The sequence below is a fragment of the Chaetodon trifascialis genome, chromosome 10, assembly GCF_039877785.1.
Source record: "Chaetodon trifascialis isolate fChaTrf1 chromosome 10, fChaTrf1.hap1, whole genome shotgun sequence".
In the NCBI taxonomy this organism is placed as follows: domain Eukaryota; kingdom Metazoa; phylum Chordata; class Actinopteri; order Chaetodontiformes; family Chaetodontidae; genus Chaetodon; species Chaetodon trifascialis.
Genome location: NC_092065.1, coordinates 795,342 through 866,239, shown reverse-complemented (window position 1 = coordinate 866,239; position 70,898 = coordinate 795,342). Strand labels below are relative to the sequence as shown.

Here is a 70,898-nt window from a genome sequence, read left to right as displayed (position 1 = left end):
GCATATGTAAGTCCAGAGTTCTCTCCTCTTTGGGCAGTGTTTCAATGGTGACGTGGTTGAAGTCACCTGAGATAGCGATGAATGCACTCAGGTGTTGAGTTTGCAGACAGGCAACAGCGGAGTGAATGACGTCACATACCGACAGGTTGGCAGAGTGGAGGATGTAAACAGCTACAATAATGGCATGTGAAAACTCCCTGGGCAGATAATATGGCCTGAGCCCAACAGCCAACAGTTCAATGTCTGGGCAACAGACATGTTCCTTGATGGTAATGTGACCAGGATTACACCATCAGAAAAATCAGAAATCAGAAATACTTTATTGATCCCTGAGGGGAACTTGTTTTAGTTACAGGTGCTCTCTACAAGAATAGAAGAAATAGAAGAGATGAAGAAGAGATAGAAGAGATATAGAAGAGATAGAAGAGACAATAGAAGAGATAAAAGAGATAAACATGAAGTGCAATTAAAAGAGAAAAATACAAGTGGTAATAATAAAGAATAGACCAAAAAAATTTGGAAAACTAAGAAAAACAAACAGGAGCGACTGCAACAGGCGGCACATGCGCACTCTATCGGTTGTTGACTGGAACGGCGAGCCCCCCTCCTTTACGCTTACCACTTTCAGCGCAATCCCGGTTGGCCAGAACAGTCTGAAAGCCACTGATGGAGACGTTGTCGTCGGGTATGTCCTGGTTCAGCCATTTCTCCGCATGCGCACTCTAAGTCTAATTTAGACTAATGTTTTCCAAAAACAATTTTAAAAAATTGTATAATAAGAAAAAAAGAGTATAATAAGGAGAAATACTTATCCAAGACACTTTTGTGTCCAGCAAAAAAGGAAGTTTGTTCAGTGTTAAAAACAATTGACTTTGATGTAGCAAACTACTTTTGCTATGTTGCTGCAGCTTATCCTACATTATCTTATATTCCTCTGGAGTAGCTTCAGTGTAGTGAATCTTCATTTAATGTAAGATAACTGTGTTATGGTTTGTGTGGCAAAAACACAGCCAGGACCCAGGTTGCAGAGACAGAGTAACAAAGTTTATTTTCCAAAAGCAAAGTGCAAACAAAAGAGCAACGAAAATCACCACTAGGGGAAAAAGGTAATGTAGGCTGTAAAAAGACTAAACTAAAAATGCAAAACTGCAAACCTAAGGAGTAGCTGTAGAAAAAACACAAAATCACCAAAATGGGAATAACTAGAAATTCTCTAGAAACAAAAAAATCACCATAGCAGGGAAAAATGGTACAGTTAACAATAACTAATAAACTCGAGAGTACACTGGAGCTGGAAGCGAGGAAGGAGGCAAGGCAAACAGCGTGGCGAGACACATGAGAGCAGACCAAGGAAAATCTTCCGGCACTGAGCAGGTGGAAGAGCTGGCTGAAGTAGCCAGTGGCTGATGAACTGATGCCGCTCAGGTGTGTCTCCAAAGTGGCCAGGAGATCGGCCCTGCCTCCTTCCACGCTCCAGCGCTGCAGAGGAGGAGAGCGAGAGGAGAAGGGAGAAACAGAGGGAGGAGGGAAAATACAATCAAGGCGAGGGACAATACACCGCACAAAATCGAGACCACAACAAACTGGCAGCTTAGCTCACTACACTTTTCAAGTAGCTTTGCCAACATTGGGTCTTATTGTCCCTTCAAAAGTGAGATGCCTCTGGGTCATATTTAAGAAATACATTGTAGGATCATTCTATCATTCTGTCTTGTATCAATTCACAAAAAATAAAGAATGAGGGGCGGTAGCCGGCTCTCTTGTTCGTGATTTAATGCAATTTAATACAAAAACTATCTTAAAACAATGCATTTTCTACTGGGAATGAAACAAATGTCTGCCTTTTTTGTTTGTTTGTTTGTTTGTTTGTTTGTTTTCACAGACAGACACTTAACAGTCATGTGACATGGATGTAGGACAACTGAAAAGAATAGGCAGAAAAGCTGTAAGTATATCACAGTTTCAGAACAGATATTGTGAAACTAACACATTTTATGCCAAGGTATTGACTGTATTGAAAATTGAAGTTAGCCTAAACTATGAAAAATTGGATGGCAGATAATTTCTGACAGCTCAATGATGACAAAACAGAACTTATTATTTCTGCTCCAGTCTTGTACCTAAGGAAACGGAGAGTGAATGCTCTCTTTTTTCCTCTGTTAAATTGTCTTTGCGAAATTTAAGTGTCACTACTTATGTGTTTGATTCAGTCCTGCTTTTTTACAGCTGAGAAACTCAGACCAGTTGTGCCTCTCAGCTGAGATAGAGCTGTCTCAACTATTGTAGCACCTAACACCCCCACTTGCCAAAACAAAACATCCTTGGGTCGTTTACAAGTGGTTCCAATTTTAATTGGGTTCTCAAAGATTTCATGTGACATCAATCTTGGTTTTTATTCACTGACTTTCCATGGTTGCGTCTCCCTTTGGACTTAAGATTGGTAAATACTGAACACTTTAAAAGCAGTTCAATTTAATTCAGTTTTATTTGTATAGTGCCAAATCACCACAAACGTTGTCTCACGATACTTCCATATAGAGCAGGTACAGGCCGAGCTCTTTTATCTACAGAGACCCAACAATTCCCTCGTGAGCAAGCACTTGGCGACAGTGACAATTCAGTGACAAAAATGACAATTCATTTTTTGGATAGGAGAGGAGCGCTGAGTATTATACATATACATTATATAGCGGGTGTAGTGATTGAAATTTGTACATTTATATGTTTAGATCTATTACTGAAACATTTATTGTATGTATGTATTTTTTTTCTCTTCTGGTGTCTCTCAGGTTGAGGTGCTGATTGCCATCAGCAGCGTAACGTCTTCCCTGCTCTTTTCAGCCTCTGGCTTCCTCTCATGCAGTGTGATCAGCTTTATTGAAATTTTCCTGCATGATGTGCCTGCTGCAAAGGTGAGTTCAATGAAGTGAAAACTCACCCATACCATAAAATTTGCAGGTTTACTATTAAGCGTAACGCATCAAGTCATGAGCTCCTTTAGCGTGAAAAATACAAGATCATGTTTTAAAGAAACTATGAAATTGAATCATTGAGAAATCTCATTCAGAATCATCTAATTTTGTCTTTGCATGTGTGGTAAGGGTGAGGGGTAGGCAAGCAATGGGTACGGTTATGGTTAGGGTAAGTGTCCAGGAAATGAAGGTAAGTCTATGTAATGTCCCCAAAAGTGATGAAAACCTAAGTGTGTGTGTGTGTGTGTGTGTGTGTGTGTGTGTGTGTGTGTGTGTGTGTGTGTGTGTGTGTGTGTGTGTGTGTGTGTGTGTGTGTGTGTGTGTGTGTGTGTGTGTGTGTGTGTGTGGTCCAGCAATCCTATGACATCCTGCTGCTGATTCTGATGGTGCTGCTGCTGGTGCAGGCAATTCTAACTTCAGCCACTGTGGTGCACTGTGCCTCCTACAAGAGTCAGCTCCGCATAAGGGCTCCAGAGTGCAATGACAGCATGTACACTCAGACCCATTACAGTGAGGTAAGGCAGGTAAAAGGGCATAAATGGACACATCTGTCATCTGCCTGTATTATTCTTTCCTGTCTCTCCATTTCCAACAGGAGATATTTGAGAATGTTGAAAATTAAACATTTAATTCTCTTCCATGTGTTAGAACTACCAGCTCTAGCTCATGTAAATGTTATTCAAATATTATGACCTAAAAATCAATGACTCACACATAGTCATATATGCAAAAATGACATTGTGCTGCTCATCCTTCCAATTCATTTAGCTCGATGTTTCCCCTCTCACATGCCATCTCTCTCCAATCTTTCTCTCCCTGTTTGGCTCCTTCAGCAGCAAGCACCCAATGGAACACTGCAAGATTTTAACAAAGACAGAGCCTGGAAGGCAGTTGTGGTCCAAGTGGCCCAATGAGCAGTCCCACACTATGCAGAGTGATGAGAAGTGGAAAAAGGAGTAATAAAACAAACTGAGCTTTAAGGACAAGAGTATAATCCTGAAACTGTAAAGATTTATTCAGAGAAGGAATGTGACAGAGATATATATAGAGGACAAGGGAGAAAGAAATGTAGAGGCAAGGCAGAGAATATGCTTTTTATTTGTTTTTGTTTAATATATTCGCATAGATACTGCATTAAGCACTTTGGTTTGCATATCTGTTTTCTGGGTTGCCTGCTTAATGAGGAGTCTCACTATTTGACCTGGGAACAGAACCATTTTGCATAGTTTAATATTTTTACATTGATGACATACAGATGCAGTGAACAATCATGTGAGTCAGTGTTCGGTAGTATAAAAATGTTGTGAGCTATTGGGCCTAAAGTCCATACGGGACTTCATGCCCAAAAGTTTTATGGTTGTATTTTGTCATTTTTGTATCCTTACAAAGAAAATGTTCTAAAATCAGAAATGCATGCATGTATGCTACTTTTCTTACACATAGTGTGACTTATCTATCACCCAGCACAGCCTCAATTTATTCTAAGATATCAACTTCTATAGGTCACATTTGGCCTCTTCTCTTCTCTTCTCTTCTCTTCTCTTCTCTTCTCTTCTCTTCTCTTCTCTTCTCTTCTCTTCTCTTCTGTACACTGGTGTAGTAGTGGTTGTTTATTACAAGAGAATTGAGCCACCTGTATATTACATTTACATTTTCGTACATTTGATGTAAACGGAAATTCTGTGTTACTAGAAAAATAAAATGTTTGTCATCAACTGTAAATAAACGTTATGTGTATATTGCTTTATGGATGCTCTTCATGTTGTTTAATGTTCCTCATTTGAACAGTCTTCAGATATGGTGTAGATGGCATGTTTTAACAGAGTCCACCCTGCAACCTCATTATAACAGAATGATCTGTTTTGCATTCAGCACAGCACACATCATGAGAGGAAGTCGCATGACATTACTGACACTACATGACATTACATGACACTAACATTAGAGGACGCGAGAGAGAGAGAGAGAGAGAGAGAGAGAGAGATCCCCAAAGACCCCTTCCTCTACTCTGTTTCAAACTTTGTGTCAGTTTGGTTTACAATCCGCAGCATAATCCCCTAACTAATGTCGTTCTCTTGGATATAGAAGATGCTCGCCACACCTCGTGAATTTGAATTACGGATATGTTTCCATTCGTTGTTTGCAGGTGTCTCGAGCCGGTCCCACTATCACAGATGATGGGCAGGCTGAATAACCCTATCAGTAGGAGAATCGAAGCCTGTCAATGCCTTGTAGTTAGGTTGTAGACTGATTGGGCATAGGACTTGAAAAGTGGAGCAGTTAGCTATGTACTGTTAATGTTACTGTAATATTTCACTGGTAGACCAGTAAAAAAGATTATAGAATTGGGATATGGATTTCTGCATGATTGTATTATTTTTTCAGCATCTCTGCATACACAACACTATGTTCACTCGGTGAACCGCGGGGATGAAAGCGAGGTGATGCGATGGACTAGTGGATCTTAATGCGCTATCTCATCGTTCATTGTTTTTGAGTTAGAGGCAGGGCGGTAGAGGAGAGAATGGGATGGGAGAGGATGGACGCGGGGGGGCGGAACAAACCGGTGTGCTCAGAGACATGCTGTAGCTGCTAGTCCGCACTGCAGATTAACTCTTACTGCGCCGGGAGATGCAGCGAGACATGGTGAGTGGATTTTTTCCCCCACTGCATGCACATGGCTCGAAGTGTGGCTTTTCCGGTTCTAGCCTTTTCCAGAGTGAATAGGTAGACAGCTGATGCAGGCATTGAGCATCTTAGAGACTCTTCTCACACACACACACACACACACACACACACACACACACACACACACACACACACACACACACTGTCTACACGATGTTTAGCAGCTCTCCTCTGGCTGGCTATTCGGGAGTTGTCTCCTGCTCAGGTGTTGAAACGGCTTGTCGTCTGGTGGCAACTGCAGTTTACCACAATTCTGTGTCCCTGATGGAAGTGTGGTCCTCCTGGTTTCCAATTTTGCCAGTGTCACGGACTCACAAAGCCGTCAGGAGACAGCGGTGAGGGGCATCCTAGCTCAAAACGAGCTAACAAGGACGTAATGCTCTCTTCACCCTGCCGAAATGTGTGTTCCCATAGGGACTTACTAACCAGTCAAAGGTTGAAAACAGTGAGGACACCTAACAGTGTTTTTCTGTCACCATTAGTATAAAATTGTACCGCTTTACGTGTTTTTAAAATGTATAGTTAATCTAATATAATTATGTGGTCACGTGTTTTCTGAACATCTGAGAACAAGTATCATATGTATGTGCACTGAAAGTTCTTCCCACGTCAGCCTAATTCATAATGAATGAGTGGGGTTCCTCTCTTTCAGCTCCTGGAGCTCAGCTCTCGCTCTTTGTAGCCAGCTGTACCAGTCACAGCCAAGCAGGATGCTGTAGTAGCCAAAGAATGTGGGATTTCCCTCTCTAAACACTGGTAGCATCGCCCAACTGAAGGGCATTATCTGTTGGACTGGAGCAGTGCCAGTGGCTAATAGACAGTAGTGCAGCCTCGAGCTGGGTGCTGAAAATGTTATGCTGTCGCTAGGCAGTATGTGGACAGAACAGTGAAAAATCTGTACAGTATGTTACGTTATCCCCAAGGGGCATCTTGTTCCCTTACATTAACAATATGCAGCCTAGGGCAGTGTTTCCCAACCTTTTTGAGCCATGGCACATATTTTGCATTAGAAAAATCTCAAGGCACACCACCAAACAAAAATGTCACAAAATGTATATTTATTAAAATATAATGAAAATCTAGTCTCAATTTACTCAATTTACTTACTCAGTGTGAAGCCTGGGTCTGTTTAGTTAACCACAAAGCTGATACTCTTGCAGGAATTGAAGAAAGACACACAGGAAGATTTCACCTGATTGGTGCTCTAAGCCTTAGAGCACCAATCAGGTAAAATTGGATAATCTTCCATGGCACACCTGATGATTTCTCATGGCACTGTTATGTGCCACGGCACAGTGGTTGGGAAACAGTGGCCTCGAGTAAGGTTCTCTGATAATATTCTCTGTATCATTGGTCTCACCATGTGGGTGAGAGTGCTTTAAAGCTGACCAGAGTACGCTCATTGTCCTCATGAAGGTGCAGTCACAAGGTTCCACTCCCCAATATTAAGTATACTTTTCTCAGCTTAAAGGGTGTCATGGATGAGCTGTGCATCTGCATAATGAAAGGGAAGTGAGAGGAGGGCAGAGGGAGTAATGGAGAGAGAAAGAAAAAGAGGAAAATGGTGATGGTGAGGATTGTTGACAGGAAGGGGTGATGTATTCACACTCTTCTCTGAGGACATTCACGTAGCCTCCGAGTGAAATGAGCATGCAGCAGGCACCAATTGAACCCTGCACGATTGCTGGACAAGCATATGCATGCTGATGCACATATCCATACATGCAATCTCACTCACTCAAACACACACACTCTGCTGACAAGACATCCTGCTGACAGTGTCTTGGTTCACCTACATGCTGTACATGCTGTTCCACAAGGAAAATGACCACCATGAGTCTAGAGAGGAAAGAAGATTTAGTGTCCAAAAAACAAAATGTATTGTATTGTATTGACTGTATTTTATATAGCGCTTTTCTAGTATGATGACAACTCAAAATCTTGCCGAAGATTACTTCGACATGTAGGCTGCTGAGGCCTGGGATTGAACCAGCGCCCTTCTGATAAGTGGACAACTGCTCTACCTCCTGAGAGCTGCCCCATATCAAGGTTATTGATTTCTCAAGACCAATTGAGCATTTGTCAAAATCACTGAATAAATTCACTGAATAAATTCTGTTGTTGCTCAATTTCATTTTAGTGTACTAAACTTTTAGTGTACACTGCCAATGTCTCCCCCAGAGGTGACCACATTCACAGTCATAGAGTGGGGATTAGATATCCTCAGCCACATGACTGCATTATAGATGATGATAGATGGTAACAGAATTATCCTGTGGAATTTGTGAGACAAATTAACACTGTGGCTTGTTTGAAAGATGGTATTTATCGTAAACATGTTCCCAGAAATGACATCTTGCACCTCACTGTACCTTTACAAAAATGCACTTACTGTACCACTCTGACTGCTCATTTGTCTTTCAGGAACAGATTGGTCAGAGCTTCTCCTGACCAAAGCTCACGTAACAACTCTTCAGCCAGCAGCCACCTTGCCTGGGCATTTCAAGGACATCACCTAAATTCAGCCTATTCCTCCTACACATAGTGTGTGGACTGAGGCCAGGCACTGACCCCAGAGATGGGGCAGAACATAGGGATGCACACAGAAGAGACCAAACAAGTAGTGTACTTTTGAAAGTTATGTCCGAATGTTCATCTAAAAGAATAAGACGAAAAGTATAGAAAACTCAAAACTTTGAAGAACACAGACCACACAGTATGACCAGGTTCTTGGCCACACATTCCTCTGTGTGTCTGTATCACACTGTGTTGAGACTTATTTAACTTCAGCAGGGAGTGTCTTGTCTCCCCTCTGGCCCAGAGGGAGGTTGTAGTGTGTGCCCTTTGTTTTCCGGATGCAGAACATCCTTGATCAAAACTTAGACATGGCCACAGCTCTACTTGCCGGTGAGAAGCTGAAGGAGCTGATCCTGCCAGGGTCTTCTCAGGATGAGAAGGGTGGGGCACTGGCCAGCCTCATGGTGCAGCTCAAATTGGAGCTGCCCTTTGATCGTGTTGTTACTATAGGGACAGTCATCATCCCCATCCTGCTGGTCACCCTCGTCTTCACAAGAAACTTTGCAGGTGAGACTTGTGCCACTAGAGGGGGTTCATTTTCACAGGGAACTGCCAAAGCAAGGATGTCAAAGTCAAGATAGTAGCTGTTACCCCTCATATTACTGTTAACCAGGTACAATTTGTGATAATCAAGCACAGGTCTGTAATGTTCTTTGTTTCTTTCAAGCAACAAAAGTCACAGATACAAAGTCTCGCCACAAGGATGTGATAAAGTTTAAGTAAGTAGATGTAAATTATCTATACCCAGTACATTTTGAGTTAGGCATAGAGTGCATTAGAGGAGCAAACAGAACTAGAGAGAATCTGGAGACATGAGGGGATGAATTATAGGGAGAGGAGAGAAGAAAGTGTTTGTTTAAGAGGAAAGAGTAGAGTTCATTAGTTCATTGTGAGTTTATTGCTGAGTCAGACCCTCTACATAGTAGCACTGATCATGTGGGACTGAGCATTTAGTAGCCAAAAAATGTAGGTGTTAAGGTATGTTGTTCATTTTTCCCTCACACGGGTGTTTTAGGGCATTGCCAGGGATTTTTTTTGATGATTTGGCATGAGGTTAGCATCCTGCCTTCTGTGACTGTGATATGTGCAATATCATTGGACATATTGTCTTTATTAGCACTAACATAAAAGAATACATGCAAACTTTAAAAGTGTTTCTTAAGTTTTTCTTAAAAATAAGTTACATGTTTTTTTATTTAAATAGCAACCACTTGTAATATCAGATGCACTTAGTTCCAAAGATTAAAAGTGGACTTGCTGGAATCCTAAACCACTTATATTTGTAGTTAATAGACATAGATCTGATAAAGAACAACTTTGATAGAAAGGAGTGTTCTTCTTCTATCTGAGGCAGGACGACACTTATATAATTTCAAAAAGCTGTGTGAACATTATGAGAGACAATGCTGTGTGCTGAACACTTGAATGATTCCCATACAGTAGTAATAAAAATAAAACAGGTCAGATATTTCTTAAAGTTGCATTTTCAACAATACATATGAGGGGACACTAGTTGTCACTCTCCCAGTTGAATCATTTTATCTTAGGCACTTGGAAGTGAAATGAGATTGAACATTTTTACTATGCAGAGCTACTGTATGGTTAATTTCAGATTCACAGCACTCAGTGTAGTTGTGTCCACATTGTAGTCTTACGGTACAACGGATGATTACAACAGATATTTCAGGTTCATTTACCTTTTTCCATTTTCAAATTTTCGGAGTGGTTTAGATGAAATTGTTAAACTGGGGATTTTTGTCTGTTTGTCTGACCCCATTTTAACATGTTGGCAAAATGTGTCTTCCAGAGTTTTAACATTGCCAGATCTTGGCAATAAAAATCAAGAGGAAAATCTTTTAGCTGATAGGTGATGTGGGAAATTATAAAAATAAGACCCAGGATGTAGCATCATAGCATTCTTCTTTAAGTTAATATGCTTAATTTATACTCATCCAACTTGTTGAAGTAATTTTTTGGCTGACTCTTTGTATGTGTACTTTCCTCAGAGGAGTCCATATACTGTTACACACCACACAACTTCACCAGAGACCAAGCACTGTATGCAAGAGGCTACTGCTGGACAGAGCTGCGAGATGCTGTGCCTGGTGTAGAGTCTGACCTTTGGCCTTCATTATTTGAGCACAAGTTCCTGCCATATGCTCTGCTGGCCTTTGCTGGAATCATGTATATTCCAGCTTTGGGTTGGGAGTTCCTTGCCTCTACACGGCTCACTTCAGAGCTCAATTTCCTGCTTCAAGAGATTGATAACTGCTATCATCGAGCTGCTGAGGGCCGAGCCCCAAAGATCGAGAAGCAGATCCAATCTAAAGGACCTGGCATTACTGAGCGGGAAAGGAGGGAGATAATAGAAAATGCAGAGAAGGAGAAAAGCCCCGAGCAGAACCTGTTTGAGAAATATTTGGAGAGACGAGGCCAAAGTAACTTTCTGGCTAAGCTTTACCTGGCACGTCACCTGGCCATCATCTGCCTCAGTTCCATCCCCATTTCCTATCTGAGTGCGTATTATGCCCGCCAAAGGCAGAATGAGTTCACCTGTGCACTTGGTGAGCCCCCAGACATTAGCAGCTATGTAGAGCTGAAGCTCAGGGTCAACTGTAAGCTGCCTGCTGTGCAGCTGCAGCGCATCATGGCAGCAGTAGATATTGCTCTGCTCTGCACCATGAACCTCATCATCCTGGTTAATTTGCTGCACTTGTTTGTGGTGCGTAAGTCTAACTTTGTATTTGACAAACTGCATAAAGTTGGTATTAAAACACGGCGACGCTGGCAGAAGTCTCAGTTCTGTGATATCAACATCCTGGCCATGTTCTGTAATGAGAACAGGGACCACATCAAGTCGCTCAACCGACTAGACTTCATCACCAATGAGAGTGACCTCATGTATGACAACGTGGTCAGACAGCTGCTGGCTGCACTTGCACAGTCAAACCATGATGCTACACCCACTGTGAGGGACTCTGGAATACAAACACTTGATCCTAACTTGGATCTTGGAGTGGGAGAGATGGGTGGGGAGCCACTGGTCATCAAACGTCCCCGCAAGAAAATTAAATGGATCCCAAGTTCAAATCCTCTTCCTCAGCCCTTCAAGGTAAGGCAGCTGCCTGAGTACAGTTTCCAATTCATCATCATTCATTCAGGATCAAACAAACAACAAAAAGAAACCTACTATCCTCTAGGAACAGAAAAATACTTATAACAAGAATTTTTTCATTGGAGCACAGCAGGTCATTTGAACATGGACTGTATATCTGTTCAACATGCTTCCAACTGAGTGATATCAGCTCTTGATAAGAGCCTCTTTCTGTGAGGAGGCACAGGTAGTGGTCATCATTTGAGACTCCAAAACATAAAACACTGCAATGCTGCTTTAACCGTTACCAATGGCTACCTTAGTTGTAGTTGAAGCTATGATTAAATTATCTATTTTTGTGTTTTCTGTCATTTGTAAAGGAACCCCTTACCTTGACACGTTTGGAAAATAACACCAAGCCTGAAAAACCCAAACCAGTTAGACGAAAGACAGTGGCAGACAGCTTCATTGCCCCACTTTTGGATAGCAAGAGCACACAACATCCTGCAACAAAAGGTATGCAGATTATTTGACTTACATTGACCATATGGGCAGACACACCTCCAAATGAACACTAATGTAGAGGTGTCTCTGCTGGATGTGTAAATATGCAACTGTTTGCTAACATGGTGATAAAACTGTACATATGTACATACTGCTGCTGTGTGCCAGACAATCAGTTAGGGCAGGTATAAGCATACATTGGATGGATAAGCTGTCTTTTTGCTGTAATGTTGTACCTCCTTTTAAGGGAACCTTTTCATTTCTGATTGCAGATCTAAGTGGGATGGAGAAAAAGCACACTCGCAACTTTTCTCTGGATGTCCACCCATACATGCTGACCATTCGTAAGCCCAAGGTGGAGGCCACAACCAGAGAACCTTTACCCTCAGAGCACAATATGGATACAGTATATCTTGAAGGCACACACACTATTGTTCATGTGTCTGGCGCAATGACAGGTAAGCCTGAGCTCTCATTTGCTCTTGCTCCTTCTGGTTCAGGGCAGAATTGATCACTTTTCACATGAAACATTTCAATAATTATGCACTGTTTGGGGAATGAAATACAATAAAAGAGAGTATTAGCTTTTACTTCCAGTTGTTTTAGTTTTCAGTCCATCTTGTCGGGCTAAACCATGACATCCTCAGAGTCTTGCTGTGCAATTATTGCTGACCTGTGAAAGAGCATGTTTTTACAGAAGGGGACACATTGCCTACTCTGACTTTCTGGTCTCTTCCTCTATCCTGGCCTCTATTTCATTCTTATTCTTCAGAAACTAAGGTATGCTCTCCAGAATCAACCAACACTGCCTTTTCTACAATGACCCTGCCCACCACCACTTATGTAAATGGCGTAAGCCCAAACCCTCCCTCCAGTGAGGACCCCCTCAGTCCCAAGTCCTCTCCTCCTCCAAGGGAGCCTCTCACCCAGATAGATAACCCCGAGTGTCAGCCACCACCCCTGACCAGGGCCCCTACACACCAGTTGCTGAGTATGCATCACACTCTCTTTGAGGAAGAAGAGGATGAAGAAAACCGTAGAGACAGACTGGCAGAAAGACCTGGGGAGCTCATTGCTGCTGGGGAATGTTGAAGAAGGAGAAGAGGAACGCTGACTGAGATGTCTTTCCCGAACACTACAGTCTACACCCTGACCATCATGTCAATCACCTATCAACAGCCACCTCTACTCTTTAAATTAACTCAAACAATCCTGTGATGGGTGGACTGGACAGAAATTGGACAGAGACAAAATTATATGTGATTCTAGTTCTCATAAAACAAAATGACTTTTGGAACGGGAAAATCATCAAGAGAGTATAAGACAAAAGTTTGTGTATCTGATAATGTTGATCAGGGTATTACTGTAGGAAATGATGTTGCATTCATGTCTCAGGATGACTGGTAAACACCCTCCAATGAAACCAGCAGTGATATAATTCAACAGGGTGCTACAGTGCAGGGTCAAATAGCTCTACTGAACTAATTAAAGGATGAGTGGTAATGAGAGATGAGTGAACTTTCAAAAAAAAAAAAAAAAATCACACACCTTAGAGATGCATATCTGCCAAGAGGACTGTTTTATTGCTTCATACAAAATGTATTTTAAACATGTATGATCACGCTTAGTCCCTTTATCCCAATAGCCAAGTAGAAAGGTAGCTCACACAATAGAGTTGTAGAGATCTGCACAATTAATATGCAAAAAGATCACAATACATTTGTGGCAATAATGTAAGCGCTTACAGCATCGTATTTCACAGAACACTATTCATGTAGAGATGCTGTACAGTATATGACTCAGCGTTTGTGGAGTATGGAAAATATGACACACATTTCATGGCTCTATCATTGCCATTTCACCATTGATTTAGATTGTATTTCAGATCTTGACATGACTAAATTTGCATGTCACTAATAGTAGGTAAATTGGCATTTTACATAAAAGAAGAGCAAAAAAAACAGACTCTACCATGAACATGGCATTATGGGGTGATGTGGAACAATATTGCTCTGATTTCTCTAATATATACCAGATATCTTTAAGACTGAGTAAAAAGGCAGTGATGTCGGTGTTTTCTACTTGGGGCCTTTATTAGCACCTCAAACATGATGAAAGGAGTTGGACTCACTGGTAAACTGTGTGACTTTTGTGGTCTGATAGCTTCTTACAGGAGTACTGTAATGTGAAGTGAATACACTGATGAGCAGATGTTTTAAAATCATTCCTCACTGGAAGGGTTATTATATGATGACTAGGCTTTGGTTTGTCAACAGCTGTCTCTGATACAATCTATATTTCTTTGAGTTGTTCTGCTCTGTCTCACATTGTGTTAACATTTGCCATGAATAATGAATAGTTGTAGTAAAACCAAGCATATTAGTATTTATGCATTTTTCCTAGGGAACAAGCAAGTGAACATGGGGGATTGGTGCCTCCCACAACCTATCCATACACATTTCTTGCAGCTGCATGTGTAATGACAGGAACTTTAATAAAGCAACTGTCTGCACTAACTTACATGCCAATATGACATATACCATAGAAGACATTGTTAGGGGTCCTACCCACAATATGTGTAGACCTATGCATACTATACTCATCTTTTCTTCTGGGGCATTCAGTAAACGCACATTTCAAGACTCGTCATGCTGACCTTTGAAGGAGAACATTTGGCTCGCAATTCCCATCTTAGACTTGTCCAGCACACTAAATACATCCAAATGCACTTAAAGACTTGTAGCACGAGTGCGTGAGAGAGGACGTTAATTTAAATGTTGTAACATAGCCTGTCATAAGGGATTTTCTGTGTAGATTTTCACGTTGAGATAGTCACGGAGGTAAATGTCTCACAGTCGTCATGTTTGTGAAAGGTTCTAGGAAAGATGACTTAAGTTGTTCTGTGTGAAATGTTATGAAAGCAACAAATTAAAAACAGTCATTCAGAAATGTGTGCGCCTCAATCAATGACTAACGCAGAGGGCGGAGACGAATACGGACAGGTGAAATCAAACAAACAAACAAAATATAAAATTAGTTGGTGGAATAGGCATAATCTGGACTGTGACTGTAGCAGGATGGCAAGTAGTAGTGGTGGTGGATCAGATGATGATGATATGGTGATGAGTTGCACCCCAGTTCAGAGTCAGAGAAAGAAAGGAGGAAATGGGAGTAGAACGCCTACAAACAAATGCTGTCATACAGATGATGAAGAGAGACACGATGTGAAGAAAAAACTCAATGGAGGAACACAAGATTATTCTTAAATTTAAAGCAGGGCATGATATTTCATCTGTAAGTCCAATTACTCTAACAAATGGTTTGAAGAAAGCACTTGGAGATATTGAAGTGGCGAAAGTATTAAGAGATGGCAGTTTGTTTGTGAAATGTAAGAATGCTGGGCAAAGAGACAAGGCACTTACATTACAAAGTGTGTGTAGGAAAGAAGTGGCAGAGAGAAAAGCAGTGGGAGGGGGTAGCAGTGTCAGAGGAGTGATATCGGGAATACCTGTAGGAGAGAACCTGGGAGAACTGAAAAAGCTGATCAAAGGAGCAAATGTTGCGGGAATAAAGCGACTGCAGGCATTCAGGAATGGTGATAAAACTGACAGCACATCAGTAATGATTGAGTTTAAAGACCAGATTCTCCCTGATAAAGTGATGGTGGGATACATGAGCTTTAATGTTCGAGCATACATGCCACCTGCTCTTAGAAGCTTTAAATGTCAAAGATATGGACAGATTGCCACGGTGTGGAGAGGGAAGCAGAGGTGCGGAGGGGAGAACGCTTATGGAGAATGTGGGGATAACACCAGTTAAATGTTGGAATTGTAGAGGAAATCACACAGCACCAAATGGAGGGTGCAGAGTGAAGAAACAAGCCACTGAAATCCAACAGGTGAGGACAGAACAAGAGTGACTTATGCAGAAGCAGTGAAGATTGTTGGCAAGAAAAACAGAAAGGAGAATCGACCTGCGGCTCAACACAAGGAAGAAAGTACAAACATACATCAGACGGGACTTACAACTGACAAGCTAGTTCTGTTCTTGGCCTATATCATTAACTGCTCAGAACAAGCAAAAACAAAAACTGAAAAGATCAAGATCATTGTGAAAGCAGCAGCAAATTTCTTGAACATGAAAGATTTATCTTGCGAAAAAATACATACAGACCTCAGTCAAGGAGAGGGGACATTAGACAGCAGTCAGCAACTTATTCCGTAATGCTAATTCTACAATGGAATGCTAGAATTCTAATTGCAAATGGACAAGAGTTTAAAGGACATATCAAGGAATTAGCAGTAAAACCAGACATTATTTGTGTACAGAAAGCATGGCTCAAACCAACTCTGGACTTTATTATTAAAGGATACTCAAGCATTTGTAAAAGATAGACCTAGTGGACATGGTGGGGGATGCGCAACTTTTATTAGACAAGATATAAAATTCAAGCAAATAATGACAGCACAAGAATTAGAGGTAGTAGTCACTGAGGTGTGGATAAAGGAAGGAAGTATGAAAATAATTAATTTTTATAATCCCTGTCAGCAATTAGACAAAGAAAGGATGGAATCCATCTTAGATGATTGGAGAGGGATATTCTGGTATGGAAATTTTAACGCACACAGCACAGTGTGGGGGGACCAAGATGACTCAAATGGGGAAATTATAGAATAAGTTCTGGAAGAGAAAGAGATGGTATGTTTAAATAATGGTTTAGGCACCAGGGGTGAACCTGGCGAGGGGCACAGAATCAGCATTTGACCTCACTTTGGTCTCACAATCTCTGGCAGCAATAAGTAACTGGGAAGTCTTGAGGGGGAGCACAGTGGGTGGTGATCACTATCCAGTATCTGTTTTTATGGGAATAGAAAAGTATACTGACCAGAATAATGGAGAAGGGAGATGGAAATTTGAGGAAGCAAATTGGAACAAGTTCAGAGTATTAAGTGAGGGGAAAATGCAAATGATAGATATAAACCAACCGGTAAAGGAACTGAACAATGAAATTTGTAAAAGTATAGAGGGAGCAGCAAAGGAGTCCATCCCAAGAAGTAGTGGGAATAAAAGGAAAAGATTAGTCCCATTGTGGACAAGTGAATGCACTAAAGCAATAAAGGCTCGAAACAAATCCTTTAAAGCCTTAAAAAGAAATCTTTCTGTTCAGAATTTAATCTTTTATAAGAAACAACAAGCACTGGTGAGGAGAGTAAGTGACCAAAGTAAAAAGCCCACAGATCAGCCCTCTTAATCCATAGCCACCTTGTGGCTTTCTCTGCGGCTTCACTAGCCAATTGAATGGCTCTTCTTGGCCGCCCCTGTAACACCCAGCCGTCCAAGGACTTTGCAGAGTGAGCGTCCTGCAAAGCCTCTGCAGCCAACTTCTACAGGCTCGTAGATTGTCCTCCAGCCTCTGCCTCTGCACTCCTCCACCAGCTCCTGGTATTTCTCGTGCTTTCTCTCGTTGGCTTCTTCAATCCGCTCTTCCCAAGGCACAGTTAATTCCAGCATGATCAGGTGTTTTGAAGCCTCAGATGTAATAATCATGTCTGGTCGGAGGGATGTTGGTGCGATGTGCTGTGGGAACCTCAGCTGTTTTCCCAGGTCAACCTGCAGCTGCCAATCGGTGGCTGTGTGGAGGAGGCCTGTTGTTGCTTGTGGTCGTACCCGAGGTCTCTCTCCGGCCTTGACGAAGGGGGCTGTTTTAGAAGCATGATGGTGTCTGCTGGCACTGATGGCTGAGGCTATACTCTCAGCAACTGTTTTGAGCACCTGGTCATGGTGCCAACAGTAGCGACCATCAGCCAGGGCTTTGGGGCAGCTGCTGAGGAGATGTCCTAGAGAGCCTCTTCCAGAGCAAAGAGGGCAGGAAGGTGTCTCGCTCTTCCCCCAGGTGTGAAGGTTTGCTGGACTCGGGAGGGCATCATAGACTGCCTGTCCCAGGAACCGGACGCGATGGAAGTCTGCCTGCATAATGTTTGACCAGGTGACTTTGCGCTGCAATGTGTTCTCCCACCTTGTCCACGCTCCCTGCTGCCAGAGTCCCACTGCCCTACTCACTCTCTCTTCCTCCAGGCCTGCTCGGACCTCCTCTTGGAGTAGCAGGTGTCTCTCCTTGCCCTGGGCCTTGCTGACCTGGGTCTTTGGGAAGTAGCCCAAGCCTGCTCTTCCAGTTGCCAAGATCCCCACCAGGGCCTTCTGCCTTAGGCGTGACTCTGCCACCTCCACTGCCTTCTCTGCCTTCCATTTCCTTCCTGCCCTCACTTCAATCCCAGCTGATGACACCTTGTAGTCCCTGGAGTCTCTGTAATGTAGGGCTTCTCTTGTGCGTGCCACCTTGAACTCCTCAGTGAGTCTGCTGAAGGGCAGCTGCAGGGTGTTCCTCATCCCATACAAGGCAGCGCTGGTGAGGCTACGTGGAAGGCCCGGCCACTTCCGAAGAAAGCCACTGATCTTCCATTCGAGAGATTCCACTGTTGTTATCGGGACTGCGTAGACGAGGAGAGGCCACAGGACTCGGGGCAGGATGGAGTGCTGGTAGATCCAGGCTTTAAATCTACCAGGTAAGCCTGACTTGTCCACCTTGGTGAGCCAGGCTCCAAGCTCTTCACTTAACTTCTGGATGGCAGCTTTGTCTTTCAGGGTGGAGTCAAAGAGCTTTCCCAAGCTCTTGACTGGTTGTTCAGTAATGGATGGGATTGCTGTTCCTGAGATGGAAAAACGAAATTTGTCAACCACCTTCCCCCTCTTCAACACCATGGACCTTGACTTGGAGGGCTTGAAATTCATCCTTGCCCATGTGATGAGTCTCTCCAGACCTTGCAAGATCCAGCTGCTCCCTGGGACTGATGTTGTCGTGATGGTGAGGTCATCCATATATGCACTTATAGGGGGCTGTTGGACACCTGACTTGGACAGGGGCCCTCTGCATTCCCCCTAAGCAGCCTTGACCACCATGTTCATCGCTAGGGCGAAAAGGATAACAGAGATGGTACAGCCTGTTATTATGCCTTTCCCCAGGCGTTGCCAGTCTGATGTTACTGACCCAGAAGTGACTCTGAGCCTGAAATTGTTGTAATAATCCAGGATCAGGTCCTTGATCTTACTGGGCACATGGTGCCGGTGTAGGGCAAGCTCAACCAGTTTGTGAGGGATGGACCCATAGGCGTTGGTCAAGTCCAACCACAACACAGCGAGGTCACCTCTGCTCTCGTGTGTCTCTCTGATGAGCTGTGTGACTACTCCAGTGTGCTCTAGGCAGCCAGGAGCTCCAGGAATCCCACCCTTCTGCACGGAAGGGTCGATGTAGTTGTTCTTGAGGAGAAACTCGGTCAGTCTTCGGGAGACGATGCTGAAAAACACCTTCCCTTCCACACTTAATAGTGAGATCATCCGAAACTGGTTGATGTTCTTTGAGTCCTCCTCCTTTGGGATCCAGACTCCCTCTGCGCATCTCCACTGGTCGCCCCCCCCCCCATTAAAAATCTATAAAATTATGGAAAAAATGATAAATGAAAGGCTAGTCTACTATTTAGAAAGGAGGGGAGAAATAAAATGCTATCAGAGCGGATTCAGGAAAGGAAGGAGTACTGTAGATCCTGCTCTGTGTTTCGAACATGAAATTAAGAAAGCTCATGTAAATAAAGAGAGTGTAGTGGCTGTGTTTTTTGATGTGGAAAAAGCCTATGACATGATGTGGAGGGAGGGGCTACTAATTAAACTGTACCATATAGGGATGAGGGGGAAAATGTACAGGTGGATTAAGAATTTTTTTACAGACAGGATGATACAAGTGAGAGTGGGAAAAATCCCTCAGGGCAGTATTATAAGTCCACTTCTGTTTTCAATGATGATAAATGACATATTCAGTAATACAGACAGGTCCATAGTGACCTCATTATTTGCAGATGATGGGGTTATGTGGAAAAGGAGACAGAACTTGGCATTCAATGCTAGGAAATTGCAGAAACAAATAAGGAAGGTGGAAGCTTGGGCTTTGGAATGGGGCTTTAGGTTCTCAGTTACAAAGACAAAGGCAGTTATCTTTTCTAAAAAGAAAACACAAAACCAAATCAGTCTTAAACTATATGGACAATTTGGTTTGACAAGAAGATTACATGGAAAAAACATATTGAGAAAATAGTTGAAAAGTGTAAAAAGATCACTATATGTGGGTTAATTCGGTCAGTTATTGATTACGGATGTATAGTATATGAATCAGCATTAAATACATTGCTGAAAAAACTGGATGTCATCCAATATCAAGCTTTGAGACTATGCTGTGGTGCAATGAAAACAACTCCAGTAGTAGCACTTCAAGTGGAGATGGGGGAGATGCCATTGGAATTGAGAAGAGAACAGATTACATTAAACTATTGGCAAACCTAAGAGGACATGAGGAAAATTCTCCGGGTCAGAATATGATCAAACCATGCCAAGGGAAAGGAAAAGGACAGGTGATGAGTTTTGGATGGACAATTGAGAAGTGGGTTAAGAAAGTCGGGATAGCAAACAAAACTATAGGCCAAACTGTTGCTCTCTCTGTCATGCCACCATGGACAATGGAAGAAGTGAAAGTCGATTTGAAACTGTTAAAGGACCAAAAAGGAAAAAATGTAAGTGCAAACAAAGTTAACAAATACATAAATAGGAATTACTCACAGTTTGTTAAAGTATACACAGATGCGTCCAAGTCACAGAATAATAAGATCGGAATAGCTTTTGTAATACCAGATTTAGATACAATGTCAAGTAAAAGGATTAGTGATGACTTAGCAGTGTAGGGGAGTTATTGGCTATTCTGCTTGCACTGAATTGGATAAAGGAAGTCAGACCACAGAAAGTCTTAATAGGATCAGATGCGAGCAGTGCATTAGAAAGTATTAGACATAACCATTCAAATTCCAGGCTATACATCATACTTGAGATAGGCCAAAAGATACACAGAATCAGGGGGATAGGGGTAGAAATTCAGTTAATTTGGGTTCCAGCACATATTGGATTAGAAGGAGATGAACTGGCAGATAAATATGCTAAGAGTGCAACACAGAAGAGAGAAATAAATATGGTTGTAAAATACAGTAAGTCTGAGATGAAATGTACAATCAAATCAAAAATAAATAAGAAATGGCAGGAACGATGGGACAGAGGGAGGTAGACACCTCTATAGTATTCAAAGGAAAGTTGGAGAAATGAAAGTCATAGGAGCAGAAAAGAAGAAGACATAATATCCAGGATGAGATTCAGTCATACTGGCCTGAACAATACACTATACGTCATGAGGAAGCGTGCTACAGGAAACTGTGAGTACTGTGGATTACAGGAAACAGTGGAGCATGTATTCTTACATTGTCAACAGCACTCCAAAGGAATCAACTAACACTGACTGAGTATGACAGAGCTATTAAGGAGGGATTCAGGAGATGCTGGATACAGGGCAATATTCAGGTTTTTACAGAGCATGGGGGTTATCATTAGGATCTAATGTAGAGGTACAAGCTATCCTGCTCCACACTCCAGTCCAGAAGGTGGCGGTAATGCACCTAACAGTTGTTTGCCAACGGCCAGGAAAAACAACAGAGGAAGAAGAGGAAAAAGACTAACGCCATATGTACCAGAATGCATTGCGGCTCTCAGTTTCAGAGGAGAACCGTGTTACCGTAGCGTTGCTCGAGAAGCACACACTGACACACGGGCTTGATAGCTCGGTAAGATGTTCGTATTTGTTTGAGACATCTATCGTCTGTATTACCAAACATATAGTACTTGATAATGTCAGCTGTTGTTGTGAAATTATTCCGTTTCAGCGCGTATGATTTAACGCAAAATCTTACCTAGGTTGCTAGCCTACATTAGCTTGCGTTAACAGTTAACAGTAGCTGTTATCATCATCCGGGAGCTAGCCAAACCGATGAGTCCTCAGTAAATGCTCGATGATCAGCAGTCTTGTACCTGGAAGTCACTTTAGCTAACGTTAGTTCGTAAACCTGCCACTGGCACGTCACTTCCAACATAACGTCTTCATGACAGGCTGACGTTACCTCTTCGATTCATATTATTGGTTCATCTATCTATCTATCTATCTATCTATCTATCTATCTATCTATCTATCTATCTATCTATCTATCTATCTATCTATCTAATACAGTACAGTACAGTCCCTAGCTGTAGGTTAACGTCTCACTGTTTAGTGTAACGAATATCTTCATTCTGACCTCTGTCACACGCAGCTTTCAGTTTTTCAAACATGGATCAAGACAACAATTCAGAGGTGTGTAACAATTACAGACTATTTTTGTATGAGATAGTAGCTTTTTTTGACTGATGTTTTGGTGATGCTCTGCTCACACTGGAATAAGGGGACACACTGGGTGTCTTAAGTGTTTTAGAATTATGTTGTAGAAAAAACCCAAAACGTGTTATTCTTTTGCTAACTTGCTTGAAATTGTTTTTCAAAAATTTTAGTTTTAATTTGCCCCGAACAGTTACCTAAGTATGTGCAATCAACTTTTCTGTCCCTGACTAAACTTGAACAGGAATAATCTCTTTATCTTATGGTGATGTAAACATGACGTGTCTAAGATGTCTAAGATATTGTTTGCTGTTTTGATGTCTAACAGGATGAATCAATCGGCCTATCAGAGGATCCCTCAGAAGAGGAACTGCCTTGTCTACCTCCAGGGCTGTGTAAGTTTTTCTTTTTTTCTTTTTTTTCTTTTTTTAACGTAAATAGGTTGTGTATGCATGAGAGAGATGTTGCAATACCTTTTTTTAAAAGTGACAATTTCTATGCAGAATTTTCTTTATATAATAATATAAACTCTTATAACTGTGTCTGAGACTGGATAGTTTATCATCTGGCAGTTCATTGCAGCAACCTCTTCTTTGCTATTTCTAATTTAAATAGTAAATCTGCATGGCACAGTTATGAAAGTCTTACAAATTCTATGCTCTGTACAAGAAAGGGATTTGCTGATATGATATACTGCTGCTTCTTGGGTCAATGGTGGATAATCACCACCTATTTAATCAGAATACCTTAAACGCACAGTATTAACTGCTGGATCTGGGTTGTGGAGTTACTTTTGTGTCCTTATTATCCAATCAAACAATGGGTTTGAGAGCAAAGCTTCCATATCAAAAATAGATTTGAACAAAATTATTGACAAATGTATGTATTAATGCAAATCCAGATGTTTTGTGTGGAAATGAAGACGTTTTGCTTGCAAATCCAAAAGTTTTGGTTTTGAATCCCAAAGTTTGGCTTGTAAATCCAAAAGTTTTATTTACTGTTAAACTGAATCTCAGAGCCTATGTTGAAAGATATGACATGGTCACTAATGAACAATCTCAAACGGAGTGACAGATTGGCAACATCCACTATTAGTAAAGTCCATGGAGAAGTCAGAGTGGGAGTGGAGAAGACTGAAATCAATGCACAAGTATGTTTATACGTAACTTCCATATTAGTAAAAGCAAGATTGCTATGTTTGAACTGGTGCATGTAGATTGCTTTCATTCAAAGATATTTAAAAAATTATATATATATATATATATTTTTTTTTTTTTTTAATTTTGTCCGCATGTAGCTACTATCTTAGTTCAATAATTACTCATAGTAATGATATGTGCCCAGGCTGCGTGTAAGCTTGAATGATGTTATCCATGTAGCTACTAGTTATCAGGACTATTTGTGCTTAAGAATCTCATGTTAGTTTATGCTATATTTGTGCTTTACTGTATAATTTTAGCTGCCTGCAGCCAGCATAGTTAATGACTATCACTTTCTCCTCTGTTGTGATGTTAGCTGAAATGTCTGAATTGTAACATTAGTTGAGCTGTCTGGATTTCAGTCTTCTTGTTTTTATACACATTTTCAATTTAATTTAATAATAGCGGCTGACGACAGCATCAGATCTATGTGGAGCGATAAGGAGACTGTAACAGTGCTAACATTAAAACATGAAAGAAACATAAATGTCATATTCCCATTCTGTTTTCTCCTGTATTTTTCTTTATTGTTTGATTGGTGCTCACTCAATTACATCATCACCTCCTACTGCTTATTTCAGTGGGCCAACTCCTGATAACAGTATTATAGAAGTGGATGGAAACAAGCATTCATTTGCATTTTCTTTAGCTGATTTTGCTGATTGAACATTTAGAATATTTTCAAAAGATAGGCCCATTCCAATTGATCAAAAGTCCTCCCAGCATTGACTACAATTAAAGTTAAGTCTTATCCTTGCTTCTTGGCATATTATATTAATGACATACAGATGATTCTAATATTGGTTTTGACATTTATTGTGTACGAAATCAGTTTATTTTTTGAGGATTGTTGTGAATTATATCAGGAACTATCTTGGCTATCTTGATTATGTTGGACTTTGGTAATGATTTTATTGTCACTATTAATTACACTTATTGGTTGATACTGAGATGGAGTATTACCTAGCTGTCATGATTTTGGTATCACTTAGACAATTGCTTGGTACATTGCTGGAGAACATGATGCCTCGATGCATTATTAGTATTATTTAAAAAGGATAAGCTAATCCTTCTCCAAAATGTAGAATAAAATTCTTTTGGAAATCCATCCATACCTTTTTTGTAGAGGAAAGCGGTCAATTGCATTTTAAATTTGCTGTTCTTATTTCAATTCAATTCAATATATAGGGCCAAAACAGAAGTTGACACTTTCCATATAGAACATACTATTTATTGTATGAGACCCAACAATTCCTTCATGAGCAAGCACTAGGTAACAGTGACAAGGAAACCCTTCCTTTTAACAGGCAGAAACCTCAAACAGAACCAGGCACCTCAACAAGGGGGAGGGAGGGAGGGAGAGAAAGAGAGATGTTTTGATTTGATTTTTAAACCAATATTTATTTATCTTTTAGTGCACTGTATAAAGCCATTATACATGCATAAAGATACTAAGATGCTTAGAAGACATTAGAAAAACAAAAACAAATCAAAGACCTAACTGAAAAATTGAAATGTGAGACAGGCTCTCCACCTCATTGACCATATGAGAAATAACAACATAGAATCTGTAGTTATTAGTCTTGATGCTGAGAAGGCTTTTGATTCTGTTCGTAGAAATATTTGTTACTTAAACGCTTTGGCTTTGATGATCAGGTAATTGGATGTTTAAAATATTGGTGACACTTATCAACCCCAATACAAGTTTGCCTAAATTATTATTTCTCCTTAAAGAATTTGGCTCAAACTCTACGTACATACACTACCATTCAAAAGTTTGGGGTCACCCAGACAATTTCATGTTTTCCATGAAATCATACACTTTTATTCATCAAATTAGTCGCAAAATTAATAATAATATAAAATAAAGTCAAGACATTGACAAGGTTAAAAATAATGATGTTTATTTGAAATAATAATTTTGTCCTTCAAACTTTGCTTTGGTCAAAGAATTCTCCATTTGCAGCAATACAGCGTTGCAGATCTTTGGCATTGTAGTTGTCAATTTGTTGAGTTAGTCTGAAGAAATTTCACCCCACACTTCCTGAAGCACCTCCCACAAGTTGGATTGGCTTGATTGGTGCTTCTTACGTAACATATGGTCAAGCTGCTCCCACAACAGCTCAAGAGGGTTTAGACCTGGTGACTGCGCTGGCCACTCCATTACAGACAGAATACCAACTGACTGCTTCTTCCCTGACTAGTTCTTGCATAGTTTGGAGGTGTGCTTTGGGTCATTGTCCTGTTGAAGGAGGAAATTGGCATGGCTTTGCAAAATGGAGTCATAGCCCTCCTTATTCAAAATCCCGTTTACCTTGTACAAATCTCCCACTTTACCAGCAACAAAGCAGTCCCAGACCATCACATTACTTCCACCATGCTTGACAGATGGTGTCAGGCACTCCTCCAGCATTTTTTCACTTGTTCTGCATCTCACAAATGTTCTTCTGTGTGATCCAAAGACCTCAAACTTAGATTTGTCTGTCCATAACACTTTTTTCTAATCTTCCTCTGTCTAATGTCTGCGTTCTTTTGCCGATCTTAATCTTTTCCTTTTGTTGACCAGTCTCAGATGTGGCTTTTTCTTTGCCACTCTGCCTAGAGGGCCAGCATCCCGGAGTTGCTTCTTCACTGTGGACATTGAGACTGGCATTTTGCTGGTACCATTTAATGAAGCTGCAAGTTGAGGACCTGTGAGGTGTCTATTTCTCAAACTACAGAGTCTAGTGTACTTGTCCTCTTGCTTAGTTGTGCACTGGGGCCTCCCACTTCTCTTTCTATTCTGGTTAGAGCCTGTTTGTGCTTTCTCTGAAGGGAGTAGTCTTTAGTTTCTTGGCAATTTCTTGCATGGAATAGCCTTCATTTCTCAGAACAAGAATAGACTGTTGAGTTTGAGAAGAAAGTTCTGTTTTTCTGGCCATTTTGAGAGTATAATTGAAACCACAAATGCTGATGCTGCTGATACTCAACTAGCTCAAAGGAAGGCCAGTTTTATAGCTTCTCTAATCAGAGTTCACAGTTTTCAGCTGTGTTAACATTATTGCACAAGGGTTTTCTAACCATCAATTAGCCTTTTAACACGATTAGCTAACATGGTTGCTGGAAGTGTACACCTATTTAGATATTCCATTAAAAATCAGCTGTTTGCAGCTAGAATAGTCATTTACCACATTAACAATGTCTAGACTTTATTTCTGATTAATTTGATATTGTTAGTGCTTTTCTTTCAAAAATAAGGACATTTCTAAGTGACCCCATACTTTTGAACGGTAGTGTACATATAAATTCAATTTACACAAAAGTCAGACTCTTACCTTCAACTGTGAACCTCAGGAAAACATTTATATAAGGTGTAAATTTAAATGTAAAAGGTAACATAGTACAAAAAGTACAGATACTCAAGGATTTATCTGTCACCTATGACCACAATTATGCCCCCATAACAGTTCTTACTAAAGCAGACCTAAATCGCTAAATTACTACCGATGACCATGTACAATCGAATAGATGCCATAAAGATGAATAGATTACCTAGGCTGCTCTTTCTTTTTCAGTCACTGCCTTTTGAAGTACCTCCTATACAATTTCATGAATGGAAGAATGATGAAGAATGATTTCAACATTTATCTGGGGAATCTAGATTTCATACATTACAACTGTCAAGGGATAAAGGTGGACTGGCTTTACCCTGCTTGGAAGATTACTACAGAGCAGCACAGACTTCTCTGGTTTCTTGATGTGACCCTGAGTATGATCCAAATGGAAGGACTTCGACAACAAAATCAAATAAATATACCAAGTCTTATAGACAAAACTCTCCTGAAAAAGTGTTTGGATAAACTGTCAAACTGGATTGCAGTCTTTCTAAACCATGTGTCAAACTCAAGGCTCATTTTATGTGGCCTGTGAGACCTTAAAAGCCATATGATAGTCTTGAAATAAAAATGTATGCTGCATAGTGTACAGTGACCTGCAAAATGATGACATCCTCCAATGTTGGAGTGCAATGTTTACATATTGGCGTTTAACTAAAGTGGTTTTCTAACAAGTGATAGAGGTGAAAAAGATCAAATAATCCCAAAATGTCCAGGAAGAGAAAAAATGATGCAGAGGGAAGGCAATTTCATGAAAGAAGGGAAAGCGACTACATAAGTATGTCAAGGAGAAAAATCAGTATGTCTTCTGTGTTACGAGGCAGTGTTGGTGATGAAGGAATACAATTTACGTTGGCATTTTGACGCCAAACACGGAGCCAAGTATGATGAATTTAGTCTGAAGAAAAACATCAAATTGTCCAATTGCAGCAGAATTTCGTTACAAAAGCCACAGCCAAAAATGATGTGGCAGTGAAAGATAGCTTTATTATGGCTGAAGAAATCGCCCGAGCTTCAAAATGTTTTTCAGAAGGTGCATTTTTGAAGATTTGCATGCTAAAGGTATGTGAGCAGTTGTGCCCCGACCAGATACAGACTTTTCAAAATGTCAGTTTGCCAAGAGACACCATCGCAGTTAAGGAACTAGCAGGCAATCTGATTACACAGCTGGCCGAAGAGACTTGCAGTTACCTGACTTACATTCATTAGTTGTTGATAAACACACAGACAACACAGATACAGCGCATCTGTCCATTTTTATAAGAGGTACAGTGTTTCCTCTAGGATTCTTTTCAGCAGCGGGGGCAGGCTCTCCGGGGAGCCGTGGCAGCATAAACAAATGACACTTGACTGCAGATTTTACTTTTACAACCTATTTATTGAATGGCCAGTTGAAATTTGCTTTTTAAAGTGTGTGTGTGTGCGCGCGTGTGCTCTGTCTGTAACCCCCGCTTTTCCCCCTCCTGCTCAGTGCGTACACACTGAAGCCACCACACATCATGTAGTTGACCAATCGTGTGGCTTGAACGGAAAAAAAGTCGAGAAAAACAAAACCAACCCCAAAGTGGCTCCTGCTGCGGCTTGCAGGCAGGAGCCTGCTCCGATAGTTTACTTCAAAGGGCGGCTCTAAGAGCCTTTTTGTTCCCGACTGACACATCACTACTGACTAGCGTCATCTTCATCAGCTGTCTTTCTCTTCTTAGAGAAATATTTGAACAAGCTCATCTGAAAATGCAGTCAGCAGTTACATCATGGCGTGTAGATATTAGCTAAATGCTATCAATTAGTTTACTTACGTTAGCCCAATTAACTTAAGCTACCGATATGTTACGTAATGTTAGCTGGCCGTCAATATTTTGCAAATGTCTTTTTGACTTGTAAAATCTATTATGAGTTATCTTAAGCTAATAAGTCTACCTTTTTTCCGGTAAGTCGCTGCCCTATTTTCCAAGAAGACACTCTGACCTTGTGCTTGACGTGATGTCACTTTCAAGGCTGTGCTCTCACGAGTAATTAACGTTGAACTCTGGCGGCGGTGTGTATTTGCAACAATTTAAAAAAAAAGAGAAAAAAAAAAGGAATTTGAAGGAGCAGCAGCTAGGATTTAGGAATGGCGGCTCGCCACTCCCTAAATGAATGTAGTGGAAACACTGAGGTGTGAAGGCAGACTTCACTGTCAGCGAGGAGCTCTTGGGTGTAGCTGGATTGTCCTCCACCATGCCTTCAGTGCCTGCTGCTCGAGGAAAAAGGGAGCCTTTCTGTGTGGAGTTTGCATGTTCTCCCCGTGCTCACCTGGGGTATCCTCCATTAAAAAAAAATGGACCCCCACTAAAAACATGCAAGAAGTTCACCACCTGACCAATGGTGACAACAGGAACTGGTCCCCGGGCGCCAGTCGGCTGACAGCCCACCGCTCCTGGTCCGCCGCGGAGGAAGGACGGTCCAAGGATGGGTTAAAGGCGGAGAATAAATTTCACATATGCATGGCGTGTGCAGTTTCCCCTCCTAACTTCGCATGTTGTGTGTAAAATATGACAAATAAAGGGATTTCTTATGTTTGCCCTCTGCAAGGCTGTCTGCAGCCATTTGTTTTTGTAAAATGCCACATCTCTCACACATTCTAAGCAGCTCACAATTATTTGTTGTACCATAGTTCTGCCCCTCTCAACTGACAAAAAAGTTTTCACTCTTGTTTGTGTTAATGATAATGTGATAATATTTGACTTGGTTTCACTGAAACATTTGATCTTTGATTGATGGAGTAATGTATGTTTCTTTGCCTGATAAATTAAAAGGATTTTTATTATAACACAGGGCAACATACTTACAAATATCTTTACTAGAGATCGACCGATATAGATTTTTCAGGGCCAATACCGATTATTAATAATCAAGCGAAAACGATAGCCGATATTTAGAACCGATATTCGTTTGGAGCAAAAATGAAAATTTTGGTGTCAAAATTTAGAGTAACACCCCTGGGATTAGAATGAATATAATATACTGTTTGTTTTAAAGACCTTAACTTTTTGTAAAATAACACACACAAACACTTAATTGAACTGCCTTTAAGTTTAATTATTTTTAAAACAAAAAGTGCAGGGGCCTTCCAGCAGCATTTCTTAAAACTCACTCGAATGAATAAATAAAATAGCTCCCTTAATTTTTGAAACATCAACAAAATAAACTGAACTGAACTGTTCTGAAATTTGGGTCTGAGTTAGTACTCCCAATTAGATTGTGGTGCAGAAAGCAGAGCTGCTCAGCGTGCTCTCCTGTTAGGCGGCTTCTCTTCTTCTCATTAAGTGCAGAGACTTCGCTGAAGACTCGCTTGTTTGGCACAGAAGAGGGTAGTGCACCGAGAAATTTTCTTCATTACACACGTGAGTTGTAGACGCGACGGTAAATTTATTGATTGAAAATAAAACACGCTGAGAATAATCTCCTCGACGTGTGCTCTCTGCCTGACTCATATCCCTGGACTTTACGAGTGACAGGCAAAAAGACGATCATTTAACATCAGTAGTTAAGTTGCTGCACCATAGTGTAGTGAGAGCATGAGCGCTGAGGGAGAGGCGATTGTAAACAAACAAGGACACGTTAGCGTGTAGTACTGTTAAACTTATAGGCTATAATCACCTCCGGTGTTGTTTATTGATAAACCAGGAGCTGAGACATGTTAGGAGATTTATTATTCCCACAGAGTAATGGTAACTGAAAGGGCCTATATTATTTTTGTACGTCTGGCCCCAGCTATAAAGCGGTTGTGGCAATTATAATGTAGCGGTGGGTCATCATGAAATACGCCGTGTTGAAGTTGTGAATAGTTTAATCTCCAGAGCCAAACAGCGGAATTCAGCAGGTTTTCCTCCCTTATACTTGCTATAGTATACGTACCAATATGTTGTTATGTCTTCTTTTTTTTTAATTCAGTAAGGAGCTTCAGGTCATGTTCACTTGGTTACATCTTTTTTTTTCTTTGGTGCGTGCCACTATTTATCTTGCAAAGTGGTATGCTTGATGTGATTAGACAAGTAGGTTGGTGAAATGTCAACTCTGGGCTTGCATGTTATCACTGAAATTGATCATAAGGTTGTGGTATTTTTAAAACTTCATCACAGAGGGTTTTTATTGCAACTTCGACTGACTCTGTTGCCTTACCTCTGCTGGATCACCGGAGCAGTCGCCTGCTTCTCCTTGTCTGTGGCACTGCATGTAGAGGCTTCAGTGTTGATTGGCTGTCACTGACTCACTTGTGCCACATAGCCAATCAGTGAGGGCTGTGAGCAGGACATTCTTACACAGCCAAGAGTTGTGACTTCAGGCAGAGAGACGGCTGCATCAGAGCCAAAGGAGCGTGTTTTAAAATACATTAATTAATTTTATCGGTGAAAAAAACGGCGAATATTGGCCGATATTATCGGCCAGGCTGATAATTGGTCGATCCCTAATCTTTACATTTATGTAAATGCATGTACAATATGTGTACACTTGAATAAATAATAATCAAATGCAGAGAAAGTTATTTAACAATATGTTAAGTAGTTACATTGATACAGTCTTACAGTTACAAGCAGCCCAATGAGGGCAACCATAATGCTGATGTGGCCTGGAGTGAAAATGTGTTTGACACCCCTGCTCTAGCCGAAGGGCTGGAAAGCGGTACAATAATGAGTGTCTGCAGGCAACAGTGAAGCATGGTGAAGATTACTTGCAAGTTTGGGGCTGCGTTTCTGAAAAGTAGTTGAAATTTGGTCAGGATTAATGGTGTCCTCAATGCTGAGAAATACAGGCAAATACTTGTCCATCATGCAATACCATCAGTGAAGCCTATGATTTATTCTCCAATTTTTTTAAATAATTTTTTATGGCTTCAAATTTATTCTGCAGCAGGAGTACTACCGCAAACATACAGCCAATGTCATTTAGAACCATCTTAACCAGCATAAAGAAGCGCAAGATGTCCTGGAAGTGACGGTATAGCCCCCACAGAGCATTGAACTCAATATCATCGAGTCTCTCTGGGATTACGTTAAGAGACAAAAGGATTTGAGGAAGCCTACATCCACAGAAGATCTGTGGTTAGTTCTCCAAGATGTTTGGAACAACCTACTGTACCAGCGGAGTTCCTTCAAAACTAGAAGAATTGATGCTGTTTTGAAGGCAAAGGGTGGTCACACCAGATATTGATTTGCTTTAGATTCCTCTTCTGTTCATTCACTGCATTTTGTTAATTGATGAAAATAAACTATTAACAATTACTTTTTTGAAAGCATTTTTAGTTTACAGAATGTTTTCACACATGCCTCAAAATTTTGCACAGTACTGCATACGTAAAAAAATCAATGAAAAGAAAGTTAAAAAAAAAAAAGTAAAACCAATTCAGCTGTTAGTCTAGAATGTATTGCGTGGCATGCAGGTGTGCACATCACATGCATGTACACACACACGCACACATAATAATGAACTTATGTTGGGGGAACAAGTGGGGATTGTTAGGGTTAGGGTTAACCCTACCCAGAGCTGATAGCTAGTTGCCAAGCAGGTTCAGTACTGAATGAGTCACAGAATAGTCAGATGTATCACCCAGATAGAACCGAATTAGAGGATACTGTAAAGCCAACGCTGTACATATTGCATTTATTTATTTTTTTGTTGTTGTTTGTTTTTCAGTTGAATTATACTGAAGGTAGAATTTTTAGTTAAATAAATCTTATCTCAGTACTGATCAAAACAATCACAATTGTTTCTGCCATAAAAGAGCTGCCCTATTGCATTCTTAGATTATTCCAAATGTTTCCAACAATGTTAAAACAGAGAGAAATTTGTAACTTTATTCAAGGTAAGAGTGTGTTTCATTTGGTCACCTGCAATGGTGACACAGGAGACACTGGAAGTCAGCAAATGTGTGTTAACATAAGATAAATACATTTTTATACATTACCTCATCCATGAACATTTTTGCCTGAGTCACAACATATTTTCATCAGCAATGGTGGTTTTTAGGTTGTTTTCATTGTTTTGGTCGAGAAACCCCTTGCAGTAGAAATTACATATTGTGTGTTTAAGAAAGCAGTTTTTCCTGATTCAAATGCATGTGCAAATGGTCTTGTTACTGTCCTCACTGATAACCACAGACTATTTGCAATTTTTCCAGATCTCTGTATTCTGGAAAGAAACTCCTGCATACTATACTTTTTCTGGTGTGCATGTAGTCCTTTGATTTGTCTGTAACTCTTCTTTATTTGCAGATATGCTGCTTGTGTGAATTATAACTATAGCTAATGTGTCTAAGGGAAATATAAAACTACAAAATTGCTGAAAAATGAAAATATATCTTTCCTTTAATACATCATAGTAGATAGAGTAGGACATCAGAGACTGCAATTTTCCTCTTGTATTTTTGTTGTCCTTTAGTAACTCTCTGTTGTTCCTGCCTAGCGGATGGCGAAGCAATGGAGCTGCTTTGGCAGTTGCGAGCCCAGCGCCGCCAGTTGTCCCCTGAGCTCCCAGAGACAGTGACCTGTCTTAATGCTCCTGATGGCAGCCTCTTGTACCTGGTGGGCACTGCCCACTTCAGTGACAGCAGCAAAAAGGATGTGGCCACGGTGAGTGATTTGTACAGTACTCTGTGCCACTTATGTCCTTTTAAAAATATGATGGAGTAACTCGGCAAACATGAATAAGTGCTGTGAAGTAGCACCTTGAAGTGATGATTAGTTGTACTGTAATGAGGCTGGCATTCCTCTTTTGCCAAGCATTATCATTTTTTTGTCCAAACTTCCTCCGTCACTGCTCATTTGGCTTTTTGTCTCTTTCTTCTTCTCTTGTGCTCTTTTTTTCTCTCTTTGACTCTCATCAAACATACCCATTGCTTTCTCTCTCTTTCTCACACAGACGATCCGTGCTGTGCAGCCAGACGTGGTGGTGGTGGAGCTGTGCCAATACAGGGTGTCTATGTTGAAGATGGACGAGAGTACACTGCTGAGAGAAGCCAAAGACATCAACCTGGAGAAGGTTCAGCAGGCCATCAAACAGGTCAGGCTTTCAGAACGACGATTAACATTAGTCTTACTGGGAAAAAAATGCAAGAAAAGAAAAAAGAGAGAAAGAAGGGAAAAGAAAAACAAAGACAGTGAGACTACTGTATATTCTGAATTTGAAACAGCTCTTACCCTAGATGGGGAGAAACACTGAAAGGGATTGCAGCATGCACTTAACCTCTCAAGACTCCAACAGCGCAGGAGTGGGTTGTTGCATTAATTGTTCTGCCCATCCATCTACACGTTTACTAAGTTTAAGTCTGTAATCATTCCCTACATAATTTGAAAGATGAAATTCTTGTGATTCGACTGATGCGAACCATTTCACAATACAGTCACAACAGCAGGTAAAATCAACAGTAGCGATTTTGACTGACATTTTACTTGACCAAGTAGGATCTTCCTTTTCATCTCTACCGCTGAAAATAGCCAACCAGAGTCAGCGTTAATAACTTTATTCATATCACACTTTTCATACAAGAGCTGTTGCTGTCAGTGCTTTACAATAAAGAAATCACATGCATCAATTGAGTGCTTCACATACAAAAGACAGAATGGACATTATAGCAACTTCAAAGAACCAAAGAGTCGCTGATGAACTGAGATTGGGCCTGTCAAAAATATCGCGTTATTAAGGTGTTAACGCAAATCAATTTTAATGGCGTAATTTTTTTTATCGCGCAATTAACGTTCTTTGTGACCTAGTGAACTTGTATTTTTTTTATAAGCTGTGGCCACTGCTAGCAATGTTACAAAAACTACAGGATCCGATTGTAAACCGGAAACAAAACAATAGGCACGCCCCACGCATGTTTTGGTCTTGCCTGCTCGCTAGCTGTGAAAGCGTGGGCGGATGTCAAGCGCGAAACGCTGAAATGGATGTGAACAAGATTCTGAATAGAAGGTTTAGTTTCAAAAAGTTGCCAGATGGGTCGACTGACAAGATCAAAGTTTGGACTCCAAAGTTTGTTTTTGAACTAAAAACAAGCTTACTGCAGCCATGGCCAAGTAATGTTCATTCTTTCTGGAGAGAAATAAGAGGCTGCGTTGATAAGCCTCTGGTGAATAAACAGAAGAGCATTGTAGTCTGGCTGCTTGTATGTTCAGAGGAAACTTAAGAAAGGAAAGTTTAAGCCATGGTTTAACTGCACTATAGGCTGAATCCTAGTTTACAATGATGTGCACTTTGTAACTTTATCTTGTATCATCCTGTTTTGATCCCTTAGAAAGGGTTGTTGAAGGGGCTTTTTTGTAACCAAGCATTTATTTTTTTGTCATCTGTTTGTTGACAGTGTTAAAATGTGTGAGATTTGATTCATTCAAATGTGAATGACTGCTGTGTGTGTGAAATGTGTGAAATATAACACTACACATTGTTTTCAATAAAAAACATTTGCACAAAGCAAGCCTATCCACTTTTCCATGTTGATAACAGTATTAAAACGATAATTAATGGGACATTTAGAATAGATAAAAATGTGTGATTAATTTGCGATTAATCGCGAGTTAACTATGACATTTATGCAATTAATCGCGATTAAATATTTTAATCGATTGACAGCACTACTTTTGATTAAAGAAAAAAAGATCAACTCATGATAACATGTGCAAACTCATAATCAAAGTAATCACAATGATCAAAGAAAACTAGCGGGAAACAAAAAATACGGCAACCCGGCTCCCCCCCACCCCCTTCCTCTCAGACAAAAGTGAACAGGTGAGTATATTCACTTAATATCCCCACCCATAACAATGTGGCCTGCTATCCCCCTATTCAGCATGACCACAAAATAAATAAATAAAACAAACACTAAAAAAGAAAATCAATACACCCCTTAACCTCATTACCAATAAAAAGAAAATAATAACCATTCATTCATGGCTCCTACAGACATAAAAACAGAGATTTTTTTTTTTTTTAATAAAATAGAGAATTTGATAATAATAGTAAAAGATAGAATAAGGAGTACAAATAACATTGAACAAGGTTGAAAGGAAGGGCTTTATTCTCGTCTTTTGTGTGAAGATCCAGCAGCCAATAGGGCAGATGACTGACACTCTCAAACAGTGTTAATATTGATATGACACGGGCTTTGAAATGATAAATATTGTGGCCTTTTTATGGAGAACGCCTCAACATACTTTAACTGTGCAATATACATTTTCTGTGGTGGCTGTGAATATTCTCATTCATCCAGGTCATTGTAAGCTTCAGGGCATTCAATCGATCGCAACTGGACTTTGTCAGTTTGTCTTGGAAGACGTTTCGCCTCTCATCCGAGCAGGCTTAATCAGTTCATGCGCACCAGACTAGATAGGACAGCTCTAGTCCAATGAAATGGTGTTAGGTTCAAGTATTTATCCTCTGATTGAGGCCAACCCCCAAACCAAGGATGGTATCACTATTGTGAGGCAAACGATCCCCCATTAAGGCGATGAAGGGTGCGACCCTTGGGTGTCAACGACAGTCGTCTGCCTCGTTAGTGTCCCATTCTTGTCATTGGGAGGCTCCTTGATTTTCTGTGGTATTACTATCAGTTTCAGATTGAACTTGGATTTTGGCAAAGCTTCATGCTGTGGTCCCATGATGTTTTCTAGCTAATAAGACCATCTGCAGGTATCTTATCTGCAAAAATAAATAAAAAATTCAGGTGGAAGTCAAAACCCTCTACTTCAGTCTGTTCATACTTTTTCTCCATGCCAGTATCACTGACAGAGATTCTGATTGCTGTGGAGAAAACCATGCATGTACTCGAAATGGTTCAAGAACAGCTTTCAATTGACTTTGGGTATGCCTTGAATATGTGCTTTATGCTGATTTTAAAAGAATGGAAAGGGATGTTAATGGAGAAATGAATATCTCTGATGTATGATGGACAAAGAGAATCAGCTGAATTAACAGAGTTTTTTTATTTGTTCTCTACTTTTGTGTTTTCTCTTTTTTTTCCAAAGCTGTGTTCATGTAACTGCACAAAACTGAACAATGGGATGGAACAATGGAATGCACATCTGTGTTTTTGTGAATGCTTATATCTGTCCTCTGTGTTTGTCAGAATGGGCTGATGTCTGGCCTGATGCAGATTCTTCTGCTCAAAGTTTCAGCTCACATCACGGAGCAGCTGGGCATGGCTCCTGGAGGAGAGTTCAGAGAGGCCTTCAAAGAGGTAAAAGGCACACAAATGAAATTTGAAATAAATGGGTGGATGAAAGTTTCCCTCTTTTCTGTTTGTTTTATTCTCTTCTGTTTTTATCCCCAATGTTTTTCTTGCACAGGCTGGACGGGTGCCGTTCTGTAAATTTCACCTTGGGGACAGGCCGATCCCAGTGACGTTTAAGAGGGCCATTGCTGCTCTCAGTCTATGGCAGAAGGCCCGTCTGGCATGGGGTCTTTGCTTTCTGTCAGACCCAATCAGGTAAAAGCTCACCTTAATACCATGCAGTGTTTTGAGCCTGTCTTTCTCAATATCCAATATCCATCATCATCATCATCATCATCATCATCATCATCATCATCATCATCATCATTCATTCTTGTTTAAGAATGAATAGAGATGTACTATATGTTGTTGTTGATTCTAAAGTTTAAGCCACCTCTATCGTGACCCCTGAGGGTCAAACAACATTTCACAAAACACAACACTTCACAAATATAGCATTTCAGGAAACACAACAACATTTCCCAAAACCAAACAACATGTCAGATTACAGAAAACAACGGACCACATTGGACATCACATTGTGAATGGACAGAACCCTGGTGACAGTTCAATGTCATTTCCATTTTCTCATGCAGTGAAAATCTGATTCATAACTGATAACATCACTGTACATAAAGAGAAGACAGGCAGTCAAGACAGAGCAGTCCCAGTAGGTTATTCAGACCATTGTTGAGAAAGTAAGAAATGCACACAAATCTATCAAGTTGTGATATAATAAACTGTTTGCATGCTGCTCAGCAAAAACTTGAATGTAATTATACCTCAATACTGAAATCTAGTTACGTAGGCAAACACAATTTAACATTTGTGGTTAACATTATACACCTTTACCAAAATTCTCTCATGATGCGTGAACAAATTTAACGCCAAATAGGAGGAAGGCTCAAAGCCACTCCTTCTTGATAAAGTATAGTTGTAATGTTAAACAGGTTTTTAGTGCACAATGGACAAAGTCTGAACATCAGGCTTTTTTCCAGGACCTTAAGCACAAAACATGAACAATGTTAATAAAAAATGAAACTTTTAATCGGATTGAGATGATTTAGGTTAGATTGACTAGGCTCAACAATAATACAAATCTGAAAATTTGTGTGTGTGTGTGTGTGTGTGTGTGTGTGTGTGTGTGTGTGTGTGTGTGTGTGTGTGTGTGTGTGTGTGTGTGTGTGTGTGTGTGTGTGTGTGTGTGAGAGAGAACAGTATGGTTGTTTGGTTGGGAGAGGCAGTAAGAAGAACCTGATCATGTAAAGCTTGGCCATCATTCCAGCTTTTGTAAATTACAGATGAGAAATCACAGATATAGATGCCATCCCCAAACATGTATATAGACTAGTATGTAAATAAAACTGGAAGTGATTTATATGCAATTGGAATGTAAGACTGCAGTCACTGATGACTTGTAACACATAAAGCTTCTGTTTCATCCCAACTTGAAATACTTCCTAAAATCTCTCACGCCCTGTCATTTTGCACCCTGCAGCTAATCCTGTAGATGGTGCTGCAGGTTGTGGCCTTTGACCTGCTGATCAGGGTCAGAAAAATATGTTATCATGCTTAAAACTCTGAGAAGTAACAACATTTAATCATACTAATCAAGTAATCATAGTAATGTTACAGTGCTTTTTTAAGGAAAAAAAAGGCACCAACTGACACTTATGCCATTTCTTTCCTCTGCTTCAAAACATAACAAGCTGTGATATGTCAAATGGTGGTCAGAACACATTTTATTTGATTGACTTTAACTTTTACTGAATTTGAAACCCAACTTTCATTGTCTTTGTATTTGAAAACCAAATCTGACAATAATTGCAGTATAACTCTAAAGTAATAAATGAGTTTTGCACAGGTGTGATAGAAAAGCACTGCCATTAAGTCAGAACTGCAGAATAGTCACAGAATTCAGATATAGTGTACAAAACCCGATAATCTTTGTTATTATGAAAAGAGCAATCATTTAACAATTCATAGAAAGGGAAAAGGGTTACAACGAGAGATAATTCCAACAAAGTGCTCCAACCAAACCATACAAGTGTTTGCCATTGGCCAAACGGCACTGAACTGTCGCCAGGGTTCTGTCCAATCACAAACAAATGTGGTCCCTCCTTTTCCATAACGCTGTTGTGTTTTGTGAAATGCTGTGTTTTGACCCTCGGGTCTGTTTGGTTTAGGTGAGGGTTGCGTTTGTGTATAGCATGAAGGAGGAGTACTCAACTGTAATGACTGTTTTTGTATTGATATCAGTACCACATACAATTTAATGTATTTGCAATATCAACAGAGTGGAGGGCAATATTCTGTACAGACAAGCATAAATGAGTTTGAAGCAGCTACACTGACATGCAAGTGCTTGATGTGAATTCTCCAGACAATGACATACTTTGTTCACACAAGCAAATTTAGACATTACACGCACTTTGTACTAGTGAGCTACCAGGGAAAAGTCTGGTTAATGTCAGGTTCGACTGATTCTGACATTGTATTAACACAGACAGCTCATTTGGGTAATGTCCTGAAACATACAGGCTAGGAATTCATTTGTGAATATGGTTTTTGATGTCCTGAGGTGATCCACATGATTATCATGCCTTGATCCTAATACTATCCATCCCTGCCCAACTTACCCAATAAATTGTGCATAGAGCAAAATTTTGGAGGAAAACTTTGTATAGGGAGGTTGTTCAAAGAATTTCATTCAGCAGTTTTTGGCTGGATTAGTTTCTGTGCCCACCACATGGATTAGAATTGAAAAGGTCCAAACTATGTCCTCTCTTGAAAGGTTTCCATTTTGTCTAAGACAAGAGCAAAACTTTTACAAGGGTGGGTTAAATGTGAATGATATTAAAGAATGGGGAAAACTGGGGAAATTGTGGTAGCAGTAGAAAACATTAGCTTCCTGAATTTTTTGGCTAGCGCAAAATGCAGCTACAGTATGTATGTGCATCACATATATTATGTTCTGTTTGGAAGCAGGGAATGTGCACCCACACTCAACTCTGGAAATTCTTTAAACTGCTGGTGTCTGTGAGATCTGACTGGAAGCATTCTGCATGAAGTGATTGTGTGTCCATCCTCTGACATCTCCTAGATTAAGCCTTAAAATTGCTGTTAAGTAGGGATGTAAGGATACCAAAAACTCTTGGTAAATAATACCAAGATACAATATTTATTGTAATGTTTTAAATAAAGAGAAAACATGACTTGAAAAATGCCCTTTAGACAAGACAAGACTTTATTTGTATAGCACATTTAAAACCACAAAGGCAGCCAAAATGCCGTACATAAAATTATTCAAAAAATAAAATAAAAATTGAGAAGAATAAAAAGAAAAAAGAAAAGTCAGGCAAATATAAAACACTTAAAACAGAAAACAGAAAACAGACAGATGGGCTCACGGCAGGTGCTGTTTCGGGGGGATGCCAGTCAAAATAAGTTAAAAAGTGTTAAAAGCCAAGGAATAAAAATGTGTTTTTAGAAGAGATTTAAAAACTGGAAGCGAGGGTCGTGTTCTCATTTAGACTTAAAAAATTAAGTGAAAGCCATGCTTTAGTGTCGGTGAGACAGTCTATGAGTGGCTGGACTGAGTCTGCATTGTTTTGTGGCAATGGAATGTAGATCTGGCAATCATTAGCAAAAAAATGAAAAATGAAATGACATATTGTGTTTCCTGAAAACAGAACCGAGGGGGAGAAGGTATAGTGCAAATAAAAGAGGGCCAAGGATTGAGCCTTGGGGGACCCCATATGGAAGAGGAGCTGTTGAGGACACAGTGTTGTCAAGTTTAACACAGAAGCTTCTGTCCGTCAGGTACGATCGGAACCAGTTGAGGGCAACACCCTTAATGCCCACACAGTGCTCAAGGCAAGAGATTAAAATGCTGTGGTCAACAGTGTCAAAAGCAGCAGACAAATCTAAAAGCACAAGGACAACAGACTTGCCAGAGTCTGTTGACAAGAGTATATCATTTGACACCTTCAGAAGTGCGGACTCTGTGCTGTGGAGGGCTTTGAACCCAGATTGGAACAGCGGAAGGTTAGAGATAGGTCTGAAGTTGGAACAGAGAGAGGGGTCGAGGCCTGTTTTTTTGAGTAGGGGCCGTACTACTGCATGTTTAAAAATCACAGGCACTGTACCAGAGGAGAGACTACTGTTCATAAATTAGTGTGTGCAGCATTTTTTTTTTTTTTTCATATAAAACCTGTTAGTAACTTAAAGTGCTTTTGCTTTCTTTCTTTCATAAGATAAAATAAGAGTAGCCAGCCATTACGTTAGCATGTGCAAGAAATGTATGAATTTTCTTTGGCAATTAATGATTTAACTATGCTGCATTGTTTTTGTTTTGAAATTGTACAGTCGATAGCAGTCCTTAAAATAATTACAAGAGCTGTTCCATTGGGTGACCATACATGATCAGTTTATGTACTAGCAGGTTTAAGAGTCTCAGTTTGGCAGTCAGCACAGTTGAACTGCAGTGAAAAAACGATGCTACATGCCTCACTCGACCAAGCAGACAGCTGGTGTGGCTTACGTTCAAACCCGCTTGTGAAGACAATGTTTAACGTGTCTGAAAAACACTTTGTGTGGGGACAGTCCAGCCTGCTACATCCATATTTCATGCATTGTCGGTAACCACAGCAGTACCATGATGACTGTTGTTATTCTTCATGTCAAGCTCCCACTACAAAATAGGAGATTTCAAAACCTCAGATATATTGAGTCCAGTGTGTGATTTGAATGTCGGACAAAATTTTTCATTTCTCATTCTCTGGTCATAACTCAAGCTGTGACTGTAATGTAGCTCTGAGCAGCTTGTGAAGTTCACTTATCCGTGGTTATTGAGATACAGTTTCTTCTTTGAGGCTCTGTATCACTTTAGCTTTTGTCTCTTGGCTGGTATCACTGTGCGACTGAAGTGTGGCTGTTTTGTAAGTGTTTACTTTGGCTCCAATGTGTTTCCTAACCTCTGAATTACTGTGAACCACAGAAAATGACCTTAAGTCTATGCATTCACTGATGCATCTTGTTATTTCTTCAGCTCTCTGACTGTTAAGAGGAAGTGGGGCTCCAAATCCTTTGTTCAGGCTTCTATGCCATAGAAGCCATCACAGTATGTTGTGATTTGAGCTTTTCTGAGTGGTGATGTGCCAAATAGCTTCTCATATTTAATGTGTTTCCCATAGTGTAGTTGACCATTGTGTGGCAGTATTTGCAAATTGTTTTGTGTTTGACAGTTTCCTTTTCACTGTTGTCAGTTCGGAAAATGAAAATGCTGCAACACATCAGCTCTCAATGTCGATGGAGTATCCTCAATCTCTTTTTCATTACTGGCATGTTCATTCATCATTTTCTTGTTGGATTTATTTTTGGCAATGCTTGGCTGTCATGCAATGACGGCAGTCTGTCTCCTTGGCTATTATGATTGCACCCTCTCCTGTTAAACAAAAACAATACAATTTCCGTCAGAGAGATAGTCAGTAACCATATATCGTCTCAGTAGATAACGTCACAGTCCCACTACAGCTTCGAGCCATATTTCTATCGTGATATAGCTAGATTCGATATATTGTTGCAGTTCAGGGCTGGATGCTTATTTTTTATAATGCTATTTTTATTACACTCTTTTGTATATACTTGCTGTGTTTTTTACCCAACCTATCTTTTACTGGTGCTACTGTAAATTGGAATTTCCCCTTGCGGGACAAATAAAGGTATATTGAATTGAATTGAATTGAATTGAATTGATCCCCTGAATTGTGTATTTCTAGACTGAAAACACAACAGTTAAACTGTAGTGCTCTGGTGTTACATTACGGTGAAGATGGATGGGACAGACATTTAAAGTTACGAAATCAAAGCTGCAGAACTAGTAGAACATGATGACACAGAAGTACTTGTGCCAAAAAGAGTAGCCCTGTCTGTTTATTTTGTCAGGCTAACATGAGCAACTTGCTCCACCACCTTAGCATGTCTTGTAACAAAAAGACGAAAATAGCGTATGTCCACTTTAATTCGCCACCTCATGCAAACCACACAAGCCTGTTATCATATGAAAGCAGAGAGTGATGATCACAAAGATGTCTGCCTCCTCACTGTGCGACGAAAACTCTGCGAGGTAGCAGCCAAACAGTAGCAGAAAAAACATTGCTAAATCATGAAGTATGTCTTACCTTTGCTGTTTTGTGGTCAAAAGTTATATTCCAGCTCAAAAAAATGCTGCTAATGTCTCCTCCTATGACTCTGTGTTATGGCGCATTTCCATTACACAGTTCCAGCTCTACTCGACTCGGTTCTACTCTACCCTACTTGGTTTGGTTGAGTTTCCATTACAATTGAGTACTTCATAGTACCTCCTCAACGTAGGCGGGGTCGTCATACCACGGCTACGCGAAACTGCCATGATGTCAATTTGTACGCAACGCAAACAGAGCCGACAAACAATGGAGGACATCGAGGCTATGTTGTATTTGCTGCTCTGTTTGTGGCTTTTTGTCACACACAAAGCAAGAGAAGAAACCCAGAAAAGGCTTCGGACTGCAAGGCAGAACACTCTGGAAAAGTACGTCGCAGACCAGTGACAACACTCTCCGGCCAATCAATGGCCGACAGGCTGTTGACATCACACATATAGTATCACTTCTACTCGCTTGGAACCTCGCCAGAGCAGGGACTAAAAATAGTATCGGGTACCAGGTACTATCCCTAATGGAAACACAAAACAACCGGGTAGAGTCGAGTCGAGTCGAGCCGCGCTAGTGGAAATGTGGCAATAGTTTGAGACCAATCATGAAGGTCCTGGCTGTTTACATAAAGAGGAGGGGGTTTCTAGAGAGGATGCAGTGCTCTTCATGCGATAACCTATCTCTGGGCTCACTTCCTTCTGGATCATCATTGGTGTTACTATGGTGAATTTGGGCACTGCCCCTCGAATCTCTTGACTCTGACTGGTCAATAGAGGTGTCGATCATCAAAATAGACCAATGGGTTGCTGAGCTATTGACTGCTCTAACTGCACAGTTAGTTTCACCGCTCATTTACCCATGAATGAGCAGAGCACTAACAGAGGACTCTGCTGAGCAGCCCAAGGTGTCATTTTACTGTTTTAGTTGCATTTCGTCCTTTCATGAGAGATAAGAACATTAGCAAGCAGAGAAAAAGGCTGAAAAAGCGTTTTCAACAGAGGAGTTTCTCCATAGGCTTGGATGAGATAACGGTACTCTGCCCAAATGAGTGCCTGGATATATCTGTGCTAAAACATCTGTCTTTCAGATGAAAGAAAAAAAAATACCATCATATACCGTGAAACTGTTGTAATTTATGGTAATACCGCCCAGCACTAATTTGATGCCTTGTTGGCAGCCTGGTATTGTTTGCTTTTGATTTGATGCTCATACAGTTGTTCGTTTATAAGCTGTTTTGCTGTTTGACCTATTCGTGTCTTTTTGTTCCCAGATAAACTAGATAATAGTACATCACTGCAGAGTAAGCACTGTGCCCTGCTTTAGTTAGTCGTATTGTGTTAACCTGTGATGTTTGGTTTCTCATATTGTGGAGGTTTGATGTGTTTATTAACTGATTATTATCAGATGCAGAATCACACTAAGTCCTCTCCTTGAGGCAGGCAGAGCTCCCCCAAAAAGCCATGGCATAGTTCACACACTGACTAAAAGGCAATAAGAATTTGTCATTTCTCCTTACAAAATAATAAATGCCAAAGCATAAGTGTTGTATATATCTTGTATTAAAGATTTTAAAGAAGCCCTAAAACAGTTTCATAAACTTGATTATCACAACATGATTTTGAAAAAAAATAAATTATGCCTTACTCTGTCATAACTGTCATAACCAAAATGTGTACTGTGTGAAGACAAAAACAATGATACTCTGTCATAACTGTCATAACCAAAATGTGTACTGTGTGAAGACAAAAACAATGATATCCTCTTCTTCCTGCGTGACCAACAGCAACTGTGTGTCATGTTTTAGTAAAGAGGATGTAGAGAAATGCAAACAGAAGGACCTGCTGGAGCAGACCATGTCAGAGATGATTGGCGAGTTTCCTGCTCTCCACCAAACCATCGTGGCTGAAAGAGATATCTACCTCACGCACACGCTACGTCAGGCTACACGCTCTGTGGAGGCACCCTGTAATGCCCAGAGTACGTATTACAGTATTTGGCACTCCTCATTCTTATTTGCAGATTCAGTGTTCGCACCATAATCCTGGTCTTTCTCCTTCACAAGTATGTACATTATAAATGGGTTGATACACGCACATGTTTTTTATTCAGTTACATATCATAAGATACTCATATTGAACATTAAATTATTTGAATTTTATTGTACTCTTTAAATTTATCACCAGAATTACACACCTGTGCTTGATATAATGAAGCTGTGTCAGTCTAATGTGTATATCTATCATCAAATTTGTGACTGAATTGTAATCAACCTCAAGATACTGTTCATGGAAATGCTTAGTCATATTGTATATAATAACACAAAATATTTTAAACTATATTTCACGAAACAGTGGGACATTTTTTTTCACTTTTCTTAGCTTTAAACTTTTTTTATTCATAGTGAGACCATAGGAATTCAACTTCTGTGAATCATGTACCTTTTCAGCCATTCATTTGTTCTGGATTTGTTCTGCAGAAGTGCCTGCTGTGGTGGTGGGAGTTGTTGGGATGGGTCATGTCCCTGGCATAGAACGGAACTGGGAGAAACCACTCAACATTCATGAAATCATGAGGTATATACGTCTTTTTTTTTTTATATCACAGATACTAGATAAGTACTGTAACTGTGTCTCGGCACCTCCATGACTGCTCAGTGTGTCTGTCTGTCTTTTTGTCAGTGTTGCACCTCCCTCACGTTTTGGCTGGGTGTTGTGCACGGTCATAAAGGGTGTCATGATGGGAATGCTGGGATACGCCTGCTACCGTGCTGGTGGGACTATCGGTCGGGCCATGCTGTCTTCACCTGTGGTCCAGTCTTTACTGGAAACTCTACGGCGACCCCCTGCTTGACCCCACTGTTCTTCTGTGAGCCATCATTGGCATGACTTTTGAACTTTTAAAACAATTAATCTATCACCAATGGCCTTAAAAGCAGGAGATGAGACTGGAGCTGCGGTTTCACCAGCCCACACTATGAACTGTCAAGGACCTCAGGGACTTCAAAGCCTCCCGCCTCAAATGGATGTCCCTGTAGACACAGCAGGGCCATACTGCCAAAGAAACCTTGACAGCACTTCTTTTGATCTTTCATATGGTGTGCAAATCCTAGATTTTGTAAGGTTTACAGATGCCAGTAATTCCTGTTGAATAGATTGACATTTTCCCCCACCATTCATTTAAATTACCTACCAACATTTTTCTTGACAAGTATCATTTGAATCATCTGTCCTGATATGACTGAGCCATTTTTTGAGAGGCACTCTTTTCTAACACTGTCTTGTTATTCCTTCCTCTGTTCTGGTAACAGTCAGCCTTTTTCGTAAATGGCCCTTTTCAAGTCCAGCACTTTATAAGAGACTGGTAGAGAACTGTACTGTACATACAGCCAATGGGACGGGAAAAGTAAAACATGACAGTATCCATAACTTCACCTAAATATAATAAATAAATTACTATAACAGTTTCTGTAGATGTTACTGTTACTGACCCTTGTGGTGTAAGGTAAATGTAAAGAAAAAAAGTCTCAATTTTGAAGGCTGACCATTATTTTCTTAGTTCTTAAAAAATAGTTTTGAAATGCATATTCTTCATACAGGATTAATGTAAGATAAATTGGCACTAATTTCCATGTGCACAGTGCTGCCTACGTTAACAGACAAGTGCCTCATATTGTAGCAGTAAGGGCTAATGGTGAAATATATGAAATGGCAAAAATGTGTTGTATGCTTCTTGCACACACTGCAGCCAAGTGGTCAGTGCAAGTTTCTAATATTCTCTCTTCATATAATTATATGATTTATATTTATTTTATTTTATTGTTGCCCTAAATAGAGAACATTTAGCTTGTGTTGCCTTGGCTTCAGTTGAAATACTACCATTGCCCCTTCATTTTACGTTCACCCATACATTTAGCAGAGACCTGATGCAGGACAGGCTGCACTGTGCCTCAGGATGAGCAAAGTATTTATCTTATAATTTGTACATTTGATTGTACCTCCACAATGACGCACCCTCACACACTGGCTTGAGATGGCTCCATCGGAGTATAAGGGCCACATTAAAAAAAAAAAAAAAACAAGATTTCAAGATTAAAACCACAAATTTATGTGATTAAAGTCATAATATTTTGAGAATAAAGTTGTTCTGTCCAAAAAAAAAGTCCAAATATTACAATAAAAAGTCATAATTTTACAAGAATAAACTCAAAATATTACGAGAATTAAGTCGTAATTTATGTGCATGAAGTTGGAATTTTCTGAGAATAAGGTCATAGTTTTATGAGAAAGTCGTATTATTATCATGTTATTTTAGAAGAGAGATATCAGAAAAGTAGTTAAAATAAGGAATGTAGAGAACTATGTGAAGTTGTACTTAACACACATTAGAAGAAGACTTTATTAGTCACAACACAACATGCAGAGTTACAGGGGAAACTGCGCACGGCATGCTTAAGTGAAATTCTTTTCTCCACTTTTAACCCATCCTGGCAAGTCCTTCCTCTGCAGTGGAGGAACTTTTGAATTCATATTACCAGATTACCCACCAGTAGGCAAAAATTCCTATACCAGACTCCAGTCTGATTGTGCTGTAGCTAAATTTAAGGATATGATCCCGCCCACAACCTGGTACCTTCTAGCTGTGAGGCAACAGTGTTAACACTGTGCACCATGCCACCTAACCCTAACCCACCTTAGCATAAATTAGCTAATGTAGGCTCTTTGAAAGCAGCTATAAATCACAAGTAACTTTAGTGTACCCCAAACCCTGAGCAAAATAGTTCAATTAACATTTAACATAACATTTCCTGTTGACTGTGTGGCACGGCACAATGCTGGAGACAGTGGTTGGTAGGGGGCTACCCGTGGTCTTGCCTGTTTTGTTTACTGCCGTTGTTGGATAGGTACAGTAATATCCTTTTGTCATAAAATTTCGACTTTATTCTTTTAACATTACGACTTTTTTTCTCGTGAACTTATGAATTTATTCTCATATTATGACTTTAGTCTCAAAAAATATTATTTCTGCTGCGTACTAAGTAAAGGTTTGCTTGACACAAAAATATGCATGTTAAACAGAAGGCCATCTCTGAAAACCTTCACAAATAAACATCTGTCATGCACACCAGCTGTTTGTAGTTTTATGCTATATGCATTATCATTTGCCAGTCTGATTGTAAAATTAGGATTTTAGGTGATAATAATGGACTTGACTTGTTTCCCTTAAATTAAGGACTGGACTTGACCTTAATGATTTCTCAGTGGGATTCTGATAAGGGGAATTCTTATGGACTTCTTTTACTACTATGAGGGAAGCATATATTGTTAATACAGCTCAGAGTTGGGAGGTTAAGCCTTACACTGCTATCAGTGCTGCCTTTGACCCTCAGATTGCCACCTTTGCTGAGGCACTGAACTGTATCCATAAAACAGAGCTTCTTATTGCACAAGTAAAAACTGACTACATGACATCCCTGGAACTTTGTTATGTGAGAGCTGTCCCAATAAATCCAACATGTTATTGATATCTACATGGTTCCACCCATAACCTGACATCAATTTCCAGATATTGGCAATTTTACTTTTAAGTGACTTTGTATACAGTTCTCAAATTATTTTATGTGTTTATAAGAGATATGACAGAAGTTCATTTACTGGCTATAATTTGTGATGAAATGGTCCAATTAACTAATATGGGACTGAGTAAATGAATCAGTGTCATTTCTTGCAGACATGATTAAACCACTTCGTTAGTTATTAAACTAACTCAGATTTTGAGTCTTCCAAATGATAAAACAGTTATTTTGCTTTAGTAAGAGATAAGGGTATTGAGAAAGGGGATGATAGATGCAGACATACCTCTGTCCCTCAGCAGTATAATATAGTCAAACGTTTGCTTTCATCCTACAACATTTCCACAGGTTTCATCTACTGTATGTATGTTTTTACCAAGATAATGCCTGTATTTTTTATGCGTCTTACCCTACACCCTTGTGTGGTATTGTCATTGTTACCAAACCAAAATATAATCCTAACCTCTGTAATGAATTATTAAAGCTTTTTAAGTAAACAATATTTGCCTCAAAGACGCTGCTTTTTTTTTTTAACCCTGTTGCAGCACATTACATTATATTATATTACTCACTGATAATGATTGATGGAAGATAGTCATGTATATGTATATTTTTTTGATTGATTGATTGATATACACACCACTTAACTGTGATAGTGTCTGTTGATACTCTGATGCTTCCTAATTACGGTATGAAGAGGTGAAACAAACATAAGTTCAAAACAAACAGGTTTAGAAATCAAAATATAAACATGTAACCAGATTTTTAAAATCTATTTTTATTTTCATACTAAGTGGCGTAGTAGGTGTTTTTATACACATTTAAAGAATAACAAAACGGGAATTGTTTTTCATTATAGTAAGAGATTGTTATAAATGACTATAAAAGTTATTGTTAGTAGTGTGTTTTTGTTCCTTTTCATAGAGTTAAACGGGAAAATTCTAATCTCTCCTGCGGAAAAAGTTACATAATAAAAATGAAAAACAAAAGGTTTATGGCCGCTGATCCGTCGTGACAACAAACCAAGCACAGAAATGTGGCCCCGTCCCATTTAACAAGTCTATAGGCGTCTCTCAGCTTCTTGCAGTTCGCCTGCCACAGACTGCGGTAAAGTTAGAAATATATTCACATATTAGAACTTCCGGGATCAATAATTCCCACGCGAAAATTTGTTAGACAGCAAACGATACCTCTTTCCAACCGTGGTAACACAGACAACGAGCTACAACGTACTTTTTTTGTTGTTGTTGTTGTTGTTCTTAAACCAAACTAAGCCGTCCTCCGTGCAGTATGAATTAAATTGGTCTCTACGAGCAGCTGGCAGCGAGACTGGAGCGCAGGGACCGTCTACAAATGTCTATACCGATAAGAAACAATGAAAGATTATTCAATAGCTTCACTTCTGTTAAATGTAGTGCCACCAAACTCACCTCACACATTAATTGCATCCTGCTGGTTATACTACATCATTTGCTTTGGAGAAACATGCTTTTACATAATTTGGGGGAATTTTTAGAGGGAATAATATTCAATGACTTTGCTTCTGTGAAGTCTAGTGCCACCAAAATCCCCTCACACATCAATGACTTCCTGCTGGTTATATTATAACACTTAGTTTGGGAAAAGGTGCCTTTACATAATTTGGGGGAATTTTTTATCGGGAATAATATTCAATAACTTCATGTTAATCATGTGTAGTGCAACCAAAATCCCCTCACATATCAATGGCCTCCTCCTGTTTATACTACAACACTTAGTTTGGAGAATTATGTTTTTGCATAGTTTGGGGGAATTTTTCAAGGGAATAATATTCAATAATTTCACTTCTATGAAGTCTAGTGCCACCAAAATCCCCTCACACATCAATGACTTCCTGCTGGTTATATTATAACACTTAGTTTGGGAAAAGGTGCCTTTACATAATTTGGGGGAATTTTTTATCTGGAATAATATTCAATAACTTCATGTTAATTATGTGTAGTGCAACCAAAATCCCCTCACATATCAATGGCCTCCTCCTGTTTATACTACAACACTTAGTTTGGAGAATTATGTTTTTGCATAGTTTGGGGGAATTTTTCAAGGGAATAATATTCAATAATTTCACTTCTATGAAGTGTAGTGCCACCAAAATCCCCTCACACATCAATGACCTCCTCCTGGTTATACTACAACACTCAGTTTAGGAACAGTTGCTTTTATATAATTTTTGGGAATTTTTCAAGGGAACAATACTCAATGACTTCATATTAATAACATGGAGTGCCACCAAAATCCCTTCAGACATTAATGGCCTCCTCCTAGTTATACTACAACACATAGTTTGGGAAAAGGTGCTTTTACATAATTTTCGGGAATTTTTCAAGGGAATAATATTCAATAATTTCACTTCTATGACGTGTAGTGGCACCAAAATCCCCTCACACATCAATGACCTCTGCCTGGTTGTACTACAGCACTTAGTTTGGGAAAAAGTACTTTTACATAATTTTTGTGAATTTTTATTGGGAATAATATTCAATAACTTAATGTTAATTGCATGTATTGCCACCAAGATCGCCTCACACATCAATGGCCTCCTCCTGTTTATACTACAACACTTAGTTTGGGAAAAGGTGCTTTTGCATAATTTTGGGGAATTTTTATTGGGAATAATATTCAATAACGCTACTTCTGTAGTGTAGTCCTGTAATGATTTGTTCTTTTCAAGTCATTTTATGTGTTCTCATCCTGTGATATTTTATTGCATTTGTCTAACCCAATTTTTCAATTCAATTCAATTCAATTTTATTTGTATAGCGCCAAATCAAAACAGAAGTTGTCTCAGGACACTTTCCATATAGAGCTGGTACAGACCAAGCTCTTTTATCTACAAAGAAACCAACAATTCCCCCATGAGCAAGCACTTGGCGACAGTGGCGAGGAAAAACTTCCTTTTAACAGGCAGAAACCTCGAGCAGAACCAGACTCTGGGTGGGCGGCCATCTGCCTCGACCGGTTGGGTGAGAGAGGAAGAGCAAGAGAGGGAGAGTGAGACAGACAGACAGACAGACAGACAGACAGACAGACAGAAAAGCAGTCAGAGAGAGAGACAGAGAGAGAGAGAGAGACAGAGACAGAGAGACAGACATGCAGTCACAGTAACAGTGACAGTGGATGTAATAACAGCAGTAGCAGTTGCAGTGGATGTCAGGCAGGGCCAAGGCAGGAGATGCAGCTGAAATCCACAATCCAGATTCAGCCACTGTCCATGGGAACCTGCAAGACAACAAAGCACAGCGACTCCGGGGAAGGAGCTAAGTTAGTAACACGCCGTGGTAGGACATGAGAGCGTGCGGATGGAGAGGGACAGAAGGACGGAGGAGCTCGGTGTATCTTTGGATGTCCCCCGACAGTCTAATCCTATAGCAGCATAACTAGGGGCTGGTCCAGGACAAGCCTGAGCCAGCCCTAACTATAAGCTTTATCAAAAAGGAAAGTTTTAAGCCTACTCTTAAATGTAGGGACAGCGTCTGCCTCCCGGACAAAGACTGGAAGATGGTTCCACAGGAGAGGAGCTTGATAGCTAAATGCTCTGACTCCTGTTCTGCTTTTTTTGAGACTTTAGGAACCATAAGTAGACCTGCATTCTGGGAACGCAGTGTTCGAGTAGGGCAATAAGGTACTATGAGCTCTTTAAGATAAGAAGGTGCCTGGCCATTTATGGCTTTGTAAGTAAGGAGGAGAATTTTAAACTCTATTCTAAACTTTACAGGGAGCCAGTGCAAAGTGGCGAGTATTGGAGAAATATGATCTCGCTTCCTGGTTTTTGTCAGAACACGTGCTGCAGCGTTCTGGAGCAACTGGAGAATATTCAGCAACGAATTTGGGCAGCCTGATAGTAAAGAATTGCAATAATCCAGCCTGGAAGTTACAAATGCATGGACTAGTTTTTCTGCATCATTTTGAGACAAAATATGCCTGATTTTTGCGATATTACGTAGGTGAAAAAAGGCAGTCCTTGAAATTTGTTTTACATGGGAGTGAAAGGACATGTCTTGGTCAAAGATAACTCCCAGATTCTTTACAGTGGTGCTGGAGGCCAGCGCAATGCCATCCATAACTGCTATGTCATCAGAAAGTGACTTTCTAAGATGTTTAGGGCCTACTACTATAACTTCAGTTTTGTCCGAGTTTAGCATCAGAAAATTGCAGGTCATCCAGGTCTTTATGTCATGAAGACATGCTTGTAGTCTAGTTAACTGACTGGTTTCTTCTGGTTTCATTGATAAATATAGCTGGGTATCATCTGCATAGCAATGAAAATTTATTGAGTGCTTCCTGATAATCTTACCTAAAGGAAGCATATATAAGGTGAATAGAATTGGTCCAAGCACAGAACCCTGCTGAACTCCATAGCTGACTTTAGTGAGCACAGAGGAGTCGTCATTAACGCGTACAAACTGAGAGCGATCTGACAAGTAGGATTTAAACCAGCTTAGCGTAGTTCCCTTAATGCCAATGAAATGTTCCAGTGTCTGCAATAGGATGCCATGGTCAATGGTGTCAAATGCAGCACTAAGATCCAGTAAGACTAGTACAGAGACAAATCCTTTATCAGATGCAATTAGAAGGTCATTTGTAACTTTAACCAATGCTGTCTCTGTGCTATGATGCACTCTAAATCCTGACTGGAAATCCTCGAATAAACTATTATTGTTTAGAAAGTCGCACAGCTGATTGGCAACTGCTTTCTCAAGAGTTTTTGAGAGAAAGGGAAGGTTGGATATCGGTCTATAGTTGGCTAAAACCCCTGGATCAAGAGTAGGCTTTTTCAGTGGCGGTTTTATCACAGCTACTTTAAAGGACTGTGGTACGTAGCCTGTTGATAAAGAGAGATTGATCATGTCTAAAACTGAAGAGTCAATTAGAGGTAATACTTCTTTAAACAGCTTAGTCGGGATAGGATCTAAAATACAGGTAGATGATTTTGATGATGAAATTATTGAAATTAGTTGGTGAAGGTCAACAGGAGTAAAACAGTCTAAAACTGCGACAGACTGAGTAACAGTTTCTACGATTTCTGCGTTTGAAGACAAAACAGTACCTGTTAACGGCAGGAGTCGATGAATTCTGTCTCTAATAGTTAGAATTTTATCATTAAAGAAGCTCATGAAGTCATTACTGTTCAGAGCTAAAGGAATACATGGTTCAACAGAATTATGGCTCTCTGTCAGCCTGGCTACAGTGCTGAAGAGAAACCTGGGATTGTTCTTATTTTCCTCTATTAGTGCAGAGTAATAGGCTGCCCTGGCACTGCGGAGGGCTTTCCTGTATATTTTAAGACTGTCTAGCCAGGCAAACCGAAATTCTTCCAAATTGGTAGAACGCCATTTCCCTTCTATTTTCCGTGAAGTTTGCTTTAATTTGCGGGTTTGAGGAGTATACCATGGAGCTAACCTCCTATGTTTAATTTTCTTCTTTTTTAGGGGAGCAACAGAGTCAAGTGTCATACGCAACGATCCTGTAGCACTATCAACCAGGAAGTCAATCTGGGAGGGACTAACGTTAGCATAAGACTCCTCTGTTGTATTGAGACATGGCATTGAATTAAATACTGATGGGATCATATCCTTAAATTTAGCTACAGCACTATCAGACAGGAGTCTGGTATAAGAATTTTTGCCTACTGGCTGGTAGTCTGGTAATATGAATTCGAAAGTTATTAAATGATGGTCTGATAAAAGAGGATTCTGTGAGGAGACTATTAAGTCTTCGATTTCAATGCCATATGTCAGAACAAGGTCGAGGGTGTGGTTAAAACAGTGAGTCGGTTCATGTACATTCTGGCGGAAGCCAACTGAGTCTAATACTGAGATAAACGCAGTGCTAAGGCTGTCATTATCAACGTCGACATGTACATTAAAGTCACCTACAATAACTTTATCTGCTTCAAGAACTAAACTTGATAGAAACTCCGAGAACTCAGCTATAAATTCGGAGTAAGAACCAGGAGAGCGGTATACTACAACAAATAAAAGTGGCTGCACTGTTTTCCATTTCTCATGAGAAAGAGTGAGAACAAGGCTTTCAAATGAGTTATAGTCGAGTTTAGGTTTAGGGTTGATCAAAAGGCTTGAGTCAAAAATGGCTCACATACTCTTCAGGACACAGCCAGGTTTCAGTCAGACAAAATAAATCAACATTATGGTCTGATATTAACTCATTTACTAGAACAGCTTTAGAGGACAGAGATCTGATGTTAAGCAGTCCACATTTAATTCTCCTATCTTGTTGTACTATTGCAGAGGTTGTTCTAATTTTAATTAGATTCTTATGTTTAACTCCTCTTCTCTGGTCGGGGGGCAGACACAGTCTCTATGGAGTGTTGGGTGGGTAACTGCTCTAATGGAGGCGCAGAGAAGCGTGTAGGACTGCAGCTCTGCCTCCTGGTCTCAACTCTGAGTTGTCAGGGGTTGAATGCCCTTGTACCGTTCAGTGTTGTAAGATCACATGACTGGTGGAAGCCAGTTTGGATAACAGGAGGCAGATGACACTTTTCTCTTCTCTACTATCAGCGATGTCTGTTGCATTAGATCCATGCCCAAACAACGCTCACGCACAGGTTGCTTATCGCACTCCAAGGACAAGATGTGGACAATAGTTGTGCAGTCCATGTCCTGGTAACACATCTTCATCATCAGACTCTCTGCTTTCGGCTTTCTTGGTGGCACTACACATTATTTACATGAAGTTATTGAATATTATTCTCTTGAAAAATTTCCCCAAATTATTTAAAAGCATCTTTTCCCAAACTAAGTGCTATAGTATAAATAGGAGGAGGCCATTGATTTGTGAGGGGATTTTGGTGGCACTTCACTCTATTACCATGAAATTATTGAATATTATTCCCAATAAAAAAGCCCAAAAAGTATGCAAAAGCACATTTCTCCTAACTAAGTGTTGTAGTATAACCAAGAAGAGGCCATTGATGTGTGAGGGGATTTTGGTGGCACTACATGTTATTAACATGAAGTTATTGAATATTTTTCCCTTGATAAATTCCCCAAAATTATGTAAAAGCACATTTTCCCAAACTAAGTGTTGTAGTATAACTAGGAGGAGGCCACTGATGTGTGGGGTGATTTTGAGGTCACTACACTTCACAGAAACAAAGTTATTGAATATTATTCCCTTGAAAAATTCCCAAAAATTATGTTAAACCACTGTTCCCCAAACTAAGTGTTGTAATATAAACAGGAGGTGCCCATTGATGTGTGTGGTGTGATTATGTTTTGGTGGCACTACACTTAACAGAAATAAAGTTATTGAATAATCTTTTATTGTTTCTTATCGGTATAGACATTTGTAGACGGTCCCTGCGCTCCGGTCTCGCTTCTGGCAGCTTGTAGAGACCAATGTAATTCATACTGCACGGAGGACGGCTTATTTTGATTTAAAAAAAAAAAAAGAAAGAAAGAAAAAAAGTAGGTTGTAGCTCGTTGACTGTGTTACCACGGTTGGGGAGAGGTATCGTTTGCTGTCAGTCACAAATTTTCGCGTGGGAGTTATTGATCCCGGAAGTTCGAATCTGTGAATATATTTCTAACTTTACCGCAGTCTGCCACTGGAGGATCTCGTGTCTATTTGATTTAATTCCGCCTTTACTGTTAGTTTCCAGTCGGACAAATTATAATGCAACACCGTCGGTGTCACAAACATCCGCTACAGTTTGTGGGATTATGAAAGCATGACTAACTAGCTAATTATAACTGCGCCAGCGGATGTAAACGAACAGATGGCACTGGTTGAATGGCTCATTTAGGCCCTCGGCTGAGGCCGTCACGCATCTTTCTCCCCGGTGTGTCCGTGGTCAGACTCCTCGGTTCGGCTTGGATGGATGACATGGGTCTGGCGATGAGTCGTTCACCGCTGGAGCGGCTCGACTTCGTCAACCTCGCCCTCAAGAAGCTCCCCGTGGACACGTCCCAGGGGCCAGGGGTGCGGCAGGTGAAAGGAGCGTGTTTTTCCCTGGTGACGCCGCAACCTCTCATCAAGCCTCGCTTCGTGGCTCTGTCACATGAAGCCCTGGCGTTGCTGGGGCTTAATGGAGAGGAGGTCATGAACGATCCGTTCGGGCCAGAGTATCTCAGCGGATCCAAAATTATGCCTGGATCCGAGCCTGCTGCTCACTGCTACTGCGGGCACCAGTTTGGCCAGTTCGCCGGGCAGCTGGGCGACGGAGCGGCCTGCTACCTCGGGGAGGTGAAGGTGCCTCCCGGTCAAGATCCCGAACTGCTGCGGGACAACCCGAGCGGACGGTGGGAGATTCAGGTGAAAGGAGCTGGGCTGACTCCTTATTCCAGGTATGAGAGGTTATTCAGTTTAAGTAACGTTACCCTAGTGTTAGCAAGATTATTTTGCATTTATTAGTGGTTAGAAGAGACAGGTGGGACTCATCAGTTTGTACTCAATATCAATCAAATTTCATTTTTGTATGACACACACTGGAGTGCTGAAATAGAAAAAGACTGTTCTTCTAGATCTATACACATCATCTGAAAGAGCAGATGTGGTAGAAGACTGACAGATGAGTCATAGAGGGATTGCTTAAATTTGACACAGTTGAGATGTGGGTTGGGCGACATAACTATAATCAGGAAAATGTATGATCCATCATTATTCTGTCCTCCATAGACAAGGTGATGGCCGTAAGGTCCTGCGCTCCAGTATAAGAGAGTTCTTGTGCAGTGAGGTCATGTTCTTCCTCGGTGTTCCAACCACCAGAGCAGGTTCCATAGTCACCTCTGACAGCAAGGTGATGCGGGATGTGTACTACAGCGGGCACCCTCGCCATGAGAGATGCGCTGTGGTCCTCCGTATTGCTCCCACCTTTCTCAGGTGAGTGCACATTGTTATCCCTTTTCATCTGTTATGGAGGCCTAAGCTTCTTGAGAGTTGTTTGTCTTAGTTGTGCACTCTGTGAGCAGATTTGGCTCCTTTGAGATCTTCAAGCAGGCTGATGAGCACACAGGCCGTCGGGGTCCCAGTTGTGGATGTGATGAGATCCGAGGTCAGATGATGGATTATGTCATCGAAATGTTTTACCCTGAGATCGAACAGAATTACCCAGATAGGGTGGAGAGGAATGTGGCTTTCTTCAGAGAGGTGAGAGCATGAGTGACACTCCTCCCACTCATCAACACACAAATCTCAGCCAGTAAATTTGAACTTCAGTAAATGGCCAGTTTCAGGCATAATGTTACAGTCTGAAGTAGGTCTGGGCTGATAGAACGATAGCGATATATCTCACGATAGACACGTCATCAATATCAATATAAAATGCGTTCGATAAAGCATTCGATAATTTTTTTTCTTCGTCGGAAGAAACCTGAAGTTGCGAAGCGAGGTTGGTTGCATGAACAAAGGCACTCGCTGAGTGCCTTTGTTCTGAGCAACACAACAACTGAGCAACACAGCAACTGAGCAACATAGGGAGTAATCGCTAATCAGTGAGAGAGACACGCTAACACATCAATCATGTAACATTATCAAGTTCGGTTGCACCATCTTGTTGTCACGTGTTTGTTACTCCGCGAGGAGTGAGATGAGAAATAGAAAGCGCTGCAGCGAGCGAAGAAATCGTCGATAGAACAGGGAAAGTCAGCTCGCCAGTATGGAGTTTTTTGGATTTTATAAGTCGGACCGTAGTTAGACCAATGTGGTCTGTAACTTATGCAAGACTGTCATCCCCACCAAGACCGGTAATACCACAGACTTGTTTAACCACCTTAGCCGCGCTCACTCTTTGGAGCACAGCCGTATTCGCCAACATCTGCCAACCGCAGCACCACCGCACAAGTAGCTGACCACCATGCAGAGGTATCTGCTTCAGTGCCTGATGTCAAATCATCTAAAAGGCACGAAGACGTAACGGAGGCAGCGGCATATCATATAGCTAAAGACATGCTTCACTGAGCACTGTGGAGAAGCCAGGTTATAAACATCTCTTACACGTACTTTTTTTTTTCTTAAACACACTTGCAATAAAAATATAATTGAATAGTTCATGTATGTTTAGAGTAAGAAGAGTGACTAAAGTTGTTCATATGTCTAGGCTGGTTTTATAGTTCAGTCAGTCTTACTGTACTGTCTATCATGTTTGTTTGTTTGTTTGTTTGTATATTACAGATGTCAAGTCTTCCTCAGTTTCTGCTATGTTTACAAAACACTGCACATATTTGAAAACATTTTATTCACCAGAGGGTGAATCAGCTTGTGAACTCTCTGCACTAAACCTGCAGAAAAAAAGTTCTCAGGTTTCTCTCTGTTTACATTTTTACACTTTTTTTTACATTTATTATTTGAGTGTTGTCCATGGTGTTGACATTTCCTTTCTGCCTTGATAGCTGAGGGGATTGTGATCAGAGGAAGTTTAAATTTAAAATGAAAATGTTTAAATTGAATGTATTTTTCTCCTGGTCCTTATTTTAAATAGGTCATAAAAAATATCAATAATTATCGATATCGACCAATATAAAACACTTATATCGCAATAGAGTTTTCAGCCATATCGCCCAGCCCTAGTCTGAAGCCAATCACATTTCGATCCTCTTATCTTAAGATACTGCAGTGGTTCAGTGCTGAGTCATTGTGCCCTCTAGTGGACGTGAAATTAACATATTAACAAGGCATTAATCTCTGGAAACAAAGATTTTGTGTTTTCCTCATCTAATAAGTAAGAAATTGAGTCATCCATACCAACCAGGAATTATTGTCAGATTCAGATCCTTTTGGAAATACAGTACAATACTCTGTTAGATTTCTGTCTTTTGCCTGTCTGTAGGTGATGCTACGTACAGTTCGACTCGTGGCTCAGTGGCAGTGTGTCGGTTTCTGCCATGGAGTCCTGAACACAGACAACATGAGCATCCTGGGACTCACGATGGACTATGGTCCATATGGCTTTATGGACAGGTCAGACCCAATTGGCATGATAAAGCCAGTAGTCATTCTCTTGGTTCTGTGTGGTATTGTAATATTTAAATCGAAAGAGTATTCTTATTTTTCTACAGCAGAAATAGTAATCTTAATCATACTTATGTTGGGGGTATGTAGTCTCCATCACTCATTAGACTATAGAAAACAACTTTTCTTTTCCCTCTCAGATTTGATCCAGATTTCATTTGCAACTCATCCGACAACTCCGGGCGATACTCTTACCAGGCCCAGCCAGCTGTCTGCAGGTGGAACCTGGTAAAGCTGGCAGAGGCTCTTGCTCCAGAGCTGCCACCAGACCGGGCTGAGGCCATCATGGATGAGTACCTTGATCTGTATAACAGGTTCTACCTAGAGAACATGAGGAAGAAGCTGGGCTTATTGAAGAAAGATGAGCCTCAGGATGAGATTCTGATCACTGAGCTGCTGCAGACCATGCACAACACAGGTGGGATGAGAGTGGAATAGCATTATATAGTGTTTAGTCAGGGGTTCCCTAACTTTTTTCAGCTCAAGACCCAAAAGTTTCTCCCCTAATTTGTTCTCCCCGAGAAACAAATTATACAAAAATGTATATGAGATGATAATATTTTCATTAAAAATCACCACACCACCTCACTTGTCACCACCAGACTAGTCACACTCACGCACACTGAATTTCTGATATTTGTCCTGCATGGAAACTGACGCACATACACACTTAATTAATGCAAGCATAACATACACATTGCTAAATCTTCCACCTTCAAACCGATTCACTTTGCTACCTAATCCACATTGTAATAATGTAATCTTGCCCCTATGCTGGGAATGCTTCATTTGGAGATGCTGTCCAATTTGTTCATTTTTAAGCTGTCATTACCCAGCACCTCCCCACATAAACTGACATTGAGGCCTCTCCTCTGCATTTTGATGGCTTTGATGAAAACAACGTTTATAAACTCTTCCTTGGATGTGATCATGTACATGATCAAAAGTGAGGGAATCACAGAAGTCATGCTCAATATTGAGCCAGAGAACGTGAGCATGTTTTCAGGTCCAGGTTCATATGAAAGGGGTGGGGGTTACACAGCATCTGAGCTGAACAGTCTAGTGTTGCAAAAATAAATACTTACTGTATGATTTCCCAACCATTCCATAACCCTCTTCTTCTATCTTAATGAGTAAAATTGATTCACATATCATAGCATTGTTATGCATTTTACATGATATGGAACCCATAAAAACGCGTCCATTACCCATTTTATATAGCAACTCTACATCTTGGGAGAGAAACAAAGAGTTTGAGAATGTGGTTTCTACATACAGTACTAAATATAAAATATGACAAATATTTGTATAATCACTGGTGCAAAGTAACCTATTGGACAAATTCTTGAAACTTTCTGTACCTTTTCCACAGGTGCTGACTTCACCAACACCTTCCGCAGCTTGAGTCAGATTTCCTGTCCTCAGGGAGAAAGTGAGAGAGAAGAAGAGCTTGTTAAGAAAGCCACAGAACTCCTGCTGGAGCAGTGTGCCTCTTTAGAGGAGCTCAAGGCTGCCAACAAACCCACTATGGATCCACGGTGAGCTAGCCAAGCATACGGCATACTGTACCGACACACTATGTTTTGTCTGTTTCATACCATTGCAGAAATGAAATGTCAATGAAAAGTAAACCATTAACCAGACCATTAACCAAATGCTCCACAATTTCACTACTAACTCTGTTGGTCATCTGTGCTTGGCAGCTGAACCTTTCTTGCTGAAAACATTTGTCTGATGCACCTTGAAACAGAAAATGGGACTGACAGTGGATTTCAGGCAGGGCCTCCTGCCTTGGCCCTGCCTGACATCCACTGCAACTGCTACTGCTATTATTACATCCACTGTCACTGTTACTGTGATTGCATGTCTGTCTGTCTGTCTGTCTGTCTCTCTCTCTCTCTCTCTCTCTCTCTCTCTCTCTCTCTCTCTCTGCATTTCTGTCTGTCTTTCTCTGTCTGTCTGTCTGTGTCTGTCTCCCTCTCCCTCTCTTGCTCTCCCTCTCTCACCCAACCGGTCGAGGCAGATGGCCGCCTACCCAGAGCCTGGTTCTGCCCGAGGTTTCTGCCTGTTAAAAGGAAGTTTTTCCTCGCCACTGTCGCCAAGTGCTTGCTCATGGGGGAATTGTTGGTTCTCTGTAGATAAAAGAGCTTGGTCTGTACCAGCTCTATATGGAAAGTGTCCTGAGACAACTTCTGTTGTGATTTGGTGCTATACAAATAAATTGAATTGAACTGAAATGAAATTGAATTGAGACAACAATGACAATGCAATTAAGCTGCAGTTTGTATAACCAAAACAAAGAGCTGAAAGATGCTAAAAAGCTCCATGTCCCTGATGGGAAATGCAGAGCTGGGTCATAATACTTTGTGGGTTTGTCATGACAAGCAATCTCACATTACACTGCCTGTAACCTGACTGCTCCAAATACACTAACAGTGTCAAAGGAAATGATTCTGATATTTCAACTAAAATGATGCTGCAGAAAATACAAAATGTCACATGTTGTGTACAGCACTGTGTGGAAGGCTGCTAATTATGTCTGTTCTTCTGCTCTGTTTTTTGGAAGCCATAGAGGGGACATTGTGATCACTGACTAAATCAGATGTTGTAATAGATTTAAAAAACACTGTCTGATATCGTAATCTAATCTTTCTAAATCTCATTGCCTCATATTCACGTAAAGAAAAGTTAAAACCGTGATTGTCTGTGGTGGTAGCACTGGTCCTTTGCCTTCTCCAACATGCTAGTAAAGATTCTAACTGTTATGATTCCTGTCTGCTGTTGACAGTGAGCTGGCTATGCTGCTCTCTATGGCTCAGAGCAACCCAGCACTCTTCCAGATGGTCTCAGACAGGGCAAAAATTGTGACGCAGTTAGACAGACTCAGCAAACTGAAAGACCTGATGGAGACTAGCCAGGAAGAACTGAAAACCAAACAGGCTGGGGAATGGAGCCGCTGGATCACATGCTACAGGTGAGATACGGAGGAAAATGAAAAGGCAGATAGTGGGAAAGAAAGGTAAGATATCTGAAGGAAATAATAAGAAAGCAACATAGCTCTCCTGTAAAACAAGAGTTTGGGGTGGAGGAACTACATGGACCAGATAAGAGATTTTTTTAGGTGGATGGTGATGGTGGATGTGTGACTTGTAAAGGGGGGCAGACAGGGTAGGAAATGGGGTGTTGAGTCTGACATAGCTCTGTTATTGTAACTCTCTGAGTGTCACTATTGCAGGAAGCGTCTGGCTCGGGAACTCGAAGGCCAGAATGATGTGCAGTCCGTGCAGAAGGAAAGGGTGAGGGTAATGAACAGCACCAACCCGCGTGTGATACTCAGGAACTACATTGCCCAGAATGCAATTGAGGCTGCTGAGAATGGAGACTTCTCTGAGGTTAGGCTTGGAACCACTGTGATGCTCTTGTCATTTTGTTTGAAAACCTTATGCTTTCATACAATTGACTGTTGAGTTACCACATACTTGTTATTTTACACTGTTGTGCATCTGGGTCAGCAAAACAATTGAAATCTTACCAGAAAAAAAGTGATTCCCAAGCAGTGAAATGAAGGTGTTAATGCACATAAGGTATTCTGTTCCCTTTCGCTCACTTCAGCTTGAGTTTCGCTTTTAGGGTATTTATCTGCTCTCACTTCCTTTGTGTGCCGCAGGTCCAGCGGGTGCTGAAGGTCCTGAAGAAGCCTTTTTCTTCACAGCCACGTCTGGAGCTCCCTGCATGGATGGACAGAAGCAAGGCTGCCGAGCAAGGTGTGAGGGACGAAGGAGAGAAGCGACAGCAAGAGATGGCATCTACATCAATATCTGCAACCAGAAATCCGGTTCCCTATGACAGCAAGCCCCCAGCTTGGGCCAATGAAATCTGTGTCACTTGATCTTCGTAATAACTTCCTTGATTGTTGGTTTTCCTGCCAAAAGTGATAAGAGAGTCTTTTGGACATACATTTTATGTCTTCCCCTCTGTTCCAGTTATTGTAACAACTCTCTGTTACTCTGGCAGGCTGTCAGGGAAGTTAGCATGAGGTGTAATGCCCCATAGGCTACAGAGGTGAATCCAAGCAGACAGGGAGTTAGTTGAGTTTGATTGCACAAATGCAAAGAGTAACACATTGAAAGATGGCAGAAAAATAAAAACATTTTCAAGAACACTTCTTTTCAAAGAAGCCTGTCAGTCAGCTTGTTCCCTGCCTGCTTGGTTTTGCCCAGCTATTAATGACGACTCAAGACAGCAAATCCTGTAGTGACCTGTCTGACTCTGACAAACTGTGGGCTGTCACCTCAACATATGCCACTTTGTGTGACCGTGCGTGAGAGAGAGGGAGAGAGAGGGAGAGAGAGAGAGAGAGAGAGAGAGAGAGAGAGAGAGAGAGAGAGAGAGAGAGAGAGAGAGAGAGAGAAAAAAAAAAAAATATGTATATGATGTTGATCTTGGGCATGTTTGTGGGTGAAAGTGAAGCTTGATCCAATTAGCCACAGTAGTTAACATGCACAATATTTTTTCCATATAACAGACAACATTGCCTTTTGCCACTGTCATAGCACCACTTTATAGACACAGAGCCACAAACATAATTTATTGTTTTAATACCTAACATGTTCAGTAAGCATCAAAACAAAACTGGAGTGGACTGTCTGGTTGAGCAAAGGAAAAATGGGAGATCATGGTTAATTTTTCTGCTTTAGTTTGGGTCATCCAAACTTCATAGGGGAAGTTTCATGTAGATTGTGCCACAAATGCGATTCTATCAGAAAAGGGGGGGGGGACCTTCACTGCCATTCATGAATTATTTTGAAATGTGAACCAGGATCAGTCTGGTGATTTGGCAATTAAATTCACGTGTTTAAATCTAACCTCTAAAATTGGACTTCCACAGAAAAAAATGACAGAAATTAGTTTTATTTTTCCTTGGTAAATATGAAATATATGGTTCAGCTCTTCTTCCATCATAACCTTAACACATCCTAATAAACTGAGCAGTGGGTAGAGTTGTGTTTTATTTTGTGCCAAATGCATAGGCCTCTAACATATCTGTAAGAACTCCACCCTCATATTTTTGTGTTGCATAACATTTTAAATGATGTTGATTAGGTTGCTACAAACTGATAAAGGTACATCTACAGAGGTTTCTGGTTTTTAATATCTTGTCTATGTTTTGTGTTTATTATGCCATGGTTTCCTTGTTCTGTTTTATGAACACATGAAACAATCTAGTGTTTCTTTAGTCACGTAGCTGTGTGTCTTCACCCCAGGGCATCAGTTATGTTCATGTCCCAGCAAGTCTCAAACATTTGCTTACCCCACTCCTGTGCTAAGGGGCACAACACTGAGGAACACAGCCAGCAGTAAGTGTTTCCATTTAACCAGGCCCGATATTGACGACTTTCAGGTTTCTGTCTAGATGTGCGCAACCACCATCGCAATTCAAGGTATGTTGGCAGCCCAGTAGGTTATTACTCAGATTCCGGTTTAATGTTCACCTTGCCTTATTTGTAGGCCTCAAGCAGGGCTCGGTTGTGGTTTTGGTGACCTGAGGGTACGCCCTGCGCGGCTGACAAGCAGAGCTGCGCAATGACCGAGAATGAGCCTCTAGGTGGGATCTGGGACAATGGGTGTGTAGTAACGAAAGAGACAAGTCAACCACATAGCAGACCCCTTTTGACTCCTTATTTGATGCTTATGTAAATAAGATGTCTAAGCGAGTCAGGCCCGGCTATAACCGCCAAGATGTCAACAAAACCTCATGGGAAGTACCGGAGCGGTACCGGGATCTGAGGCAGGTGGGGACAGGGGCGTACGGGACAGTATGGTGAGTGAATTCAGTGAGACTGGATGAAGGTATGACACCGATTACACTGCTGGTTTATGTAGAGCACGATAACAAAGAAAACGGCGTATCGGATGAAGTCACACAGCGATATTGTGGCACAGCCACACTAAAGAGAAAAGTATGCGCTCCGCTGAACACTTGCTGCTTCACTTCCTTATATGATGGAAGCATTGCGTCGACATCTTCACCATAATTGCCCTGTCATCTTAAATCCTCTTTCAGATTATTGCATTAAGAGGAGCGTGCTTCACCAAAGTTTACTAACTTGCAACAATGAAACAGCTTTCGAAGCATGACTGTGTGTCTCGCCGCATGTGGCTCCTTTGTTATCAGTGATTACCTGTAGGCGCCATCGGAGCTTCCCGCTACGAATTGATCACTGCTGGACGTAGCAGAAGAGAGGGGGATTGGCGAGGTTTAATTGTTTATTGACCTTTCAGCGTTATCATAGGTTCATAGAGACGGTAGTCTCTAAAATCACTGAATTATTCAGCTGTTACAATAAACCATAAGTAGGCCAGACCCCAAAATTAAATAGACTAAACATTACAAGTAGACCGACATTTTTAAATTTGTCTAAGCTAAAAGGTAATATGTCACAAATCTTAAATCTTAATCTTCCCGTGTCTCCCTTTGACATTGTAGAATGGTCTTCTTCTTCTTCTTTTTTTTTCTTCTTTCTTTTCTTTTTTTGAGTTCTGACAACCTGGTGGTGGGGGTCAGGGGGACAGTCACTCTAGACTTAAACTGGGTTTCTGGCAAAGTCAAGATACAGTTGAGGCCCTCTCTCTCTGTTGGAGTGCACAATCCAGGAGTGCAGAGAGCTTCTTGGTACCTAGGCTCTAGTACAGTTCCCTGCACAGCTCCACAATTGGGATATGCCCTATTAGAAAGATGTCAATGGTAGCACATGCTCTGATAACAGTTGGTCATGAAGTTGCAGATCCATGGAATCAAGCCCATTGTGCCGGGCTTATAGTAAACATTCCTGATCAGAAAATAAAAGTAAGATAGTAAACATTGAGTAGGCTGCTCAGATCAGAGGGTGAGAGAGGCCTCCTCTTTTACCCCTGATCACAGGGAAGTTACGAGGTTGGATTATTATTTCCTCCTACTGGTCATGTTAAAGATCAGCTGATGCTCTTTGGAAAGGTATTATATCACACACTCTGGTATATTCTTGCCCTCAGCTCAGCAGTGGACTCCAGAACAGGAACCAAAGTGGCCATCAAGAAGCTGTACAGACCTTTCCAATCTGAGCTGTTTGCCAAGCGGGCCTACAGGGAGCTGAGACTTCTCAAACACATGAAACATGAAAATGTGAGACACAGCATTATCAGTACATAGCTGAGGGGTTATCGCCTACAGGAAGCTGAGACTTCTCAAACACATGAAACATGAAAATGTGAGATACAGAATGATCAGTAGCTGAGGGGTCCAGACCCTCAGGATTGCATTTCTTTTTATATCAGACCAGTTTTGCAAAAGTGATCACGGGTAAAAATTACATAAGAATATGCAGCATTTCTTTGTTAAAAATGAACCAAAGGACAAAAGATTATCTCCAGCTGTGTAATATATTGTATATTTCTGTCTGCAGGTGATTGGCCTATTAGATGTGTTTACTGCTGACCTCTCTCTGGACATATTCCACGACTTGTAAGTGCATATTATGCTTCTGCCACTGAGGAGCAGTGTTGACCTATACTGTATATTACCTGTGCATGGCTTTTGGCAAAATTATTTCAATGTCTTCCATTTGGAAAGTATTTTCCTCAACATTCCTTCTTCCTCAAGTTATCTGGTGATGCCATTCATGGGGACAGATCTGGGGAAGCTGATGAAGCTGCAAAGGCTGTCAGAAGAAAAGATTCAATATTTGGTTTATCAGATGCTCAAAGGACTGAAGGTGGAGAACTCTAATTTGATCATATACACTGTAGTAAATTTCTTTCTTTACTATTTAATTGTTTTGTTGATGAAGCCCTTGTTATATTCTTCTATTACAGTATATTCATTCCGCTGGTATAATTCACAGGGTAAGTTGATTTTTATGTACACGTGTAATGTATAGTTATCTAATGCGAAATGGAGTTTGTGAATAAACTGACATAACCCATTTTGTTACACTATTACAACTGGATTTTACTTTTCCACTTACTTCACATATTGTCATAGTTAGTCTTTTTCTATCAATGTTGGCAGGACCTCAAACCAGGAAATCTCGCCATCAACCAAGACTGTGAGCTCAAGGTACAGATGCACAAAAAAACCCCACAAGCCACTATGTGTCTTCATTTCAAGATATTTAATTCATGGAGTTGCAGTTTAACAATGGACAATCTATAATAATGAAATCATTAATGCATTGCCCAGAATTTAATTGGCAATTTTAAGCAAGTTCCTAAAGTCTTCTAACCAGACTGGTGCCTCAATAACTCCACTGTCTAACTCGACTGTGTTTCATTTCATGTTGTGTCAGATCCTGGACTTTGGTTTAGCGCGACAGGCAGACAGTGAGATGACGGGTTACGTGGTGACTCGCTGGTACAGAGCCCCAGAGGTCATCCTGAGCTGGATGCACTACAGTCAGACTGGTAAGGAACAGCTAATTAAGAGAAAAAAGCCATTCTCAATCTGTAATCATTCATCAGTGTCATGTTCAGTGTTCCCTATTATCACTGAGCCTCATGTTATTTTATGATGTCGCTGAATCGGGTCTTTAAGTGTCCTCGCTTGCCCTTATCCCAGGGCTTCTGCTTCAGTGAGTGATTCACTACATTTCTCTGAATGAACTTTACAACCTCCAGCACACAGGCAAAATCTTGTTGCTTTGGTACTTTTTCTAATGATTTCCTTGTGGTTGTAGCACAGTCAGTCAGTAGAAATGATGTTTTTCTTTCTCTTCGACGGCAGATTTGTCTGTGTAACTGTGAATGGTTAATCTAGACAGCGCTAAAAACTCCACCGTAGCTTCAGTGTAAATACACTGAAAAAGTCCACTTCATATAAAAAATGGGCTAAAAAATATATTTTTAAACAATGTTGAGCTGGGTTTTGTGTCAAAGTGGTAGGATGTGGTGTTTACAAACGTTGTTCAATTGAGTCAGATGATGAATAATGATCACTGGACTATAGTGTCCAGTAATTGTAAATTCCCTAGGATGGTAACATGAAGTCTGAATTTGTTTTTTTTTTTGTTTTTTTTTTTGCTTCTTCCTCAGTGGACATTTGGTCTGTGGGCTGCATCATGGCAGAGATGCTGCAAGGAAAACCTCTTTTTAAAGGCAGTGACCGTATCCTTCTACCTACAGACATTAACAGAGTTAAAAGAGAGAGCAATGTAGGTTTTTGCTTGCTCAGTGTAGAATTTCACCATTTTTCCTATTGAAGTACGTGAAAGAAGTGGCCTGTGTATGTGACATCACATTTGACCCTTGATCCCTGGTTACAGACCTAGACCAGCTGACTGAGATCATGAAGACCACAGGAACACCAACTCAGGAATTTATATCAAAACTAGAATCTGAAGACGTGAGTAGAACATGCGACATATACAAGAACTTAAAGATCCCTGATTTTGTTGTGGTACCCAATTCTTGGCCCAAATTCTCGGTTTAAGGAATTGGAAGAACAATTTGGCAAAATCAGTGTATAAATGTTTAAGATCATACACATATAAACACAAACACCTCACACACAAACACAAACACAGTCCTGTTGGTTGGTTATGGTTATAATGATTTGTGCCAAATTCTTCTCCTAGGCCAAAAGCTACATCAAAAGTCTTCCAAAAATGGAAAAGAAAGACCTTCAGAAGGTGTTTTCCACAAATAATCCACAAGGTAGAATTTGCTCAGGCTTTTAATTTCATCTATTGCCAGTTTAGCAGTCAAACTGTGATTTCATTTAGTTTTCTGCTTCTTTCTCAGCCGTGTCTGTACTGGAGTGCATGTTATTGCTGGATCCAGAGAGCAGGGTAACTGCTGCAGAGGCGCTCACACTGCCATACTTCACTGAGTTCAGAGAACCAGAGGAGGAAACGGTAGCACAGCCGTACGACCACTCCCTAGACAACACAGACCTGCCCCTAGGCCAGTGGAAACGTAAGGATGAAGAGAGGAGTTATGCTGATTATTGTGCAAGGAAGGAAAAAAAACAGAATCCATGAAGGATGGGAGTGAAAGGCAAAGGAGATAATATGAGATATGAAAGGTAGTATGAGCTGATTCATTGATCGGTGTCCTGCTATGCTTCATTCTTTAGGTCACACCTTCACAGAGATCTTAACCTTCCAACCAGTTGTGCCAGAATCCAAGGAAACCTCACTCTGAGACACAAAGAGTTGGCTGTGACGCCAGAGGACCAGAACAAATTAGCACCTCTTTTTTTTTTTTTTTTTTTTTTTTTTTTTTTAATCTCAACTGGAAAAACTCTTTGATCACATGGCTTAATGAATACCAGAGGAGAACAAATGCAAGCTTGTATTTTGAACAGTCCAGTTGTGGATTTGTCTTTATCTTCAACATCATGTTGGTCTGGTAGCTTGCTTCCTGACTCTAGGATCAGACCTTCTCAGCATGTCCTACAGTGCTGAGGATGCTAGTTCAGTTGCTGTGCATCAGGTAATAATACTCTTTGATGAGTAACTAAGTCATCAAGGAGTTATGGGTTGTATAATTTGAGTTAGTTGTCCAAGTGGTACATATACTCGGATTCTAGGATTTCTTTACCAGATACCTACCAGTTGGTGTCAAGTACAAATCAAGAAAAGTTAGTAGACATTTTAGACATTTAGAAATTTTACTTAATAATACATAATTTGAGTGTCATTTGTATTAGTTGTATAAACTACCCAATTTGAAATATTGAGAATTACTTAGATTGACAGTAATCTGTTCTAATGTTTTGGGAAGTAGCTTCTCCTGAAGTGACTACATGTCTTTAAAAGACATTTGATTGGAATTACAGCTATATCCATCTGTGTGCGTGCGTGCGTGCGTGCGTGCGTGCGTGCGTGCGTGCGTGCGTGCGTGCGTGCGTGCGTGCGTGCGTGTGAGACAGAGAATGAGTGTGTGTAGTCTATATGTCTGGCTTGACCTTGTTATTCCTCCCTGTGATCTTATAGTAACAACTCAACATAAATACTGCTGAGCTGCTGATCATACAAAATCCATCTCAGCTCAGCATTCACATTTTAATTTCATCTGATTATGTCGATTTTTAAACAGAAAGTGGCATGAAACACATTATCCATGTTGATTTGTGAATAAACACCAGGCATGGAGTCTTTTTGTTTGTCTTCCAACCATACCAGTTTAGTGCTAAAACATATATTTTGGCTAAA

General features: G+C 40.5%; 5 protein-coding genes and 1 pseudogene across 11 annotated transcripts in view; 5 read left to right on the top strand and 1 right to left on the bottom strand.

Annotated features, from left to right (window-relative positions):
• Positions 1 to 4,718, top strand: part of mlc1 (modulator of VRAC current 1) — a 14,422-nt gene extending 9,704 nt beyond the window's left edge. The window contains exons 10-12 of one of the 3 annotated variants that reach the window (XM_070971666.1): positions 2,790 to 2,912; positions 3,326 to 3,487; positions 3,809 to 4,718. In XM_070971666.1, coding sequence (XP_070827767.1) covers positions 2,790 to 2,912; positions 3,326 to 3,487; positions 3,809 to 3,886 — 363 coding nt within the window. In that variant the 3' untranslated portion in view covers positions 3,887 to 4,718. Of the gene's footprint in view, positions 1 to 2,789; positions 2,913 to 3,325; positions 3,497 to 3,805 lie in introns of all 3 variants that reach the window. The other 2 variants (XM_070971665.1, XM_070971664.1) reach the window with 2 other exon arrangements.
• Positions 4,719 to 5,203: 485 nt separating this feature from the next.
• On the top strand, positions 5,204 to 13,798 carry panx2 (pannexin 2). Its single transcript, XM_070971659.1, has 6 exons — positions 5,204 to 5,618; positions 8,085 to 8,744; positions 10,244 to 11,349; positions 11,712 to 11,847; positions 12,108 to 12,293; positions 12,608 to 13,798. Exons 2-6 carry the CDS (start codon positions 8,516 to 8,518, stop codon positions 12,925 to 12,927), a joined length of 1,977 nt encoding a protein of 658 aa, XP_070827760.1. The 5' UTR covers positions 5,204 to 5,618; positions 8,085 to 8,515; the 3' UTR covers positions 12,928 to 13,798.
• A 2,753-nt stretch (positions 13,799 to 16,551) lies between these two features.
• LOC139337297 (uncharacterized) lies at positions 16,552 to 19,722 on the bottom strand (annotated as a pseudogene).
• Positions 19,723 to 21,457: 1,735 nt separating this feature from the next.
• Positions 21,458 to 47,503, top strand: trabd (TraB domain containing). Of its 2 annotated transcripts, XM_070972489.1 has the most exons (10): positions 21,458 to 21,542; positions 22,065 to 22,105; positions 22,455 to 22,521; positions 33,141 to 33,307; positions 33,597 to 33,737; positions 36,796 to 36,906; positions 37,016 to 37,155; positions 44,938 to 45,110; positions 45,610 to 45,706; positions 45,812 to 47,503. In XM_070972489.1, the coding sequence occupies exons 2-10, from the start codon at positions 22,082 to 22,084 to the stop codon at positions 45,981 to 45,983; spliced, it is 1,092 nt and encodes a 363-aa protein (XP_070828590.1). In that variant the 5' UTR covers positions 21,458 to 21,542; positions 22,065 to 22,081; the 3' UTR covers positions 45,984 to 47,503. The 2 variants fall into 2 exon arrangements, with proteins under 2 accessions (XP_070828590.1, XP_070828591.1); XM_070972490.1 differs by lacking the exon at positions 36,796 to 36,906 and having other exon boundaries at positions 45,812 to 47,411.
• An 8,765-nt stretch (positions 47,504 to 56,268) lies between these two features.
• Positions 56,269 to 64,341, top strand: selenoo1 (selenoprotein O1). Its single transcript, XM_070971658.1, has 9 exons — positions 56,269 to 57,047; positions 57,379 to 57,582; positions 57,672 to 57,849; positions 59,528 to 59,658; positions 59,850 to 60,127; positions 61,082 to 61,247; positions 62,498 to 62,683; positions 62,945 to 63,101; positions 63,377 to 64,341. The coding sequence occupies exons 1-9, from the start codon at positions 56,494 to 56,496 to the stop codon at positions 63,605 to 63,607; spliced, it is 2,085 nt and encodes a 694-aa protein (XP_070827759.1). The 5' UTR covers positions 56,269 to 56,493; the 3' UTR covers positions 63,608 to 64,341.
• Positions 64,342 to 64,852: 511 nt separating this feature from the next.
• mapk12a (mitogen-activated protein kinase 12a) lies at positions 64,853 to 69,945 on the top strand. Of its 4 annotated transcripts, none has more exons than XM_070971669.1 (12): positions 64,853 to 65,066; positions 66,742 to 66,871; positions 67,152 to 67,210; positions 67,349 to 67,460; positions 67,561 to 67,590; positions 67,757 to 67,804; positions 68,034 to 68,148; positions 68,776 to 68,847; positions 69,006 to 69,085; positions 69,318 to 69,396; positions 69,484 to 69,657; positions 69,818 to 69,945. In XM_070971669.1, the coding sequence occupies exons 1-12, from the start codon at positions 64,984 to 64,986 to the stop codon at positions 69,883 to 69,885; spliced, it is 1,050 nt and encodes a 349-aa protein (XP_070827770.1). In that variant the 5' UTR covers positions 64,853 to 64,983; the 3' UTR covers positions 69,886 to 69,945. The 4 variants fall into 4 exon arrangements, with proteins under 4 accessions (XP_070827770.1, XP_070827768.1, XP_070827769.1 ...); XM_070971667.1 differs by lacking the exon at positions 64,853 to 65,066 and adding an exon at positions 65,152 to 65,530; XM_070971668.1 differs by lacking the exons at positions 64,853 to 65,066; positions 67,561 to 67,590 and adding an exon at positions 65,152 to 65,530 and having other exon boundaries at positions 67,349 to 67,490.
• The last annotated feature ends 953 nt before the right edge of the window (positions 69,946 to 70,898 follow it).

Excerpts from the sequence above, each read along its gene's own strand:
- trabd (XM_070972489.1), top strand. The coding sequence starts at position 22,082 with ATGGATCAAGACAACAATTCAGAG. Across the intron at positions 22,522-33,140 it reads TTGTCTACCTCCAGGGCTGT|CGGATGGCGAAGCAATGGAG; the intron begins GTAAGTTTTTCT and ends GTTCCTGCCTAG. Across the intron at positions 45,111-45,609 it reads GGCACCCTGTAATGCCCAGA|AAGTGCCTGCTGTGGTGGTG; the intron begins GTACGTATTACA and ends TTTGTTCTGCAG.
- panx2 (XM_070971659.1), top strand. The coding sequence starts at position 8,516 with ATGCAGAACATCCTTGATCAAAACTTAGACATGGCCACAGCTCTACTT. Across the intron at positions 8,745-10,243 it reads CTTCACAAGAAACTTTGCAG|AGGAGTCCATATACTGTTAC; the intron begins GTGAGACTTGTG and ends TACTTTCCTCAG. Across the intron at positions 12,294-12,607 it reads TGTGTCTGGCGCAATGACAG|AAACTAAGGTATGCTCTCCA; the intron begins GTAAGCCTGAGC and ends CTTATTCTTCAG.
- mapk12a (XM_070971667.1), top strand. The coding sequence starts at position 65,412 with ATGTCTAAGCGAGTCAGGCCCGGCTATAACCGCCAAGATGTCAACAAA. Across the intron at positions 65,531-66,741 it reads GGGGCGTACGGGACAGTATG|CTCAGCAGTGGACTCCAGAA; the intron begins GTGAGTGAATTC and ends TCTTGCCCTCAG. Across the intron at positions 67,211-67,348 it reads CTGGACATATTCCACGACTT|TTATCTGGTGATGCCATTCA; the intron begins GTAAGTGCATAT and ends TTCTTCCTCAAG.